Source organism: Oncorhynchus clarkii, chromosome 20 (assembly GCF_045791955.1).
Source record: "Oncorhynchus clarkii lewisi isolate Uvic-CL-2024 chromosome 20, UVic_Ocla_1.0, whole genome shotgun sequence".
NCBI lineage: Eukaryota > Metazoa > Chordata > Actinopteri > Salmoniformes > Salmonidae > Oncorhynchus > Oncorhynchus clarkii.
The window spans coordinates 63,869,050-63,941,138 of NC_092166.1; the positions used below are offsets into that span (position 1 = coordinate 63,869,050).

The following is a 72,089-nucleotide window of genomic DNA, read 5'->3' on the forward strand; positions in this document are numbered from 1 at the left end:
AAAGTCAACTAACATTTACTCCTGAGGTGCTGACCTGTTGCACCCTCGACAACCACTGTGATTATTATTATTTGACCCTGCTGGTCATCTATGAACATTTGAAAATCTTGGCCATGTTCTGTTATAATCTCCACCTGGCACAGCCAGAAGAGGACTGGCCACCCCCCATAGCCTGGTTCCTCTCTAGGTTTCTTCCTAGATTCTGGCCTTTCTAGGGAGTTTTTCCTAGCCACTGTGCTTCTACAACTGCATTGCTTGCTGTTTTGGGTTTTAGGCTGGGTTTCCGTACAGCTCTTTGTGACATCAGCTGATGTAAGAAGGGCTTTATCAATAAATTTGACAAATTTATTGATTGATTGATGAAAGCTACAAGCAGACCACCATAGTCCCTGTGCCCAAGAACAATAAGGTAACCTGCCTAATTGACTACAGACCCGTAGCACTCACGTCCGTAGCCATGAAGTGCTTTGAAAGGCTGGTAGTGGCTCACATTAACAGCATGATCCCAGAAACCCAAGACCCACTCCAATTTGCATACCGCTCAAACAGATCCACAGATGATTCAATCTCTATTGTACTCCACACTGCCCTTTCACACCTGGACAAAAGGAACACCTACGTGAGAATGATATTCATGGACTACAGCTCAGCGTTCAACACCATAGTGCCCTCAAAGCTCAACACTAAGCTAAGGATCCCTGGACTAAACACCTCCCTCTGCAATTGGATCCTGAACTTCGGGCCTCCCCCAGGAGGTGCGGGTAGGTAGCAACACATCTGCCATGCTGGTCCTCAATACTGGAGCCCGTCAGGGGTGTGTGCTCAGTTCCCTCCTGCCCTTCCTGTTCCCCCACGACTGCATGGCCAGGCACAACTCCAACACCATCCATAAGTTTGCTGACGACACAACAGTGGTAGGCCTGATCACCGACAACAACGAGACAGACTATAGGGAGGAGGTCAGAGACCTGGCCGGGTGGTGCCAGAATAATAACCTATCCCTCAACGTAATCAAGATAGAGGAGAGGATTGTGACTACAGGAAAAGGAGGACCGAGCACGCCCCCATTCTCATCGACAGGGCTGTAGTCGAGCAAGTTGAGAGCTTCAAGTTCCTTGGTCTCCACATCACCAACAAACTAGAAGGGTCCAAAAACACCAAGACAGTCGTGAAGAGGGAACAACATAACCTATTCCCCCTCAGGAGACTGAAAAGATTTGGCATGGGTCCTCAGATCCTCAAAAGGTTCTACAGCTGCAAAATCGAGAGTCTCCTGACTGGTTGCATCACTGACTGGTGCGGCAACTGCTCGGCCTCCAACCGCAAGGAACTGCAGAGTGTAGTGTGTATGGCCCAGTACATCACTGGGGCCAAGCTGCCTGTCATCCAGGACCTCTACACCAGTCGATGTCAGAGAAAGGCCCTAAAAATTGTCAAAGACCCCAGCCACCCCAGTCATAGACTGTTCTCTCTGCTACTGCACGGCAAGCAGTACCGGAGCGCCAAGTCTAAGACAGACAGGCTTCTCAACAGCTTTTACACTCAAGCCATAAGACATCTCTTTTACGCTGCTGCTACTCTCTGTTTATCATCTATGCTAAGTCCCTTTAACTCTACCTACATGTACATATTACCTCAATTAGCCCAACTAAGCGGGTGCCCCATTGAGTCTGTACTGGTACCACATGTATATAGCCTCGCTACTGTTATTTTCACTGTCATTTTACTGTTTTTTTATTTCTTTACTTATCTATTGTTTACCTAATACCTACTTTTTACTTAAAAAGTGCACTGTGGGTTAGAGCTTGTAAGTAAGTATTTCACTGTAAGGTCTATACTTGTACTCGGCGCAAGAGACAAATAAACTTTAATTTGGTTTGATATGCCCTCTTACAAAAAAAAGCAAAGCAGATGGGATGGCGTATCACCGTAGAATTCTGTGGTAGCCATGCTGGTTAAGTGTGCCTTGAATTCTAAATAAATCACTGACAGTGTCACCAGCAAAGCACCGTCCCACCTGCTCCTCCGTACTTCACAGTGGGAACCACACATGCAAAGATTATCAGTTCACCCACTCTGTGTCTCACAAAGGCGCGGTTGGAACAAAAAATCTCAAATTTTGACTCCTCAGACCAAAGGACAGATTTTCACCGGTCTAATGTCCATTGATTGTGTTTTATGGCCCAAGCAAGTCTGTTCTTCTTATTGGTGTCCTTTAGTCGTATTTTATTTGCAGCAATTCGACCATGAAGGCCTGATTCACGCAGTCTACTCTGAACAGTTGATGTTGAGATATGTCTGTTACTTGAACTCTGTGAAGCGTTTCTTTGGGCTGCAAACTCTAATGAACTTATCCTCTACAGCAGAGGTAACTCTGGGTTTTCCTTTCCTGTGGCGGTCCTCATGAGAGCCAGTTTCATCATAGCGCTTGATGATTTTTGCGACTGCACTTGAAGAAACTTTCAAAGTTCTTGAAATGTTCCGTATTGACTGACCTTCATGTAATGATGGACTGTCATTTCTCTTTACTTACTTATGCTGTTCTTGCCATAATAGTGACTTGGTCTTTTTACCAAATAGGCTGTCTTCTGTATACCGCCCTGACCTTGTCACAACAGAACTGATTGGCTCAAACCCATTAAGAAGGAAAGTAATTCAACAAATTAACTTTTAGGAAGGCACACCTGTTAATTGAAATGCATTCCAGGTGACTACCTCATGAAGCTGGTTGAGAGAATACCAAGAGTGGGCAAAGCTGTCATCAAGGCAAAGCGTGGGTACTTTGAAGAATTTCAAATATAAAATATAATTTGATTTGTTTAACACTTTTTTGGTTACTACATGATTCCATATGTGTTATTTCATAGTTTTGATGTCTTCACTATTATTCTACAATGTAGGAAATAGTAAAAATAAAGAAAACATTCACAAAAATGTCTACAAACCTGCTTTCGCTTTGTTATTATGAGTATTGTGTGTAGATTTATGAGGAAATGTTTTTTATTTCATCCATTTTAGAATAAGGCTGTAACATAACAAAATGTGGAAAAAGTCAAGGGTCTGAATGCTTTCCGAATTCACTGTATATATTATTTCACATTGATATTGAAAAACCCCTCTTCCTATGCTGCTGCTTCATTTGAGGCAACTTCCTCTTCTCTTCGAGCTCTGTGTGACTGAGTGGCGGTTGAACACAGTCACAGAGCACATTTTCAAAACAAGAACGAATACTGCTGGATGACAGAACATCACACCAACAACACACACTGAAGAAAACCACTTGCAGTGGTGTCTGCTCAACGAAATAATACAGACACTGACTTGGCAACACATGACTGAGGACCTGGCTGGAGTCAAGACAGAGGGATAATTTGTAAGAGGCGGGCTGACTCCTATGCAACCATGCTGAAATCTTTCAACCTCTTGAAGCAGCTTGGCTCTGTGGGGAAGTAAGTACTTTCATGTGCCATTTTGGACTTTTTGTTTTTTTGGAGGGGGATATATTTGTGAAAATACAATAGCATATTTATTTTCAGTTCTAATACAATAGTTATTTTCAAAGAACTTGGAACTAACTGCATAGAATGGAGAATAAATGGTGAGATACTGTACTTCTAACCAATGCTATCAAGTTTTGTGACAATCTAAACTCTAAAGTCTGATTCTACGTTCTAATCTTAGTTATTTTCATCATGAGCATCTGTGGGTGAAAGAAGAACCTTTAGACAAGGTTTTGGTGAGTGGGGAGCCTGTTTGGTAGAGTCCACAGGAGGTTGGTGGCACCTTAATTGGGGAGGATGAGCTCATGGTAATGGCTGGAGCAGAATCAGGGGAATGCTGCCAAATACATCAAACACATGGATGCCATTCCATTTGCTCCGTTCCGGCCATTATTATGAGCCATCCTCCCCTCAGCAGCTTCCTGTGGTAAAGTCATCTGACTTCTGCAAAGGACAGAGTATCTTTGGTGTCTGAGGACAACCGCAGAGTTCATGATCATCATGCCACCGTTGGTATGAAAGTAGGAGGAAGAGTGAAGCAGACAGGGTTCCATGGTGTAGTGCGAATAGTGGATGACTGTAATGTTTCATCATCTTCAGTGAGAGAACAGTCATAACAATGAATAATTATTTTGAATGGCGTCACGGCAAGATTACGTGCATCATGTCTTACTTTGTGTGTGGCCTGTGACACAATGACACAGCAGAGCCATATATTTAAGAGAGTTAGGCCAACTTTTAGAATTTAGAATATTCGTCTAATTCTAGACATTTAGTTACATAGCATTGTTTAAATATTTGCCATGTCATGTTAATGGTGAGCTAACATGGCTACCATAGAATGTTGAAATGTCATGTACAATAAATACATTAGCCAGAAAACGACTGGCCACACCTCAGAGCCGGGTCCTCTAGGTTTCTTCCTAGGTTCCTGCCTTTCTAAGGAGTTGTTCCTAGCCAACGTGCCTCTACATCTGCACTGCTTGCTCTCTGGAGTTTTAGGCTCGGTTTCTGTATATGCACTTTGTGACAACTGCTGTTGTAAAAAGGGCTCTATAAATACATTTGATTGATAATGCAGTAACTACATTGGCAAAACTCTCAAAATATATGACTCTGGGGGGGTTCAATTGTTAACTTGAGGGCACATCCCCGCCCACAAGATTCATATCTACCTCAATTACATCGTACCCCTGCACATGGACTCGGTACTGGTACCCTGTGTATATAGCCAAGTTATCGTTAATCATTGTGTATTTATTCCTCATGTTATTCTTTTTCTCTCTTGTTGGGAAGGGCCTGTAAGTAAGCATTTCACTGTTACTCTACACCTGTTGTTTATGAAACTTGTGACAAATACAATTTTATTTGAGATTCCCCTATACCTTAAAGAGTAAACTGTGCCCCTGAATGTCCTTTGCTCCAGTAATGTCCCATGTACAAAAGCCAATCTGTACATGTGTATGTACGTGTATTATGCTTCAGATCAGAAAAAATATGTAATTGGATGCCCACGTCGGGTTGTTGATGCCCACGTCGGGTTGTTGATACCCACGTCGGGTTGTTGATACCCACGTCGGGTTGTTGATACCCACGTCGGGTTGTTGATGCCCACGTCGGGTTGTTGATACCCACGTCGGGTTGTTGATACCCACGTCGGGTTGTTGATACCCACGTCGGGTTGTTGATGCCCACGTCGGGTTGTTGATGCCCACGTCGGGTTGTTGATACCCACGTCGGGTTGTTGATGCCCACGTCGGGTTGTTGATGCCCACGTCGGGTTGTTGATGCCCACGTCGGGTTGTTGATGCCCACGTCGGGTTGTTGATACCCACGTCGGGTTGTTGATACCCACGTCGGGTTGTTGATACCCACGTCGGGTTGTTGATACCCACGTCGGGTTGTTGATACCCACGTCGGGTTGTTGATGCCCACGTCGGGTTGTTGATGCCCACGTCGGGTTGTTGATGCCCACGTCGGGTTGTTGATACCCACGTCGGGTTGTTGATACCCACGTCGGGTTGTTGATGCCCACGTCGGGTTGTTGATGCCCACGTCGGGTTGTTGATACCCACGTCGGGTTGTTGATGCCCACGTCGGGTTGTTGATGCCCACGTCGGGTTGTTGATGCCCACGCTACCCTGGCTTGAAAGCTGAGGGTTTCTGCAGCAGGTTGCAACAGACCATGGAAGTGGTGTGTTTGCAGGCCTCCATGCCACTGACGTGTTTCAGTCTATTAATAATCCCTGGTAATTAACAGGGCGGCTGCACCAGAACAGAGCTCTAACCACAGTAAAGGAGCCCCTACCTACACTATTCTCACTTTGTTCAGAATAACTGAATGTGACCTTAACTATAAAAAAAAACACACACAGATAGAAAGACGCCTATGGGCTTTTGTTTAGTTGAAGAAGAAAAAAACTGTTAGAAATGTCGCATTTGATCATATGCGGAAATGCGCCTTACTGTTTATTTTATTTTGTGTAATGTCAGTATTCTAGTCAAAGAAGCATAGTGCAAAATATACTGTATTGGCACACTCCACTTACCAAGAACATTGCCAAGTAAGACTGCAACTGTAACACAAATATTGCCTGAAAGCCTTTTTTAACATTATTAATAGGTCACAGGATGCCACAGATCTTCTCACAGAAGATCTGGTTATGGTGAGTTAAGGCTGATGATAAAGGGTGACAGTGGTGGCTCATTTCACTACGTGAAAAGATTTCTCAGTGAATACATTTGTACCTAGCTCAGTGTGAACATAAGATACGCTCTATATCTGTCATTTTCATTGGTCTAAGGTGGAGCAGCGGGTGGAGCCAGCCAAGAAGGCAGCGCAGGTTATTCACAAGAAGCTGCTGGGCTGTCTGCAGAGTCAACTAGGGCTGGACACAGAGAGAAGAATGGTAAAGTCTACTCTTTCACCTTTCACCCCTGACCCTTGACTTGAAGTCATTCTATTATGATTATCAATATAAAATGATCTCTCTCTCCAGAAAAAACTCCCTCTCATGCTGCTCTCTGTTAGCATGGCTGAGAGCTTTAAAGACTTTGATCCAGACTCTTCTATCAGGTACTTTAAGTAACCAAACCATGTATTCAATCATCCAAATGATCAGTTGAAAATTCATCAATGAATCAATTAGTCTATTTCCTCTCTGATAGGAAAGTATTGGAGATGTGTTGCTTCATGGAGAGTCATCTGGCCGCAACACTGTCTGACTTTGAGCTGAAGCTGGAGAAGGAGGTTTTGGAGCCTCTCAATAAGCTCAGTGAGGTAAGGGCTGCATTAGCAAGAGTTATTCAGACACTTTTGGATAACAATTTAAGTTTGGGATTATGTAGTATTACATATGAAAACTTTAAAAAAATATATACATATATTATTATTTAAAATTGTTATTGCCCCCCCCCCTCTTCTGAGGACAACAGTAACTTTGTTTTATATTTTAGTTTTTTACACTTTTTTGTTACATATACATTTTACACACATTTGACATACATGGTACTTTTATACACAGTAATTACACAACAAAGATATTGTTTTTTGATTATACACATTACATTTTGGGCTACTCTCAGCCCGTCCCACCTATCTCTGTAGACATCCTCTTTTGATATCCACGTGCCATGTATTTCTCAACTGTGATGTGATGTTTTACATTCATTTTGAACCTTTCTAATCGCACAGTATCCACAGATTGTGAGTTAAAGAGGAACATTTTTCCTAAGATTATTATTATATTGTTGACTGATTGACTATGGCTTTCCAAATTGCCCAACACTGCTATTTGTAGGAATCATTTTAAAAGAATGTTGTGATTTTTCAGCCAGAAACAAGCTAGATGGGGACAATACCAGAATAAATGATCTAAGGATTCTGTTTCTTCACAGCAAAATATGCAGAGCTGAGATTGTTGTATGTCCCATATATATAACATTCTGTTGGTGGCAAGAATTTTGTTTAATATTTCAATTGAAAACTCAATGTTGAATGAAGCGCTGTTTTGTATATCAATTCATACACCATGTGCATGGAATCGGTACATCGACAATCTCTTCCCAGATATTTTTGCAACGTGTATGGCGCAGCTGTCAATATTTTTGTCCTCAAATGAAACTGGCATATTTTTCGATATATATGCCAACCTTTTTCAGCCACTTTTGGTCTTTAATATACAGTATGGCAGACAGACAATTCCCTACCTTCTCCACCTTCCACTTAACTCATCCATTTTTGAGGTAATGCTGCAATCAGTAAAACTTTGGATTGAGAAAACATTTCCATATATTTTCGATAGCTGCATATGTGACATAACTACACCATTCCTATTCATAATATTTGTAATAAATATAATACAATTTTACAAAATCCATAATGTTTTTTTTTATCAATCAGTATATTTGAGTTGAACCATAATATTGGTTATAATATTTTTTCTGTATTTTCTGGTAGATAATATTGGAATTGTAACCAGCTTTGCAGGACTTTTTTAAGGAAGAGTGATACTTTGAACAAGGTTTCATTTTCAATTGAGAAGTTGTAATCTGTATAAAGGCCAAAAGGCAATTTTTAAACAAAGGATGAGCCTTTCTTAGTAATCTACTGGAGCTTTAGTGAGAGATGTAATGACATATGTACACTATCTGTAGGAAGACCTTCCAGAGATTCTCAAAAACAAGAAGCAGTTTGCCAAACTCACAATGGACTGGCACAATGCACGCAACAAGTGGGTCACACATTCTGTGTGTTTGTATTTGACGGATCCTATATGCTCCAGACAGTACACAGTTCATATATACATATAATAACTACCTTTAGTCAGTATCTCCATTGAGTCCTTTCTTTTACTTTTTATGGCTTCTGATCATGAATGACTTTGCCCCTTCAGGTCCCAGGCTAGTACAGGACCTCAGGCAAAGCAGGATGGGCTGAAAGAGGAGGTGGAGGAGGCCTGGAGGAAACTGGAGAGCATCAAGGTGTTGTATGGTGTTGGATGTTACTGTTTCAGACACTTTATTGTTTAATGCAGTAGTTTTAGCCTCTAACATACAGTATTAACTTTTTGTGTGGCTGTACATTCCCCGCAGGACCAATACTCTGCAGATCTGTATCACTTTGCCACTAAAGAAGATGACTATGCCAACTACTTCATTCGTGTGAGTGTGGCCTACTAATTGTCCTCCCTTTCAAGCTGTACTTCCGTTAATTATCATGTGCTATTAGCTATTAGGAATTATAATTGATAAGTGTCTGGGTTGTGCTCTCTCCTTAGCTGCTGGAACTACAAGCAGAACATCATAAGAATTCCCATGACTTCCTTGAACGAAACATCAGTGAGCTGAAAGACAGTCAAACAGGTGAATAGGGTGTGTGTATGTATGTACTGTGTGTATGTATGTAGTGTGTGTGTGTGTGTGTGTGTGTGTGTGTGTGTGTGTGTGTGTGTGTGTGTGTGTATTTGCAATTACAATACCCAAGCCATACTTAGTGTACATGGGTAACCCCCCCCCCCCTATCCAATGTGTAGCACCCACTTGCTTAGGATTTGTCCAGTGTGTCACCAGTATGTGTGTTAACACAGACTCCCAGGAGAATAACTATAAGGGGAAGGTTTACGGGGAGCCCCTGCTGACTCATCTGTACAACAGCGGCAGGGAGATCGCTGTTCCCATCCAGGAGTGTGTTCACATGCTGCTGCACACCGGCATGAGAGAGGAGGTGAGGACTGGGATTATTAATCTACTACATGGTATACATGTGAATGGGATATTATTAATTAACTGAGCAGGTGAAAGGACTGTAGCCAGTCTACGATAATGTTTGCCCTCTTGGATAAAATCTGTCTATCTCTATCTCCCTTCATCTCTCTCCCAGGGTCTGTTTCGTCTGGCAGCAGCAGCCTCGGTAGTGAAGAGACTGAAGAGCAGTCTGGATGGAGGGGTCGTGAACCACAGTGAATTCACTGACCCTCATGCAGTTGCAGGTCAGAGAGACCGTCCCTGTTGACAGTACCCCTTTTCAAGTTTCAGGTTTTCAAGTTTCAAATATCTTTACTTGACAGTTAACAACACATAGGCACTAAGCAGCATTTTCTCTTTTATCCATGTAGGGGCTTTGAAAAGCTACCTGAGAGAGCTGCCTGAACCACTCATGACCTTTGAACTCTACAATGATTGGTTTCAAGCAGCAGGGTAAGGTCCTTGATTGGTCTACATCTTAAAAGCATACAGTACATAGTGTCTTTACATGATTTCGCTCCCCTCTAATTTATGCTCTTCAAATGTCTGTCTGTTCCCCTCTTTATTTAGGGAGAAAGAATTGACAGACAAACTTGAGCAGTTTAAAATTGTGCTGAAGAAGTTACCATCAGAAAACTACAACAACCTCCGGTATGTCCATATCTCTGTAACCCATAGCTCTCTCGGATCTTGACTGATTCCTGTGTGAAGTTGTAAAAACTCAAGAATGATGCAGGGTGTATGATTGTGAATATCTCCCTAGCCATATTACAACTATGTGTTGTGATAATTGCGTTGCTATGACCTGCTAGTTCATATACCTTGGCACCGTGATATATAGGCCTAAGGTCGAGACAATAAGAAGACAGAACTAATTCAACCACACATTTGTTTCATTACAAAACCCGGAGAGCAACATCTGTCCGGTGAAGTCCACAAAACATCAGTTACATGACCTAGAGCATGGTCAAGCAAGGTAATGTTTCTGACATTTTCGAACTACTAAACAACTATTGATTTAGAACCACTGAGAGTTGTCGCAAAGAAAACGGGAGCTGTCTTCACTATTCCAGCGTCGTTTCAACTTCAACATTTCAGCATCATCTAATAATCTATGCCAAAAATGTCAAAAACTATTTAGTCCAACCAATGTAAGCTAAATATGATGTGGCTGTCCATAGTACTGATTTCTGTGCTTGCTTGTGTGTGTGCAAGTAGAAAATATGTTGACTCACCCTACTTGTAGAGAAACGCCTATGCAGTCCTCCTCATGTTGTCTAAACGGTCTATGACTCTGTCAATGTCAAGAGAATTTTCAATCCCAATGATAATAACTATCAATCAATAAGCTTTGACCAATCCCCAAGGTTTGTAAGACCCTGGATTTAATAATAATTAGGCAAAGACTCAGCTTATGCAAAAGGTTCGTACAGTTTATTCACGACAGCGCTCTGAAGTCCATAATACAAAGACATCCATTTTATAACTCACTCCCTATTTACGCATATACATACACACGAACAGTAGGTGAGTTGTATCCACTGTTTATCACTACCAAGCCGACAATTTCATTCCCCCGAGATTAGAGGAACCTTGAAAGGATTCCCTGTCCTATCATACGTTTCTCAGAGTTCGGGTCAAACACAGTTGAATTGTTCTTGGTATTTTCTTAGACACACACACACACACACACATTTCTCTCCCTCACATGTCTCTACCAAACCTTATTGGACTTACATTTAGTACTTTAATCATTCATTATACATGCTACATAAACAAATAATCACTAATAGTTACGTTTCAGGGTGGAATTCTTTAATCATTACCTTTAAGCATACTTCCCTTATCAGTCAATTAGTACACACTTTTAGTTTTTGTTGTCCTAGGCTACCTGGCAAAAAAAATTGCTTGCTAGCCTAACTTCCTTTCATGGGCAATGATGCGCCAGGCCAGCTAGTTAACATTAGCCTACTACATCTAGCTACATGTTGAACTTCCATCCTCTCAGGCCAGGGGCACAATGTATGAATTTATGGTTGGATCCGAATCGCCGTTATAATCATTGGCCAGTACGGAGAATTAAGTAAAACCACAAGTCCAAAACCCTATCTCCATCCATGGCTAATTTAGGAAAGGGACCATTTTAGCTTGCTAGCCACCAGAGGACAATGACACAGAGAGATGCAACAATTAACGTTTTTCTTTGTCAATGACGTTTGCCTTCTGATGCAATGTGGTTGGTCTGAAGCCAAATCCGAACGGGCTTCCCTTGACACTTTTTTTGGTGTGCCAGGACCATTCACAACTGAGTTCACTCAGTTTAGCTCAACGCTGGTTGGCCATTATCTTATATTTTCTATCAAGGTATGCCAAATGCTCGCTGGCTTCCCTTGCATTCAATGCTCTGGGCAGCAACAATGCCATACTCTTTTTGACCAGACAGAATCAGAATTGAAGGAAATGTATTTAACACAGAGAGACAAACGATACATTTTCTTTTTTTCTTTTTTTCTTAGTACATCTTTTTGGGAAGCCTGGCTTGGCATCCATGATAATAATGGCGCCGGAGCGGCTGGCTGCCGTTTTACGGGCTGCTAACCAACTGTGCTATTTTGTTTGTTTTTTCATATTGTTTGTAAATTATTTTCTACATAATGTTGCTACTACCGTCTCTTATGACTTAAAAGAGCTTCTGGACATCAGAACAGCGATTTCTTTCTGTAATGAGTAGGTAAACCACCACTACCCTCCATATTATTGGCCAACGTGCAATCATTGGAAAACATACGATCTACGATTAAGACTATCCGGCCAACGGGATATTAAAAACTGTAATATCTTATGTTTCACCAAGACGTGGCTGAACAATGACAAGGATAATATAGAGCTGGCTGGCTTTTCCGTGCATCGGCAGGACAGAGCAACTACGTCTGGTAAGACGAGGGGTGGGGGTGTGTGTCCTTTTGTCAATAACTGCTGGTGCGCGATGTCTAATATTTAAAAAGTTTTGAGGTATTGCTCGCCTGAGGTAGAATACCTCATGATAAGCTGTAGACCACACTATCTACCAAGAGAGTTCTCATTTATATTATTCATAGCCATCTATTTACCACCACAAACCTTTGCTGGCACTAAGACCGCACTCAACCAGCTGTATAAGGCCATAAGCAAACAAGAAAATGCTCATCCAGAAGTGGCGCTCCTAGTGGCCGGCAATTTTAATGCAGGCAAAATCCTTTTTACCTAATTTCTACATGCATGAGAGCACCAGCTGTTCCGGATGCTTGTGTGATCACGCTCTCGTAGCCAATGTGAGCAAGACCTTCAGACAGGTCAACATTCACAAAGCCGCAGGGTCAGACGGATTACCAGGACGTGTCCTCATAGCATGCGCTAACCAATTGGCAAGTGTCTTTACTGACATTTTCAACTCTCTGACTGAGTCTGTAATACCTACATGTTTCAAACAGACCACCATAGTCCCTGTGCCCAAGAAAGCGAAGGTAACCTGTCTAAATGATTACCGCCCCGTAGCATTCACGTCAGTAGCCGTAAAGTGCTTTGAAAAGATTTTGAAAGGCTGGTCATGGCTCAAATCAACACCATCATGCCAGAAGTGGAGCGGGTCGAGAGTTTCAAGTTCCTTGGTGTCCACATCACCAACGAACTATCATGGTCCAAACACGCCAAGGCAGTTGTGAAGAGGGCACGACAACACATTTTCCCCCTCAGGAGACTGAAAAGACTTGGCATGGGTCCCCAGAGCCTCAAAAAGTAATACAGCTGCACCATCGAGAGCATCCTGACCGGTTGCATCAACGTCTGGTATGGCAACTGCTCGGCATCTGACCGTAAGTCGCAACAGAGGGTAGTGCATACGGCCCAGTACATCAATGGGGCCAAGCTTCCTGACATCCAGGACCTATATACTATGCAGTGTCAGAGGAAGGCCCAAAAAATGGTCAAAGACTCCAGTCACCCAAGTCATAGACTGTTCTCTCTGCTACCACGCGGCAAGCGGTACTGGAGCACCAAGTCTAGGACCTAAAGGCTCCTTAACAGCTTCTACCCCCAAGCCATAACACTGCTGAACAATTAATCAACTGGCCACCCCGGACTATTTACATTGACACCCCCCCTCTGTTTTTATACTGCTGCTACTCACTGTTTATTATCTATGCATAGTCACTTTACAAATGACCTCAATTTACCTGTACCCCCACACACCGACTCGGTACCGGTGCCTCCTGTATATAACCATATTATTGTTATGTCATTTTGTGTTACTTTTTCATTTTGATAAAATGTTTTTACTTTAGTTTATTTAGTCAATGGTTTCTTAACTCTATTTCTTAACTGCATTGTTGGTTAAGGTATTGTAAGTAAGCACTTCACGGTAAGGTCTACACATGTTGTATTCGGCGCATGTGACAAATAAACTTTTATTTGATTTGATGAATACACGCCACTGTATGTGCTTCTCCCTCCCTCCCTCCCTCCCTCCCTCCCTCCCTCCCTCCCTCCCTCCCTCCCTCTCTCTCTCTCGCTCTCTGTCTCTCTCTCTCTCTCTCTCTCTCTCTCCCCCCCCCCCCTCCCCCTATTAGGTACCTGGTACAGTTCCTGTCGTGCCTGTCAGAGCAGCAGTCGGTTAACAGGATGAGTCCCAGTAACATTGCCATAGTACTGGGTCCCAACCTGCTGTGGCCTCGCATTGAGGGGTGGGTACTACTGACATACTGACAGAGAGATGAAACTGAACCACTCTATTAGTGTGTCATAATCACCCTGTCTCAATGTTGTTCCTGGTGTCACTTTCTATTGTTACATATTTTAGAATATTAGAATATTTTAAATGTCTGACTGTCTTTCCTTATTTTATTTCCCAAAACATTGAATGTTCTTTATGTATGTTTACTATTATATCTGGATTCAATCCTAACTTATTTTTATTATTACATTATTATGTATAATGTATATACATTTATTATTACATTATTACATGTTATTAATCTGATTATGTCTGTTTAGCTATGTCTCTGTGCTTTTTAGTACTTGACTTGAACCTATGTGTGTTTCTTTCTTTCTCTCTCTCCCTCTCTTTCTGTCTCACTTTCTCATCTCTCACCCCTCATCCCGCTTCTCTTTCTTCCTTTCAATCTCCCTCTCCCCCGTCCAATTCTGTACCATCATACATTTTTCTCTTCACATCTCTCCATCAACCTCTCTCCCTTTCTTTCAGGGAGGCAGCGCTGTTGGACATGGCATCTGCCTCCTCCGTCCAGGTGGTGGCGGTGGTTGAGCCTCTCATACAACACTCCAGCAGCCTGTTTCATGAAGGTACAGTACCACATTCAATGTGATGTTTGTGTGTTCGAGGGAGGAGCAGTGGGAGTTTTTTTAGGGATGAGTTGATTTGCATGACATGTGTGGAAGTTAGCTACTAGATAACTGAGAGGGCTGCTTGAACCCCTTATGACCTTTGGATAGTATTTTTATTCATTCACTTATTTTTGTCTCACTATGTTGAACTGTATGTTAGGTAGGTCTATGTATTTTGTATGGAACACGGTTTCTCAAAGTAGGCCTGTGTTGTGTTCCTTTCCAGAGGTGGACTTTGAGATTCCTGAGCTTCCTGGGGTCCCAGATTTGAAAATGTTAGAACCTCAAACTTCAGAGTCTGGGAAAGAGAACCTTGCCAGAATGACCTCCTCCTCTTCATCATGCGCTTCCTCTTCCTCTTCTCATGCTTCTCTCTGTAAAACAATCAGGTACCACAGGCACAGACTGAACAGGATGTATGTTCACTTTCTATTATAACAGTGTGTTATCTAACACTGACCGTCTCCTCCACAGCTCAGCATCTCAGGACAGTGGAGGTTTTTTCATCATTAAGTCAGGCTCCATTGGTCGTAGAACCACCACCTGGGGGAACCCTGCCTCAGACCCACCATGCTCAACCCCACTTAACCGTACCCCAGTCCATACCCAGAGCCCGTCCCCTGTCCCAAGCCCGACACTGGTCCACAACCCATCCCCACTACCCAGCCCCAAACTGGCACCTGGCCCAACCCTGGTTCCCTCCCCACCACCAGTGTCTGTCTGCAGTCCGACCCAGAAGCAGAGCCCTGAATCGGGCTCACTAGAACCCATCCTAGAGGCCCCACCGGACTCCCCCAGAGCTACACTGAAGATCACCTCACCATACAAACGTAGGTGGCCGTCCACGACAGAGTTGTGTTTTCGATTCCCACGGGGGACTAGTATGAAAAAGTATTCAAATGTATGCACTCACTACTGTAAGTCCCTCTGAATAAGAGCATCTGCTAAATTACTCAAATGTAAAGCACATAACTCGGGCTAGCTAGCTAACGACATCTAATGCTTAGACAGTAGTGAAGACAATACTTAGTCAGACAGTACTAAAGTCCTTCAGAGCACTCACGTTGTGTTATAGACCACCCAGCAGAAGTGACAAACCACTGCCCCATTTTAGTACAAGGAAGCCACGATCCCCGGCAGCAGTGGCTAAAATAACCAACATCTTCTAATGACAAAACTGTCCTGATAAAAAACTGTTGCACTACCACAACCCACACTTCTAGTTTCAAGTAGATATACAGTGCCTTTGGAAAGTAATCAGACCCCTTGACCTTTTCCACATTTTGTTTGGTTACAGTCCCATTATAAAATTGATTAAATGGTTTTTTTTCGCCATCAATCTACACACAATAACCCATAATGACAAAGCAAAAACAGGTTTTTAGACATTTTGCAAATGTATAAAAAAAATAATGACCTGAAATATCACATTTACATAAGTATTCAGACGCATTAATCAGTACTTTGTTGAAGCACCTTTGGCAGCGATTACAGCCTCAAGTCTTGTTGGGTATGATGCTACAAGCTTGGCACACCTGTATTTGGGGAGTTAATCCCATTCTTCTCTGCAGATCCTCTCAAGCTCTGTCTGTTGGATGGGGAGAGTTACTGCACAGCTATTTTCTGGTCTCTCCAGAGATGTTAGATCGGGTTCAAGCCCGGACTCTGGCTGGGCCACTCAAGGACATTGAGAGACTTGTCCCGAAGCCAATCCTGCATTTCTTGGCTGTGTGCGTAGAGTCGTTGTCCTGTTGGAAGGTGAACCTTCGCCCCAGTCTGAAATCCTGAGCACTCTGGAACAGGTTCTTATCAAGGATCTCTCTGTACTTCCCTCTGTTCATCTTTGCCTCGATCCTGACTCGTCTCCCAGTCCTGCTGCTGATAAACATCCCCACAGCATGATGCCACCACCATGCTTCACCATAGGGATGGTGCCAGCTTTCCTATAGACATTCAGGCTTGACATTCAGGCCAAAGAGTTCAATCTTGGTTTCCAGAGAATCTTGTTTCTCATGGTCTGAGAACCCTTTAGGTGCCAGCAGGTTGTCATGTGCCTGGGGGGGCTCCCGAGTGGCACTTCATCTCAGTGTAAGAGGTGTCACTGCAGTCCCTGGTTCAAATCCAGCCTGCATCACATCTGGCCGTGACTGGGAGTCCAATAGGGCGGTGCACAATTGGCCCAGCGTTGGCTGGGGTAGGCCGTCATTGTAAATAAGAATTTGTTCTTAACTGACTTGCCTAGTAAAATAAAGGTTAACAAATGTTTTTTTTTGCATTTTACTGAGTGGCTTCTGTCTGCCCACTCTACCATAAATCCCTCATTGGTGGAGTGCTGCAGAGATGGTTGTCCTTTTGGAAGGTTTTGGAAGGTTCTCCCATCACTCTGACAGAGGAACTCTGTCAGAGTGACCATCAGGTTCTTGGTCACCTCCCTGACCAAGTCCCTTCTCCTCCGATTCCTCAGTTTGGACAAGCGGTCAGCTCTAAAAAGAGTCTTGGTGTTTCCAAACTTCCTCTTCCATTTAAGAATGATGGAATGTTTTGGTACCCTTCACCAGATCTGTGCCTCGACACAATCCTGTCTCTGAGCTCTATGGACAATTCCTTTGACCTCATGGCTTGGTTTTTGCTCTGACATGCACTGTCAAGTGTGAGACCTTATATAGACAGGTGTGTGCCTTTTCAAATCATGTCCAATCAATTGAATTTACCACAGGTGGACTCCAATCAAGTTGAACAAAAATCACCCAAGCTCAATTTCGAGTCTCATAACAAAGAGTCTGAATACTTATTCAAATAAGGTATTTGAGTTTTTTGTTTGTAATACATTTGCAAAAATGTCTACAAACCTGTTTTGTTATTATGTGGTATTGTGTGTAGATTTATGAGGAAATGTTTTTATTTAATCCATTTTAGAATAAGGCTGTAACATAACAAAATGTGCAAAATGTCAAGGGGTCTAAATACCCCAAATACTCTAATATAATAATACACATCTATAGTCCCAAAAATACGTATTCTAAACGTATCCTCAACACCCCTTTCTCCTTTTTCTCTTTTCACAGCGAGGAAATCCTTCCTCCAACACATGCCGCCCATCCAGAGTAAAGAGCAGGTGGCCGTTACATACTCCAAACCCAGGGCCCCAGCACCTCTAGCACCCAAGCCCCTTGCTCCAGTCCTGAAGAAGACCCTAAGCAAAAAGGGTGCAATTAGGCCACCCCAAATCCCACCTCCCAAGCCCCCAGTACTGGAAAGAAAACAGGTGACATCTATAGCGCAGTGAGGGGGTAGAGATACACTATATACTGTATACAAAAGTATGTGAACCCCTTCAAATTAGTGGATTTGGATATTTCAGCCACACCCATTTGTTTATGTGTAACTCTGTGTTGTTTTTGTTGCACTGCTTTGCTTTATCTTGGCCAGGTCGCAGTTGTAAATGAGAACTTGTTCTCAACTGGCCTACCTGGTTAAATAAAGGTGAAATAAAATAAAAATACTGACAGGGTGTATACAATCAGGCACACAGCCATGCAATCTCCATTGTCAAACATTGTCAGTTAAATGGCCTTACTGAAGAGCTCAGTGACTTTCAACATGGCCTCGGATTCCACCTTTTCAACAAGCCAGTTCATCAAATTTCTGCCCTGCTAGAGCTGCCCGGTCAACTGTAAGTGATGTTATTGCGAAGTGGAAACGTCTAGGAGCAACAACGGCTCAGCCACGAATTGGTAGGCCACACAAGCTCACAGAATGTGACCGCTGAGTGCGGTCTGTCCTTGGTTGCAACACTCACTACAGAGTTACAAACTGCCTCTGGAAGCAACGTCAGCACAATAACTGATTGTCGGGAGCTTCATGAAATGGGTTTCAATGGCCGAGCAGCCACACACAAGTCTAAGACTACCATGTGCAATGCCAAGTGTCGACTAGAGTGATGTAAGGCTCGCCGCCATTGGACTCTGGAGCAGTGGAAACGCTTTCTCTGGAGTGATGAATCACTCTTCACCATTTGTTAGTCCAACAGACAAATCTGGGTTTGGCGGATGCCAGGAGAATGCTACCTGCTCCAATGCATAGTGCCAACTGTAAAGTTTGGTGGAGGAGGAATAATAGTCTTGGGCTGTTTTTCATGGTTCGGGCTATGCCCCTTAGTTCCAGTGAAGGGAATTCTTAATGCTGCTGCATACAATGACATTCTAGACGATTCTGTGCTTCCAACTTTGTGGCAACAGTTTGGGGAATGTTCTTTCCTGTTTCAGCATGACAATTTCCCTGTGCACAAAGCGAGGACCATACAGAAATGGTATGTCGAGATCGGTGTGGAAGACCTTGACTGGCCGGCACAGAGTCCTGACCTCATCCCCATCGAACACCTTTGGGATGAATTGGAACGCTGACTGCAAGCCAGGCCTAATCACCCAACATCGGTGCCTGACCTCACTAACGCTCTTGTGGCTGAGTGGAAGCAAGTCCCTGCAGCAATGTTCCAACATCTAGTGGAAAGCCTTCCCAGAAGAGTGGAGGTTGTTATAGCAGCAAAGGGGGGACCAACTCCATATTAATGCCCATGATTTTGGAATGAGATGTTTGACGAGCAGGTGTCCACATACTTTTGGTCATGTAGTGTATAGTGTATTATCTAAAGAAGTGTTCTTACGCTTTATGTACAAATGTTGACTGTAACCTGACATTTGGAGTAACCTGCTTTGGGTTGCATATCAAGGCCAGAGATGTATTGTGCTTTTGCAGCCAGTTCAACTCTTAGAGAAAAAGTGCTTTGTAGTTTGAGAGCTACCATACATGCATTATATGTTGTGATTTCTTTAGTGCATGTTTTGTATCACAGTTGTATGAATGTTTTCAGACATGTAAATAAAATATTAATGCCCATGCTTATTAAAAACATTTTATTTCATTTATCATTATAGAAATATCATTGGTATCAATAGCAGCACATTGATGCGGATGGGGGACACTGTTTTTCTTAATATAGTCTAAAAATAGGATTCAACCATTGGTTGACAGAATAGCAGACAAGCAGGTGACTATCCTATCGAAAAGCAAGATGAGAGTTAGCTAGACCCATAATGAATTTGGGAAACATGTCTAAATGGGGTATGATGTAAATATGTGAATTAACAAACATACTGTAACAACATTATACTTGTGATTATTACATTGTACAAAATTATCTTCAATTTCATTTCTGAGTGAATTTCTCATGGTTTGTGTTTCATACTGTCAGTAGAATAAGCAAAAATGAAGTGTTTGTCTTGGGTGTAATCTTCAGGCAAAAGAGTATTGTTTTCCTGAAGTTAACATCACGTGCTAAGAGTTAAGATCTCTCTCTTGTCGTAGTTCATTTCCATGGGACTGGTTGGTGGTGAGGGAAAGATGAAGTTGGGTTGAAACCGCTACTACTTTGTCTTCGTGTCCTGCCTTTTGCCTTGAATAGTTATATGAAGTCACACTGAGCATTTTTCTCAGGAAGTCCACATATATTTAACCAGCTGTTAACAGACTTACACACTGTTGAGCAATGTCTTTAGTGTTTACATCACAGGAGGCTGCTGAGGGGAGAACAGCTAATAATAATGGCCGGAACGGCACAAATGGATGGCAAATAAATGTGTTTAATGTATTTGATACTATTCCACTTCAGTCATTACCACGAGCCCGTTCTCCCCAATTAATGTGCCACCAACCTCCTATGGTTTCCATGGTAACTCCTCTGTGTCCAACCACTTTCTCTGGTACATTCTCACACTTTCTACCCCATCTCTTTATTTCTTTGTTCTCCACTGGTTCCAGTGACCTCTTTTAAAAGGACATGTAGTTTGCTATTATTAGCCTGTTCTAGCTCCTTCCATACAGCATGTTTGCTTGGGGAACTTTCAGCATCCATAATCTTTCAATGAGTCTTTCAACAAACATACTTTCCATTACATTTGGGTGAATTTGGGAACAATTTGGGAACAATCAAAGTCTTTAAGTGAGTCTCCTGACGACATAACATTACATTTCTGAAAGGAATATTTGAAAATTATGAAGAAGGGTTCAAAGCTGAGTCAGGTCAATAGAGCCAGTTTCTTAAAACAAGACTTTACAAGGAATTAACCAAGAATCACAACCCACTGGGCACAGACGTCAATTCAACGTCTATTTCATGTTGGTTCAACGTAATTTAATTGAAATGACATGGAAACAACGTTGATTCAACCAGTGTGTGCCCAGTGGGACATCTGTTGTAGGTAATTCTAGTTAAACACAATTGAGGCTGTCATTGTAGTTCAGACTTTGATTTCCTCCTCCTCCTCCTCATCAGGTGTAATGCAGATGTAAGGGGTTTTCTTCATGGTCTGGCACATGGTCACCTTTCCCTCCAGATCCATCCTCTGCTGCCCCTTCAGGAGCCCTCCAACCCCATAGAGCACCCCCAGCACATCAGTGGAACCCTGGAACCTCTCACTCTCCATAGCAGGCCTCTGTCTAGAGGGGGAGCCCATAACTAAATCAGGCACTGCCCCTTTAAGATGCTGCTCACCTCCATTCATCTCCATTCTCCTAGCCTCCTCTTCCTCCTCTTCCCACTCCATCCCATATGGACTCTTCCTGCTGCTACTACAGTCCTCTCGAAGCAGAGAATCCACCAATGAGGCAGTGGTGGCATCCATCTCCGAGTCCATCTCCGAGCCTTCATTGGTCGCAAACCCAATCGCAGAGCCGCTTGGCTCTTCCGCCTCTTCTGCCTCCCAGGCGTGGCTGGGCTCTGGGTGGCCATTAGGGCTGTCAATCAAACCGAACACCTCGCTCATGAGGGAGGGACCCAGGTCGAATGTGAATGATGCCATGGAGGACAAGGAGTCGAACCGGGTCATGTGACTGGGGCCAGAGGTCAGGGTCGGGTCAGCGGAGGAGGACAGGAGGGCAGAGACGTCGGTGAGCGAGCCGCAGTGGGTGTTGGGGGTACAGGAGTTAGAGCCTCCCTGCTGCGACTGACGCTCCGCTGAGCGGGAGAGGCGGGGCAGAGTGACGAAACCTGACTCCAGACCTGAGGTGGAGTAGAGACAGGGAGATTAGGCATAACATTCTGTATTGTGATTTACATTTTGACAGAAACTTAAAAATGTAAAATAATAAATGGAATTTCAGTTGGCACCATAGTTTTAACATTAAATAAACATGTGTCATATAATAATTTCCATGGACTCACTGTGTTCAATAATAGTTAACATGATTTTTTAATCTTTGTACCCCACTCATACAATTATCTGTAAGGTCCCTCAGTCGAGCAGTGAATTTCAAACAAAGATTCAACCACAAAGTTTTAAAATGCTTTGCAAAGAAGGCCACCTATTGGTAGATTTAATTACACATTGGATTGTGTATCAATACACCCAGTCACTACAAAGTTACAGGTGTCCTTCTTAACTCAGTTCCCGGAGAGGAAGGAAACCGCTCAGGTATTTCACCATAAGGCCAATGGTGACTTTGAAACAGTTACAGAGTTGAATGGCTACGATAGGAGAAAACTGAGGATGGATCAACAACCTTGTAGTTACTCCACAGTACTAACCTAATTGATAGAGTGAAAAGTAGGAAGCCTGTACAGAACAAAAATATTCCAAAACCTGTTTGCAACAAGGCACTAAATACAGCAGAAAATGTATCAAAGCAATTAACTCTTTGTCCTGAATACAAAGTGTTATGTTTGGTGCAACTCCAATAAAACACATTACTGAGTACCACACTCCATATGTTCAAGCACAGTGGTGGCTGCATCATTTTATGGGTGTGCTTGTAATTGTTAAGGACTGGGGAGTTTTTCAGGATAAAAAAGAAATGGAATGGAGCTAAGCACAGGATCCTATAGAAAGAAAAGTTATAGAAAGAGAGTTGGCGAGTTACAGTTTTGACTTAAATCTGCTTGAAAATCTATGGCAAGACCTGAAAATGGTTGTATAGCAATGATCAACAACCAATTTGACAGAGTGTGAAAAAATACATTGAGAATAATGGGAAAATGTTGCACAATCCAGGTTTGGAAAGCTCTTAGAGGCTTACCCAGAAAGACTCACAGCTGTAATCACTGCCAAAGGTGATTCTAACATGTATTGACTCAGGAGGTTGAATACTTATTATAATCAAGATATTAGTATATTAGTGTTTGTTTAAAAAAAAAAGTTTTTTTTTAAATGTTAGCACTTTTTTCCACTTTGACATTGCAGAATATTTTGTGTAGACCGTTGACCAAAAATTACAATTACATCAATTTTAATCCCACTTTGTTACACAACAAAATGTGGGGAAAGTAAAAGTGTGTGAATACTTTCTGAATGCACGGTAGATGCTCTCCCATCACCAACAGAGGGCAGTGAAAACTATGTCATAAAATAGTGAGTCCTGCCAGTTTCAAAATGCTGAAAAATTCCAACTCTTTCTCTATCTCTGAGTTAGACATCACCTCTCAGGCACGTTGTTCCCAGGACAGATGACTCACAATACATGTCACACACCAGTGCCCTCATGACTTACTGCTTCCATAGCTGAAACAAGACCTGGGATAACTATAGTTTTAACTATGCTTTGTGGAAAGTAAAATATTATTCCGGGGGAACAAATAGTTACTTTGGAGGTGACAACAACTATTTGAATCCCCATAAATAACTACTTTTTAAAACTAGTAGAATACAGATTTCAGAAAGTGACTACTTTTAAAAACTACACTGAACAAAAATATAAATGTAACATGCAACAATTTCAAAGATTTTACTGAGTCACAGTTCAAATAAGGAAATCAGTCAATTGAAATAAATAAATGAGGTCCTAATCTATGGATTTCACATGACTGAGAATATAGATATGCATATGTTGGTCACAGATACCTTAAAAAAGGGATAGGGACATGGATCAGAAAACCTGTCAGTATCTGGTGTGACCACCATTTTCCTCATGCAGTGCTGAGGAATAGAATGCTCCTTTGCATAGAGTTGATCAGGCTGTTGATTGTGGCCTGTGGAATGTTGTCTCACTCCTCTTTAATGGCTGTGCGAAGTTGCTGGATATTGACAGGAACTGGAACAGGTCGATCCAGAGCATCCCTAACATGCTCAATGGTTGACCTGTCTGGTGGGTATGCAGGCCATGGGAGAACTGGGACATTTTCAGCTTCCAGGAATTGTGTACAGATCCTTGTGACATGGGGCAATGCATTATCGTGCTGAAACATGAGCGCCGGGATGAATGGCAAGACAATGGGCCTCAGGATCTCGGATGTGGAGGTCCTGGGCTGATGTAGTTACTGCGGTTGTGAGGCCGGTTGGACGTACTGCCAAATTCTCTGAAAAAACATTGGAGACGGCTTAGGGTAAAGAAATGTACATTCAATTCTCTGGCAACAGCTCTGGTGGACATTCTTGCAGTTAGCATGCCAATTGCACACTCCCTCAAAACTAGAGACATCTGAGGCATTGACAAAACTGCACATTTTAGAGTGGTCTTTTATTGTCTCCAGCACAAGGTGCACGTGTGCAATGGTCATGCTGTTTAATCAGCTTCTTGATATGCCACACCTGTCAGGTGGATGGATTTTCTTGGCAAAGAGAAATGCTCACGCACGACAGTTTTTTTATCAAGAATGGTGTGACAAGCACAAAACATCTTGTCAGCGGCAGTCCTGTGGGCGAAAACAGCTCGTGGATGAGAGGTCGAGGGAGAATGGCAATAATCGTGCAAGATAACCACCATGCCACTAACAGCCAAATAACGACGCAGTACAACGGCATCTGTGAATGAACAACTCGTCGGTGCTTGTCATGGATGTGCTATTGCAGCAGATGACCACTCCAATCAACCAAATGCAAGAAGAAGCAGTTTCTGTGGGTACGCGATCACCAACACTGGACAATTAAGGAGTGGATAATAATAGGAGTGCACAATTGTGAGCAATAATAGTACCAAAGCCTAGTTACATTGTTTAATGGATAAATCAGTTCACCAGGGTGCACTATAGCTTACCTTGCCATATGCAGTAGGCCTACCAGTCAAAAGTTTGGACAAACCTGCTCATTCAAGGGTTTATCTTTATTTTTAATATTTTCTACATTGTAGAATAATAGTGAAGACATCAAAACTATGAAATAACACATATGGAATCATGTAGTAACCAAGGGTGTTATACAAAATAGGTTTTATATTTGAGATTCTTCAAAGTAGCCACCCTTTGCCTTGATGACAGCTTTGCACGATCTTGGCATTCTCTCAACCAGCTTCATGAGGTAGTCACCTGGAATGCATTTCAATTAACAGGTGTCCCTTGTTAAAAGTTAGTTTGTGGAATTCCTTTCCTTCTTAATGCGTTTGAGCCAATCAGTTGTGTTGTGACAAAGTAGGTGTGGTATACAGAATATAGCCCTATTTTGTGAAAGACCAAGTCCGTATTATGGCAATAGCAGCAAAAATAAGCAAAGAGAAACGGCAGTTCATCATTACTTTAAAACATGAAGGTCAGTAAATCTGTAAAATGTCAAGTTTCTTCAAGTGCAGTTGCAAAAACCATCAAGAGCTATGATTAAACTGGCTCTCAGGAGGACCGCCACAGGAAAGGAAGACCCAGAGTTACTTCTGCTGCAGAAGATAAGTTCATTAGAGTTACCAGCCTCAGAAATTGCAGCCCAAATAAATGCAGAGTAGGTGAACCGATGATCTGTGATTTATTTCGAATTCAAGGCACACTTAACCAGCATGGCTACCACAGCATTCTGTAGCGATACACCATCTCATTTGCTTTGCACTTAGTGGAACTATAATTTGTTTTTCAACAGGACAATAACCCAACACACCTCCAGACTGTGTAAGGGCTATATGACCAAGAAGGATGGAGTGCTGCATCAGATGACCTGGCCTCCACAATCACCCGACCTCAACCAAATTGAGATGGTTTGGGATGAGTTGGACCGCAGCGTGAAGAAAAAGCAGCCAAGAGTGAAGCTGGTTGAGGTGAAGCTGGTTGAGAGAATGCCAAGAGTGTGCAAAGCTGTCATCAAGGCAAAGGGTGGCTACTTTGAAGAATCTCAAATTTAAAATATATTTTGATTTGATTAACACTTTTTTGGTTACAACATGATTCCATGTGTTATTTCATAGTTTTGATGTCTTCACTATTATTCTACAATGTAGAAAATAGTGAAAATAAAGAAAAACCCTTGAATGAGTAGGTGTGTACAAACTTTTGACTGGTACTGTATGTTTTGAAACCACACTATGGATTTTATCCCAAAAGCCAGAAGAGGAAGACAAGAGAAGCATTGAACTACACACATTAATTAAGCTGTGGCAATATATTCATTTTGACAATAGATATTCTGCAGGTTAAAGCAACTGGGATATTAGCCCATCTACTGAGGTTGGATTGAATTGATTTGAGCGTTCTGTTAAAGTTTTTGCCAATGGTTTTATCTAAGGATGGAAATATATCTATTCCCAATTATTCAAACATGTAGTGACGGTTCGGGATCTTGATAGGCAGTAGAGCAGATTTTGTTCAATTTATATTATAACTTGAATTTTTATAACTTGAATTTTATTACTTTATTTTATGGACCTGAATTTGTCTATGAAGCTTTTGGGAGGGATTGTCTCAATAAACTTAATATATCGTTGTCGTATAATGAGATCACATGATCTGTAGGATTGAGAGATATTTGTGTAATTTCTTTCTATTGTTGAATTGCCCTGAGCCAGGGGCTCCATAGACAATAAAAATAGCAGTGGTGAGATGGGATCACCTTGCCTGCCACTTCTAGTTATTCTGAACAGAACAGAGCAGTTATTGTCTGTTATTAATATGGCTGAAGGATTGGCATATAGTATCTTAAACATATTAATGAAATTGGAGCCAAGTCCCATATGTTCCAAAACCGACCAAAGATATAACCATTCTAGTCAATCAAAAGCGATTTCTGCATCGAGGGATAGAACTGCCCAAGGAGCTTTGGTTCTGATGAAGCATGTAAGATATGTAATAGGCAACGGAGGATAATAGTTTTTTAACAAACCCGCTTTGCTCCAGATACCAATTTGGGTAAGTAAGTTTAGAGACTGGGCGACAGAAGTTTTGAATATAGTTTAATATCTGTGTTTATCAAAGCTAGAGGGCGATAATGAGAGCACTAGATGGCGTCCTTAACTTTTTTATAAAAGCTAAATTAGTGCTGTATTTACATCTCTTCCAAATGAACCTTCGTGAAGAGCTGTATGAATCATTCTAAGCAACACCAGACCTAACTGGTTCCAACATTTGAAATATCCCTCAGGAGGAATACTATCACAACCACGTGATTTGCCTTTAATCATGTTATCCAATGCTCTTTTGTAGGTCATGGAGAGAGATTTGGGCTCCCAGCAAGCCCCCTTCCTCAGTTGAGAGAAGAGGAGTTTTATATTTTTTAAAAAGGACTCAATCTGGCTTGGTGTGGATTTACAATCAGAGGTGTACAATTCTTTATAGAAACGGGATAATCTTTGGTCAATTAATATGGGTTCTGATAGTAATTCACCTGATTCAGATTCAGATTCGATTCTTCACGCAAAAGGCGTGGATCTGGGCCTGTTCCAGTGAAAGCAGGATTTCCTTCTCGTCAGACTCATTAAAGGAAAAAGTTTCTTCCAGTCCGTGGTAAGTAATCGCTTTTCTGATGTCCAGAAGTAATTTTGGGTCATAAGAGACGGTAGCAGCAACATTATGTACGCAATAGGTTAAAAAATAAGTTACACAAAATGCAAAAAAATAAATAAAAATTGCACAATTGTTTGGGAGATTGTAAAATGTCAGCCATTTTCTTCTGCGCCATCTTAATCATCTTATCCTACCAACGGGATATTAAAAACTGTAACATCCTATGTTTCACCGAGACGTGGCTGAACAAAGAAACGGACAATATAGAGCTGGCTGGATTTTCCATGCACCGGCAGAACAGAGACGCTACCTCTGGTAAGACGAGGGGCGTGGGTGTGTGTCTTTTTGTCAATAACAGCTGGTGTGCGATGTCTAATATTAAAGAAGTCTCGAGGTATTGCTCGCCTGAGGTAGAGTACCTTATGATAAGTTGTCGACGACACTATCTACCAAGAGAGTTCTCATCTGTTTTATTCGTAGCCGTCTATTTACCACCAGAAAGCGAAGCTGGCACTAAGACCACTCTCAACCAACTCTATAAGGCCATAAGCAAAGAAGAAAATGCTCACCCAGAAGCGGTGCTCCTAGTTGCCGGGGACTTTAATGCAGGCAACAGTTTTACCAAATTTTTACCAGCATGTCACATGTGCAACCAGGGGGAAAAAAATCCTACACCACCTTTACTCCACACAGAGATGCATGCAAAGCTCTCCCCATTTGGCAAATATGACCACAATTCTATCCTCCTGATTCCTGCTTACAAGCAAAAACTAAAGCAGGAAGTACCAGTGACTCTCTCAATCCGGAACTGGTCAGATGACTCGAATGCTACACTATAGGACTGTTTTGCTAGCACAGACTGGAATATGTTCTGGGATTCATACAACGGCATTGAGGAACACACCACCTCAGTCATTGGCTTCATCAGTAAGTGCATCGATGACGTCGTCCCCACAGTGACTGTACGTACATATCCCAACCAGAAGCCATGGATTACAGGCAACATACGCATCGAGCTAAAGGCTAGAGCTTCCACTTTCAAGGAGCGGGAGACTAATCCGGAACCTAGTAAGAAATTCCACTATGCCCTCAGACGAACCATCAAACAAGTAAAGCGTCAATACGGGATTAAGTTTGAATCCTACTACACCGACTCTGATGCTCGTTGGATGTGGCAGGGCTTGAAAACTATTACGGACTACAAAGGAAAACCCAGACGCAAGCTGCCCAGTGACACGAGCCTACCAGACAAGCTAATTGCCTTTTATGCTCGCTTCGAGGCAAGCAACACTGAAGCATGCACGAGAGCAGCAGCTATTCTGGATGATTATGTGATAAAGCTCTCGGTAGCCAATGTGAACAAAACCTTTAACATGTTGAGTGTAGGAGGCAGTATTTTGATGTTTGGATGAAAAACGTACCCAAATGAAACTGCCTATTTCTAAGGCACAGAATCTAGAATATGCATATAATTGTCAGATTAGGATAGAAAACACTCTAAAGTTTCCAAAACGGTCAAAATATTGTCTGTGAGTAGAACAGAACTGATATTGCAAGCAAAAACCTGAGGAAAATCCAACCCGGAAGTGCTGTTTTTCCCGAAAGCTCTCTGTTCCATTGCCTGTCTTCGCTCCATTTAAAGGGATATCAACCAGATTCATTTTCCTATGGCTTCCACATGTTGTGAACAGTCTTTAGACATAGTTTCAGGCTTTTATTTTGAAAAATTAGCGAGAAAGATCACATCGCATCATTGTATGGCTGGGTGCCAGCAGCGTTTTGCATGCGCAACAGCTTGGAGCAGACATTTTCTCTCTCTCTCCTATTGAAGAAGGTACAGTCCGGTTGAAATATTATCAATTATATATTGTAAAAACAACCTGACGATTGATTATAAAAAACGTTTGACATGTTTCTATGAACTTTACGGATACTATTTGGAATTTTCATCTGCCCGGTTGTGGCCGCTCGAGCCTGTGGAATTCTGAACATAACGCACCAACCAAACTGAGGTATTTTGGATATAAAAATAATCTTTATGGAACAAAAGGAACATTTATTGTATAACTGGGAGTCTCGTGAGTGCAAACATCCGAAGATCATCAAAGTTAAGCGATTCATTTTATTGCTTTTCTGACTTTCGTGACCAATCTACTTGGCTGCTAGCTGTTTGTAATGTTTTGTCTGCTGAGAGAGATGTCCTTACATAAACGCTTGGTATGCTTTCTCCTAAAAGCTTTTTGAAATCTGACACGCCAGGTGGATTAACAACAAGCTAAGCTGTGTTTTGCTATATTGCACTTATATTTTTAGTAATTTAATTTAAATTTGGCGCTCTGCAATTCAGCGGATGTTGACGAAAATGATCCCGCTAATGGGATGGGTGCATCAAGAAGTTAAACAGGTCCACATTCACAAAGCAGCTGGACCAGACGGATTATCAGGACGTGTACTCAAAGCATGCGCGGACCAACTGTCAAGTGTCTTCACTGACATTTTCAACCTCTCCCTGGCCGGGTCTGTAATACCTACATGTTTCAAGAAGACCACCATAATCCCTGTGCCCAAGGAAGCAAAGGTAACCTGCCTAAATGATTACCGCCCCATGTCACTCACGTCGGTAGCCATGAAGTGCTTTGAAAGGCTGGTCATGGATCACATCAACAGCATTCTCCCGGACACCCTAGACCCACTCCAATTCGCAAAACGTCCCAACAGATCCACAGATGACACAATCGCAATCGCACTCCACACTCACCCTTTCTAACCTGGACAGAAGGAACACCTATGTTAGAATGCTGTTCATCAACTACAGCTCAGAAATCAACACCATAGTCCCCACGTATCTAATCAGTAAGCTAAGGATTCTGGAACTAAACACCTCTCTCTGCAACTGGATCCTGGACATCCTGACTGGCCGCCCCCAGGTGATAAGAGAAGGCAACAATACGTCTGCCACGCTGATCCTTAACTTCATATGGCTGCAGGGGCAGTATTGAGTAGCTTGGATGAACAGGTGCCCATTGTAAATGGCCAGCTCCTCAGTCTCAGTTGCTAATATATGCATATTATTATTAGTATTGGCTAGAAAACACTCTAAAGTTTCCAAAACTGTCAAAATATTGTCTGTGAGTATAACAGAACTGATATTGCAGGCCCTGAGGAAAATCCAAACAGGAAGTGGCTTCTATTTTGAAAACTCCATGTTCCATAGCCTCCCTTTGCTGGATTTAAAGGGATATGAACCAGATTCCTTTTCCTATCGCTTCCTCAAGGTGTCAACAGTCTTCAGACATAGTTTCAGGCTTTTATTTTGAAAAATGAGCCAGAACGATAACATCGCGTCAGGTGGTCACATGAGATTTGCTTGCGCAACAGAATTTGGACAGCCATTGTTTTCCCCTCTCCTACTGTGAAAGACATTTGCGGTTGATATATTATCGATTATATATCGATTTAAAAACAACCTGAGGATTGATTATAAAAAACACTCTTTCCTGTGGATTTCTGAACATAACGCGACAAACAAACAGGTATTTTGGATATAAAAATCATCTTATGGAACAAACGGAACATTTGTTGTGTAACTGGGAGTCTCGTGAGTGAAAACAGCCGAAGATCATCAAAGGTAAATTATTAATTTGATTGCTTTTCTGATTTTCGTGACCGAGCTACCTGATGCTAAGTGTACTTAATGTTTTATCGTATAAATATTTATAGTAATATTTATTGTATGTAGCGCTATGCTATTCAGCGGTTGTTGATGACACTTATCCCGATAGGGGGATTGCAGCCACAACAAGTTAACACTGGGGTCCCTCAGGGGTGTGTACTTAGTCCCCTCCTGAATCCCCTGTTCACCCACGACTGCGTGGCCAAACACGACTCCAACACCATCATTAAGTTTGATGACGACACAACAGTGGTAGACCTGATCACCGACAACGATGAGACGGCCTACAAGGAGGAGTTCAGAGAACTGGCAGTGTGGTGCCAGGACAACAACCTCTCCCTCAATGTGAGGAAGACAAAGGAGCTGATCGTGGACTACAGGAAAAGGTGGGCCGAACAGGCACCCATTAACATCGACGGGGCTGTAGTGGAGCGGGTCGAGAGATTCAAGTTCCTTGGTGTCCACAACACCAACGAACTATCATGGTCCAAACATACCAAAACAGTATTGAAGAGGGCACGACAAAACCTTTTCCCCCTCAGGAGACTGAAAAGATTTGGCATGGGCCCCCAGATCCTCAAAAAGTTCTACAGCTGCACCATCGAGAGCATCCTTACCGGTTGCATCACCGCCTGGTATGGCAACTGCTCTGCATCTGACCTTAAGATGCTACAGAGGGTAGTGCGAATGGCCCAGTACAAGCTTTCTGCCATCCAGGACCTGTAAATAGACAGTGTAGGAAAGCCCTTAAAATTGTAAAAGACTCCAGTCACCCTTTTGGCTGTTTTCTCTGCTACCACATGGCAAGCGGTACCGGAGCGCCAAGACTAGGGCCAAAAGGCTCCTCAACAGCTTCTACCCCCAAGCAATTAGACTGCCACCGGACAAATTACATTGACACCCCCCCCCCTACCCCCCCGACAGTTGAAGTCGGAAGTTTACATACACTTATGTTGGAGTCATTAAAACTCATTTTTCAACCACTCCACAAATGTCTTGTTAACAAACTATAGTTTTGGCAAGTCGGTTAGGACATCTCCCTTGTGAATGACACAAGTCATTTTTCCAACAATTGTTTACAGCCAGATAATTTCACTTATAATTCACTGTATCACAATTCTAGTGGGTCAGAAGTTTACATACACTAAGTTGACTGTGCCTTTAAACAACTTGGAAAATGCCAGAAAATTGTCATGGCTTTAGAAGCTTCTGATAGTCTAATTGACATAATTGAGTCGATTGGAGGTGTACCTGTGGGTGTATTTCAAGGCCTACCTTCAAACTCACTGCCTCTTTGCTTGACATCATGGGAAAATCAAAAGAAATCAGCCAAGACCCCAGAAAAAAAATTGTAGACCTCCACAAGTCTGGTTTATCCTTGGGAGACATTTCCAAATGCCTGAAGGTACCATGTTCATCTGTACAAACAATAGTACGCAAGTATAAACACCATGGGACCACGCAGCCGTCATACCTCCCAGGAAGGAGACACATTATGTCTCCTAGAGATGAACGTACTTTGGTGCGAAAAGTGCAAATCAATCCCAGAACAACAGCAAAAGGACCTTGTGAAGATAATGGAGGAAAGAGGTACAAATATACCTATATCCACAGTAAGACGAATCCTATATCGACATAACCTGAAAGGCCGCTCAGCAAGGAAGAAGCCATTGCTCCAAAACCACCATAAAAAAGCCAGACTACGGTTTGCAACTGCACATGGGGACAAAGATTGTAGTTTTTGGAGAAATGTCCTCTGATGAAACAAAAATAGAACTGTTTGGCCATAATGACCATCGTTATGTTTGGAGGAAAAAGGGGGATGCTTGCAAGCCGAAGAACACCGTCCCAACAGCAGCATGGGGGTGCTTTGCTGCAGGATGGACTGGTGCACTTCACAAAATAGATGGCATCATGAGGTAGGAAAAGTATGTGGATATATTGAAGCAACATCTCAAGACATCAGTCAGGAAGTTAATGCTTGGTCGCAAATGGGTCTTCCAAATGGACAATGACCCCAAGCATACTCCCAACGTTGTGGCAAAATGGCTTAAGGACAACAAAGTCAAGGTTTTGGAGTGTCCATCACAAAGGCCTGAACTTAATCCTATAGAAACATTTAACCCAAGTTAAACAATTTAAAGGCAATGCTACAAAATACTAATTGAGTGTATGTAAACTTCTGACCCACTGGGAATGTGATGAAAGAAATCAAATCTGAAATAAATCATTCTCTACCTTTATTCTGACATTTTACATTCTTAAAATAAAGTGGTGATCCTAACTGACCTAAAACAGGGATTTTTACTTGGATTAATTGTTGGAATTGTGAAGTTGAAATGTATTTGCTATGGTGTATGTAAACTTCAGACTTCAACTGTAGCCTCATTATTGTTATTCTGTTACATTTTTTTTAGCCTACTTGGTAAATGTTTTCCTCTTATTGAACTGCACTGTTCGTTAAGTAAGTAAGTAAGCATTACATGGTAAGGGTCTACACTTGTATTCGGCGCATGTGGCAAATAAAGTTTGATTTGATATAGGGCAGGTAATCAAGGAGGTGATGAGTCCAGGTGAGTCTGATGACGGGCAGGTGCGCGTAACGAGGGTGACAGGTGTGCACTATAATGAGCAGCCTAGGTGACCTAGAGGCAGGAGAGGGAGCACACGTGACAGTACCCCCTCCCGACAAGCGGTTCCAGCCGCAGGACTCCGACCAAAATGACGATCCCGGGGTTCAGGAGTGGACCGGTCACCTCTGCTGAGGCATGGGAGCATGGCGACCTAGAGCCCCGGAGAGAGAGCACACGTGACGGTACCCTCTCTCTGGCGCGTTCGGCTCCAGCCGCAGGACGCTAACCAAAAGGGACAATCCCGGTGATCCGGAGAGTTCCGGTCGCCTCCACTGAGGCGCAGAAACCTGATGAACCTGCTGAGGCGTGAGAGTCTGATGAGCCAGCTGAGACCTCCCCAGTTGCCTTGTCGAGGCACGGGAACCTGTTGAGGCATTGGATCCTGTCGAGCCAGCTGAGGTTTGGGAGTCTATCGATCCCGCTGAGGTATGGAAACCCGTCGATCCAGCTGAGGCAGGGGAACCCGACAAACCGGCTGAGGCCTCCCAGGTAGCTCCGGTTCGGACACCCGGACCAGACATCACCTCCAACACAAAACAAATATTACCCCCTGGTGCTTCCCTTTGGTGAGGCGTCGTTCTGTAACGTGTGCGCTGAGAGTCGGGAAGCAAGTTCAGGGAGTGAGTGTTTTAATAAATAAAACGCAACTAAATACAAAACAAGAAACACAAACATGACACTGGAACAGAAACAATGATGCCTGGGGAAGGAACCAAAGGGAGTTATATATATATATATATATATATGGCAGGTAATCAAGGAGGTGATTGAGTCCGGATGAGTCTGATGACGCGCAGATGCGCTTAACGATGGTGACAGGTGTGTGCAACCTGGTGACCTAGAGGCCAGAGAGAGAGCAAACATGACAAGTATTGATAATCCCATAGATCTAAAATAAAAAGCAGGACTCACAGGAAAACCCACCCACTGGTCACTACCCACCCAGAAGACACTCTATAAATCGTTCCCACTTCCCTGCCCCCTTTTCCCCAGCCCTCCCTCCCCGGTTCCCAGACCTGCACTATAATTACAGAGTTTTGGCATAATGGCAGCCTTACATATGAAATAAATTAAGCAGCATATTTCTGGTCTAATGATAATTAAATAATAACAATGTCAAACAAAATAAGTAACCAATTCAGACCTTTACAATTAGGTTAGCAGATTTTACGAGTAAGGGTGGGTATTGAAGAAGCAAGAACGAGAATGAAAACAAAAAGATGATAACAGATATGCAACCCTTAATGCATAAACAGTAAAAAAAATGGGATAGCTATGTCGTGTCTTTGGCTATGCCGGATTAAGTGATATGACATGCTATTCTATAAAATAATTTCTCCGTAATTAATATTACCTGATTGAGCTAATCATGTAAATGTAATTAACTAGAGAGTCGGGCACCACAAAATAATATTTATAGAGCTGTTATCTTCCGAATAAACTCTTAAAGACCTAGTAATATTTTACATCCAATAGCAGTCAATATTAATGGTCATCTTACTTCAGTCTCATCTGAAAGTTGTAAATTCTTGGTTATCTGCATGAACCCTGGCTAACAATTTGAATCAGCAATACAAAATTGGGTTTAATAATTTATTTACTAAATACCTAACTAATCACACAGAATTACACATACACATAATTAAATCATAACTTGATTACAAATCACGTCATAAAGGAAAACGTCCCTAGCGGGCGGAACAGATATGACAGTTGGTTACACAAAAGAAAAGGGGCTGGGTTTGAGTGAAGGAGCGGGAAGACTGAGGAAGAAAGGCCGAAGCTGTGCTATCGTAAATACAGTATCTTATGCATTCTAATTACCACCCATTTGGAAAAGGAAAATGCAATAAATATTTACTCTGAGCTGCGCTTCGGTAGGTTGGTGGTAGATAGAAGGCCGTGTTGCCCAACCGAGTCCTTTGAAGAATGTCTCTGGTTGTCAATTGGATACGTTGTAGTAACTTCGTAGTGTGATAGACGGGATACTCTGTCTGTTCCTTCCCAACCCTCGTTTGCATCTGCTGTTGCTAACTAAACGGCTAGGAGGTATCACTTCTGTAGTGAATAAGAGTTCAAAGTTCATACCATTCGCAACCAAAGCTCACGCTGATGTTGGCTTCGTTCTGTAGTTATTATCTGAACCATTCTGACATCGGACCGTCGTCCTTCATCCTCGGAACAGGAGGTTATATTGTCGTCAAGGGCTTATATAGGAAGGGAGAGGAGGGCGTGTTTGAAAAGTTTTATAGCCCATGTCCCTTCACAGGGGCGGGCCACTGATTGAGCGCAGCTCTATCTTATGAAAACCCAAATCTCACATTTTAGAAGCTAAAATCACATTTCATCACATCACGAATAATTTCATATTCAAACATTTAAATTGAACAACAATTCCATGTGAATCCGATAACTCTGATGTATAGACTTTCCACTGTAGAGTTTATGTCATTTTATCATTGATGAGAATGTCTCAGATGACAACCGAACTGACATCATATTCATTTAGTACCACCGCATATGTTCAATGGGTCAGATTAACAGAATATAGTTAATCTCCCCCCACCTTCTGATGTTCCCAGAATCTCTATGTTAACCAAGGGGTTTGCAAATGTAACCTCAGTAGGGTAGAGAGAGGAAAAAGGGGGGAAGAGGTATTTATGACTGTCATAAACCTATCCCCCAGGCCAATGTCATGACAGCTGTATGATCCATATATTGTCCATTGTTCATTAATTGACATGGTGTCATCACTATGTAAATGTCCTGGACGAAAGGCAATATAAAAAGTATAACAAGTTCAATGCTTAGCAATACTAGTAATATCGTTCCTTGAACCCAAACATGAGGGGTATCCTCATAATTTTCTTATGCTGAGATAACCGGATATTCGTGCCTGACGTGGTCCGCTCCACGGTCCTGGACTGGCCTGCCACCCGGGTTCCCGCCGGACCCTGGCTTTTTGCGACAATGCTTTTGGTGGCCTACCATGGTCCCTGACGTCTCCGCATTTGTCGTCGCTTGCACAGTGTGTGCACAAAACAAGACTCCTCAACAAGCTCCAGCTGGTCTCCTCCAACCTCTGCCTGTCACTCACCATCCCTGGTCCCACATCTCCCTGGACTTTGTCACCGGTCTTCCCCCATCTGATGGCAACACCGCCATCCTGACTGTGGTGGATTGGGTTTCCAAAGCTGCCCACATCATTCCTCTCCCCAAACTACCCTCAGCCAAGGAGACGGCCAGCTCATGGTGCAGCACGTCTTCCGGATCCATGGACTGCCGGTCGACATGGTCTCTGACCGGGGCCCTCAGTTCTCATCTCGGTTCTGGAAGGCGTTCTACACCCTCATTAGGTCATCGACCAGCCTGTCCTACGGATTCCACCCCCAGTCCAACGGCCAGTCGGAGCAAGCCAACCAGGATCTGGTGACTACTCTGCACTGCATGGTCTCCGCCAACCCCACCTCCTGGAGCCAGCAGCTAGTGTGGGTTGAATATGCCCGCAACACCCTTCCCTGCTCTGCCACGGGCCTATCTCCTTTTGAATGTTCCCTGGGGTATCAGCCCCCGCTCTTCCCCAAGCAGGAGGAAGAGTGCGTCATGCCTTCTGCCCAGATGTTTGTCTGCCGCTGTCATCATACCTGAAGGAGAGCCCGGTCGGCTCCATCGGACCCCGGCTCCCCGGCATCATCTTGGGCAGAAGGTATGGCTATCCACCAGGGAACTGCCCTTCCGGGTAGAATCCCACAAGTTCTCCCCCCGGTTTATTGGCCCATTTCCCATCGCCAAAATGATTAGCCCCTCAGCTGTTTGTCTTCTGTTGCCACATACCCTTCGTATACATCCCACCTTTCATGTGTCCAGAGATAAACCCATGTCTTTGCGATTGTCTCCACCTCCTCCAGATGTCACCCATCTTCCCCATTATCCCCTGTGTATTTATACCTGTGTTCTCTGTTTGTCTGTTGCCAGTTCGTCTTGTTTGTCAAGTCAACCAGCGTTTTTCATCTCAGCTCCTGCTTCTCCCCAGTCTCTCTTTTTCTCACCCTCCTGGTTTTGACCCTTGACAGTCTTGTCCAATTGCTGAAATTCCCGTACGGACTCGGGAGAGGCAAAGGTCGAGAGCCATGCATCCTCCGAAACACGACCCCGCCAAGCCGCTCTGCTTCTTGACACACTGCTCGTTTAACCCGGAAGCCGGCCGCACCAATGTGTCAGAGGAAACACCGTACAGCTAGTGACCAAAGTCAGCGTGCATGTGCCCGGCCCGCCACAAATCAAATCAAATCAAATCAAATCAAATTTTATTTGTCACATACACATGGTTAGCAGATGTTAATGCGAGTGTAGCGAAATGCTTGTGCTTCTAGTTCCGACAATGCAGTAATAACAAGTAATCTAACTAACAATTCCAAAACTACTGTCTTGTACACAGTGTAAGGGGAAAAATAATATGTACATAAGGATATATGAATGAGTGATGGTACAGAGCAGCATAGGCAAGATACAGTAGATGGTATCGGGTACAGTATGTACAAATGAGATGAGTATGTAAACAAAGTGGCATAGTATAGTATAAAGTGGCTAGTGATACATGTATTACATAAGGATACCGTCGATGATATAGAGTACAGTATATACGTATGCATATGAGATGAATAATGTAGGGTAAGTAACATTTATATAAGGTAGCATTGTTTAAAGTGGCTAGTGATATATTTACATCATTTCCCATCAATTCCCATTATTAAAGTGGCTGGAGTTGAGTCAGTGTCAGTGTGTTGGCAGCAGCCACTCAGTGTTAGTGGTGGCTGTTTAACAGTCTGATGGCCTTGAGATAGAAGCTGTTTTTCAGTCTCTCGGTCCCAGCTTTGATGCACCTGTACTGACCTCGCCTTCTGGATGATAGCGGGGTGAACAGGCAGTGGCTCGGGTGGTTGATGTCCTTGATGATCTTTATGGCCTTCCTGTGACATCGGGTGGTGTAGGTGTCCTGGAGGGCAGGTAGTTTGCCCCCGGTGATGCGTTGTGCAGACCTCACTACCCTCTGGAGAGCCTTACGGTTGAGGGCGGTGCAGTTGCCATACCAGGCGGTGATACAGCCCGCCAGGATGCTCTCGATTGTGCATCTGTAGAAGTTTGTGAGTGCTTTTGGTGACAAGCCGAATTTCTTCAGCCTCCTGAGGTTGAAGAGGCGCTGCTGCGCCTTCTTCACGATGCTGTCTGTGTGAGTGGACCAATTCAGTTTGTCTGTGATGTGTATGCCGAGGAACTTAAAACTTGCTACCCTCTCCACTACTGTTCCATCGATGTGGATAGGGGGGTGTTGTTCCCTCTGCTGTTTCCTGAAGTCCACAATCAGTCGCTAGAGTGCAATGGGACAAGGACATCCCAGCCGGCCTAACCCTCCCCTAACCCAGACGACGCTGGGACAATTGTGCACCGCCTCATGAGTCTCCCAGTCGCGGTCGACTGCGACACAGCCCGGGATCGAACCCGGATCTGTAGGGACGCCTCTAGTGCTGCGATGCAGTGCCGCTGTGCCACTGTGGAGGCAATTTGGGGTTTTAACCCTATCCCGAACCTTAACCCTTACCTTACCATTCAGAAAGAGTGCCTAAACTTACACCTTAACTTCAAAATTTGACATTTGGAGAAATGGAACGATAAAGAGCAGCAGGAGTCAGCCCAGGGTGTGAAAAACACTTTGAAATTTTACATTTTGAGCAATATTGAAATTTAATGTTTGGAGAATGTGGATGAAGTTAGACTGTAAGAGTTTGTTGGTATTACCTTATGACTCAGACATTATGGAAATATATTTGTTAGTAATTTTGAAGCTGCAAAAGTGGTCTAATCTAATGTTGAGGTGATTCCATGTTCCTTGTGTATTTAATTATAGGCTATAGGCTACATTAAGATTAATATCTAAGAGCCCTCAAAACCATGTGCTTATGATCATATATTTCAAATAATTTGCATGTATTCAAATACATTCAAATATTGTTTAGTTTTCTGGTACTGTATTTAAATATCAAAGAAAATAGTTGCCTTTTAGTTTAAACTCTATATAAACTACAGTATATTCGACTACCATAAGTATTTGAAAAGTTGGTATTTTCAAATAAACTACAAAATGCTAAGAAAATGTGCCCAGGTCTGCTGGAAACAAACACGATGCAAGGTAAATTAGTACCACTACATAGTTTGAATGGGAAGTGCCCTCTGCCAGGTCTCTTACACCAATAACATGCTTGCACGCACATAGACAAAAACATGCTTCCAAACACACACACCAAAATAGAGCAGAGAGGTCAGACAGTGAAACATGAGGGTATTAATGTGGGGCAGTCAGTCACATAGGGCCTCAGACCAGACACACAGCAGCACAGTAATGTCTGATGCGCCTCTCTCTTATCATCACATAACAAGCTAAAGAGAGTGTGAGGGTTGTTGTGTGTCAGCCAAGGTGATTCATCATGACAGCTGTGGAAAATTTGTCTGAATTACTGTGGAAATGAGAGTATGTTTTCACAGCATGTCCAACAGCAGCTATTGCGTCTATGCATGCCACAGACAGTGTTAGCTTTCTGAGTTTAAGCTTAGACCTTAGGTCCAGGATATACCGCAAGTTTTCACAGGTATGGTTGCATGTTCATTTATTGTGTGGATGCGTGCATATGTTTGTGTATGTGTGTGTGTGGGTGTACAGTAAGACTCACCATAACCATAAGTGGTCTCATCCAGGGAGGTAGGAGAGGTGTGGAAGAGGTTTTTAATAGGGCAGCCGTCCACATTCAGTCGGGGGAGGGACACTGCATTCTTGATGATGGGGGAGATGGGAGGGGGTGGCGGGGACAGGTCCTTCGACCCCCCCCTGGGATGCTCTGGTGTCTTCCGAACATGCCGGAGGGTCCGGGAGAAGAAAGCCCCGATCTTGTTGTCAGGACTTGTGACGGAATCATCATCCTCGTTTCCGTTGGCGGCCCCGCCGTGATTGCTAAGGAACGAAGTGTCCCCGAACACGTCCCCTCCGCGGCCCACGTGCATGGTGTGACGGAAGTCTCCCAGCGGAGGGCTGATCATGTCCAAGGTGAGGTCACCCTTGAAATGACGTTTACCCTGAGAGCCGGCCACCAGGCCCTTCAGCCCAGGGATCTTCCCCAGGTTCATGGTGATGGCCAAGGGTAAGGTTCTCTAACAAAATTACAAAAATCCCTTTAAATCCACTGAAAGTAGGGATGGAAAAGGAATTTAAATATCTTTGGTGAAAGATTTGCTTCAAAATTCTCCCAGGGGGATTGTGTGGCTCAAAAGTAATGATCATGTAAGTTTAGGTTTTGAATAGAATTCCACCACCAGGTCTTGTAGGGTCAAACTCGGTAATGGAGACGTCTATTGTATTCTCTTGTTATCATGTGCTGTTTGCAATTTCAGTCCCATTTTCTGCTGTTTGTTGTCATCCATAAGTCGAGAGAAATGGAGGAAAAAAGTATGCAGCTCAGTTCCTGGAATTCACTGCCAGTTTGAGTGTGGTCAGAGACGCTATGCTCTACAGTTGTTTTAGGCTTTGGGTTTTTAAAACATCAGCTCAGGAATAACCCCAGTTATAGCTGCAAATATCCCTCCTGTGGTTGTACACTGGAACCATTTATTAAAAGAAAGCACAAAAAATGTATTAAATTCTCCGCCTAGAAGAGGCTCAAATGCAGCTATAACAGTCCAGTAATCCTGAGGGGAATTTTTTTGCTAGAGACTGATTTAGTGTATAGATGTAGAACCAGGTAGGAGATCTGGCAGAACACATCACAATCTGGAACATTCAGTCATAAAGTAACTGGATCAGGTTTTTCTACAGACCCTTGCCTGCTGTTAGTCGTCAAAGTTCCGGGTTTCTAAGTCCATTGTTCTAGAACCTTCTAAATGTAGACCACAGTGACTCTCCTGTCACTGCCCTCGAGAACAAATTAAATGTAAGTATGTTTTAATTGTCTGAGAGTTTCAGGGTATTTTGTCTCTCTCTCGTCCTGTGTTTTGTTACAACATGAGTGCGTGCTACTTAATCAGATCACATATTTCCCCAAAATACTTTTGCAAAATCTCTATAAAAGCAGAGCAGAGACCCTCATTCAACACTTACAACTGATCTGACCAGAAGCCCCAAATCTTGTTTTCAAACATGCAAAGTATGTTCCACTAGAAAAAAAACGTACTGTTCTATTTTTAGCCCAAAATTCATAAAATACTGACAAATGTACTGATAAGAAAATCACTTAGCTGAATTTTATTGCACAAAATACCCCAGTAAGTCAACACTGGCAGGAGGTATGCAAATAATGGACTTTTCCTTTGTTATCTTTAGCCAGCAAAGTAATGGATATTGCTTTCTGTAATAATTTGATAGTGTAACGTACACTGACAAGGTGTTCTTGTTCTTTTAAGAGCTTTCCATTGCCGAGGCCCTCCCACGAGCGATAGCCTGTCTTTATTAATGACTTGGAGCAGACCTCTGAATGGGATTGCGTCAGGGTTAAAGCAGCCTTTTAATTTGCTCCTGACCACAGTCCTAGGCCCTCTCCTTTAGGTCTCCACTGGCTGGCGTTTTAAGAGGGGCAGCTGGGAGCAGCACAGAGGGAGGAAGCACACCTCATACCACAGACTGGAAAGAGAGAGAGCGAGGGAGAGGAGTCGAGAGAGAGATAGAGAGCAGTACCAGGGGTCTACTTACCAGACCAACAGACTTCTATTAGGTGTGATGTTGAATTTGAGATAGTCTTAACCTCTCGAGAGCATGAACCAGACACTCATAACCAGACTTCATATACTTACAGTTCAAGTCACCACCTCAACATCTCTGACTAACTCTCCTATGTGACTGTGAGCTGCAGAGGCAAAAGCAATCATGCACTGCTCAGCTTGTGTGTGAATGTGAAGCAAAGCAGATTCTCTCTCATGGTTGAAAGAAAGAGAAAGAGAGAGAGAGAGACTTGTTGACCTCTCGTCTGACTCCCGCAGACACAGCTGGAGCCCGAAGGTTTATCCCCACACGTCTTTAAGGAACGCTTCTAGATGTCTCCTACACGTTCCAGCATCCCCCCATGCCCTGCTCTGTCCTCCTCCTCTCCTTCTGATCCTTTGTTTTCAGAGTTACACAAATCCAGCCGCCCACACTCCAGGCATCTGATAGAGCAGGGCTGAAACTGAGCACCAGTTGGTTTCAGAAAAAATAACAAAAACAGAAGTCTCTAATAAAAGGTAATAAGTTTAATACAGTAATCCGGGCGGCTGTCTGAGTTTTCAGAAGGAAAAAGGGGGGTCTCCTCAGGGGATTGGTCGTAGCCTGGATAAGCCCCTAATCCCTGGATCTCTTCTTCCCCTCAATACTTTTTTGGGGCTCTCTCCTCCCTCTTTCTGGGCTCTGTCCTGGCACTGTCGTTCCTCTCTCTGGGTCTGTGCTGGTTCTCTCCACCAGGCCTGCTGGTTATCTGCTGGTTATCTGGGTCTGATAAGCTACCTTGGCCTCACTCTGAACATGCTGTCTGTTGTGGGAGATAGAGAGGGGGGAGACAGGGAGTTAGAAATGGTGGGTCATGGTTCCGGTACATACAGTTGAAAGTCGGAAGTTTACATACACTTATGTTGGAGTCATTAAAACTTGTTTTTTAAACACTCCACAAATTTCTTGTTAACAAGCTATAGTTTTGGCAAGTCGGTTAGGACATCTACTTTGTGCATGACACAAGTCATTTTTCCAACAATTGTTTACAGACAGAATATTTCACTTATAATTCACTGTATCACAATTCCAGTGGGTCAGAGGTTTACATACACTAAGTTGACTGTGCCTTTTAACAGATTGTGGAATTGCTTTAGAAGCAACTGATAGGCTAATTGACATAATTTGAGTCAATTGGAGGTGTACCTGTATTTCAAGGCCTACCTTCAAACTCATTGCCTCTTTGCTTGACATCATGGGAAAATCAAAAGAAATCAGTCAAGACCTCAGAAAAAAAATTGTAGACCCCCACAAGTCTGGTTCATCCTTGGGAGCAATTTCCAAATGCCTGAAGGTACCACGTTCATCTGTACAAACAATAGTATGCAAGTATAAACACCATGGGACCATGCAGCCATCATACTGCTCAGGAAGGAGACGCGTTCTGTCTCCTAGAGATGAATGTACTTTGGTGCGAAAAGTGCAAATCAATCCCAGAACAACAGCAAAGGACCCTGTGAAGATGCTGGAGGAAACAGGTACAAAAGTTTCTATATCTTCAGTAAAACGAGTCCTATATCAACATAACCTGAAAGGTCCTCAGCAAGGAAGAAGCCATTGCTCCAAAACCACCATAAAAAAGCCAGACTACGGTTTGCAACTGCACATGGGGACAAAGATCGTACTTTTTGGAGAAATGTCCTCTGAACTGTTTGGCCATAATGGGCATCGTTATGTTTGGAGGAAAAAGGGGGAGGCTTGCAAGCCGAAGAACACCATCCCAACCATGAAGCACCATCTTGTGGGGGTGCTTTGCTTCAGGAGGGACTGGTGCACTTCACAAAATAGATGGCATCATGAGGGAAGAAAATGATGTGGATATATTGAAGAAACATCTCAAGACATCAGTCAGGAAGTTAAAGCTTGGTCGCAAATGGGTCTTCCAAATGAACAATGACCCCAAGCACACTTCCAAAGTGGTGGCAAAATGGCTTAAGGACAACAAAGTCAAATTATTGGAGTGTCCATCACAAACCCCTGACCTCAATCCTATAGAAAGTTTGTGGGCAGAACTGAAAAAGCGTGTGCGAGCAAGGCCTACAAACCTGACTCAGTTACACCAGCTCTGTCAGGAGGAATGGGCCAAAATTCACCCAACCTATTGTGAGAAGTTTGTGGAAGGCTAACCAGAAACATTTAACCCAAGTTAAACAATTTAAAGGCAATGCTACCAAATACTAATTGAGTGTATGTAAACTTCTGACCCACTGGGAATGTGATGAAAGAAATAAAAGCTTAAATAAATTATTCTCTCTACTATTATTCTTACATTTCACATTCTTAAAATAAAGTGGTGATCCTAACTGAACTAAGACAGGGAATGTTTACTAGGATTAAATGACAGGAATTGTGAAAAACTGAGTTTAAATGTATTTGGCTATGGTGTATGTAAACATCCGACTTCAACTGTAGGTAAGACACACAGAAATATAATGAAAGGTAAATCATCTTGCATTCGGAGTGCAGCTAGTACTGACAGTTGTTTTCATAGTGCAGCTGGTACTGACAGTTGTTTTCAAAGTGCAGCTGGTACTGACAGTTGTTTTCATAGTGCAGCTGGTACTGACAGTTGTTTTCATAGTGCAGCTGGTACTGACAGTTGTTTTCATAGTGCAGCTGGTACTGACAGTTGTTTTCAATGTGCAGCTGGTACTGACAGTTGTTTTCAAAGTGCAGCTGGTACTGACAGTTGTTTTCATTGTGCAGCTGGTACTGACAGTTGTTTTCAAAGTGCAACTGGTACTGACAGTTGTTTTCATTGTGCAGCTGGTACTGACAGTTGTTTTCAAAGTGCAGCTGGTACTGACAGTTGTTTTAATTGTGCAGCTGGTACTGACAGTTGTTTTCAAAGTGCAGCTGGTACTGACAGTTGTTTTCATTGTGCAGCTGGTACTGACAGTTGTTTTCATAGTGCAGCTGGTACTGACAGTTGTTTTCATTGTGCAGCTGGTACTGACAGTTGTTTTCAAAGTGCAGCTGGTACTGACAGTTGTTTTCATTGTGCAGCTGGTACTGACAGTTGTTTTCATAGTGCAGCTGGTACTGACAGTTGTTTTCATTGTGCAGCTGGTACTGACAGTTGTTTTCATTGTGCAGCTGGTACTGACAGTTGTTTTCATTGTGCAGCTGGTACTGACAGTTGTTTTCATAGTGCAGCTGGTACTGACAGTTGTTTTCATAGTGCAGCTGGTACTGACAGTTGTTTTCATTGTGCAGCTGGTACTGACAGTTGTTTTCAAAGTGCAGCTGGTACTGACAGTTGTTTTCATAGTGCAGCTGGTACTGACAGTTGTTTTCATTGTGCAGCTGGTACTGACAGTTGTTTTTGTTTGTATTCCACATTTTTTCCACTCCTTTTCCTGCCACTACCCAAGTAGTAACTATATAATAGTTTCTGTTTGACTGTAATTCAACTGGCTAAACATAACACAAAACTCCAAAATTACACAAGCTGAGTATTAAGGGGGTTTCCCGAATATCTCTCTGGTAGGCTACATCCCAGAACCATCCATCCAATCCACCCCCTCCACCATGTAGCTGCCATACCTGTGAGCCAAGGTGAGGGATGGTGGATGTTCACTGACTGGTCTGTGAGGTATGGTATGGTAACATTCCAAATGGCACCATATTACTTATATAAGTCATTACTTTTGACCGGGTCAAAAGTAGTGCACTATGTAGTGAATAGGGTTCCATTTGGGACGTACTGTAGATGGAGAAGCCATCTACACTGTAAACCGGAGAAGCCAGGCTCTAATAGGAGCCGTGTGTGTGTGTGAACACATTCCTGGGAGCAATATCACTGGACTCTCTCTCTCCATTACAACCATCACATCAGAGAGCGAAGAAAAGAACCCAACCACATCCCTGATTAGAAACACCTTAAGGTCTGATCCTGCTTTCCTTCTCTGAGTCTGGCTGTGTTACAGTACTGTATGAAGATCTCATGGTTTGGAGAGATACAGCTGGCACACACACACATGCAAAAAAAAACACATGGCTAGATCAATGGACTGGAGAGATACTGTACTGTACTCTCAATCATCTTTTATTGAATCGAATGAGTCAGGATTTTATACAGAATTATGTTTTGTTGGGTATACCAACCAGCATTTGACCCCTCTCCTCCTTTCCAAACTCCGGTCCTATTGTAAGTCCCATACTCACTAACTAAGTTAACCAGGTGAACAAACATACAAGATAAGGCTGCATTTTTTCACTCCCCCGCCACATCCAAATAATTTATCTTCCCCTTAGCTGTGCTCTATTTGAATCCAAGGAAAATAGAGCAACACTTCCCCTAAGCCAATCATTTTTTTTATGCTTTTTCAACAAACATCCATAGGCTCTTGAAGCATCTATCCTTCCTTCATCCTTTGTCCTCCTTTTCCCTCCTTTCAGCGTTCTCTCCAGTCCCCCTTGTTCTCTCTCTACCCCTCTTTCTCTCCATTTGTCATTTGCCATGCTGTTGTCGACAGACTTTGAGGGGGTCAGGAAAGTAAAGAGTCAGGCCCATTTGGTGACATGACAGGTCATGTATCCTCTACTCTTTATGTGTGGCAACCAAGACACCAACAACAAGTAGCCTCAGGTGTTAAAACAGACAGTTCCTCCATACTGGGAGTTCACACCTTCTAAACTAAACTCTTTCCTGGTTGCGTCAATCAAAGATGGTGGATAAATGAAGATAGTTCACTCAGGCCGTTTACCATTGAATTATTTTCTGTCCGCTTAACGGGATGGCTCTCCCATAGACACCAATGCGATAGCATCTGGGTCTGGTCTGATTAGGTCATTGACTTCAATGTAACCAGAACAAAACCTGAGAGTGGGGTGTCTCGCTTCCTCTTCAGACTCTGGCGTCAATGACACGGGTCACATGGAGGAATGTGGGGCACAGGTACAAATGTCTAGAGTTCAAATGAAGGAATCTCATTGGATGAGGCCAACAGGGAAGGAATGCCCCAACTCTATATTCCAATACCTCATCATCAGGTTCTGATTCTAGGTGTTTGCTTGGTTATTCTGGTACAATATGCATGAGTAAGGCCGGTGGCAGGCCAAAATTGAAAAATAAAAATCAATAGAGGCATGCGATGGTCAAACAGGTCTACTGCAGCCATGCGTGAACAAGAGTAGATCCATCAGACCTGCCTGGTGTTGCAGGCAGAGCGCCAGGAAAACATTGCTATTATCACAGAGCCTGCTCTCTCCATTGATCTGCCTTGTGTGTGAAGCTAACAAGCTCTCCAATCAATTGTATTGGCTGTATCTCCCTAATGAGGTCAGAGTAATGAGAGCTCTGTTATGTGGTGTTGCTACCCTTGACATGTGGAGCAGGGGCTGCGTCATTAACTTGTCAATATGTGAGTCAGGGGTTCCCCTACGGTGTTCTGTTAAACAAGTCATTTTAATGAATAGTTGAATCCTCAATGGTAAATGTTCTGATTCCCCCCATAAAACATCCGATGAGCGTAAGCAAGAACGAAAAATACAGGAGAGGATAGATTCATATAATTTGTGGACAATATTTTTGATCTGCTAAGACCTAAGCATAGACCAGTGATATATTGCAACACAAGCAACCCTAAATATAATGCAGGACAGATTATGTTTCATGCCAAATGATCTATGGACAGTCACCCTCAAAACTTTTACCACAATAACAAATGTGCATGTTAGGATACAGCTAGGCTACAGAGTCATAGAACCGTATACATCGGCAGCCTATGGCTCATAATTTCAGTTATCAAATATGATGACTTGATTGTGAATAGACAGCAAGACAACATTAAACAAAAAAGTTTTCCTCCATACTTTACTTTCAGTTGACAGAGTCTATTGATATTTGAGAGATTGCATTTATAGAAGACTAATTAATAGCCTTAATATTTATTCAAATAGCCTAATGAAAGGAGAGGCTACGAGAGGAAAATAAAAAGTTGAGTGTAAAGAAAAACTTACCTGGGCAAATAGACTAAGAGTCGTTCACGCGATTAAAAGAGCATACTTTTTATGATAATCCCAAAAATCCGTAATTATAATGAAGTATCATGATGTATTGTGAGTTCTAGTAGCCGGTCTTGTAACCGGACAGTACGTTTAGCGCGTTCTGCTTCAGCAGAATGAGCTTGAGTAGGCGCTGAAGAATGGTGCGGGCTACTCATAAACTGATGACGAGGCCATCATCGAATCAGCAGAGGCGAAGCTGGCAAGGGGAATTTACTGTATGAAGTAGCTAGTGATACGCGGGTTGACTCATAACCTGCAGTCCCGCAGTTATATGCAGGTTATAGGGTCAAACAGGCTATAATTTCGTTAATTTGGGGTTTAATTTATGTTTTCTTTTATGTATTCACAAAAAATCCATTATGTTATTACTTTTTACTTTGTTTTGCTTTAGGCTTATTTAATCATGCTTTAAATTAATTTAACACAAATTAAAAACTTAAATACTATTTTTCTTTGCTTTTAAAAGATGCCACATAAAAACATACAGACAGAAACAACATTTAAATAATATCCTATACCATACCTGGAACATCTGCAAATAGACGGGGAGAGATACTGGAAGAAAAAAGAGATGGGAGAAGTTAAATCTATCTCTGAGCTTACAAAGCAAGAACGGAGAAGCAAGAGATGACAATGGAAACGTAACCAATGGAATAGAAGACAGACTTTAAAGAGAACAGTTGCAATGGAAACCTACCTCTCAGGCGACACACCACCTCAGTCACCAGATGACTTGCAGCCAGAACATGAGGCCAACATACCTGCCCCTAACTTACCTGCCCTTGATGCACGCCCTGATACCCCTTCCTCATCATCTGCAACAGGAATGAGAAGTCAAATACTTGCTGGAAGGAAAAAGGTTGGAAGAGGTCACTTAAAAACATACAGATTTCATTGCATGACAAATGTCAAACTTGATCAAACTTACAGAAAGCTGAGAAAAAAAAGGTATGATCAACTGATGAAGAAAATGGAGAGACAAGATTCTCCTAAGACAAAGTCAAAACAGCAAATGAAGGGAACGCCGAAGAACTTGAGAAGGATTTTAATTGTTTCAAAATGCCACCATTGCAGAGCTAAAGCAAAAGTATCAAAAAATGCAGAGTGCAAACAAGTGGCTTCAAAAATGCTCACAGGCAACATCCTGAGAAAGTATGGCATGATCAAAGAGCAAATGAAAATAGGCCAACAAGTCTTCAATACTCCAGGGAAAATCAGTGTAACATAATTAGCATTGCCACATAAGAGAAAATCACTAGATTCTATGAACATGATGTCAACAGTAGAGCAACAACAGGGAAAAAGCACATACTAACGAGCAACAAGAAGAAAAAGTAGAAGCGCTTCTTGAATGGCACAATCGGAGTGCCAAGTCTGGGACCAAAAGGCAACTTCTACCCTCAAGCCATAAGACTGCTGAACAGTTAATCAAAGGGCTACCCAGACAATTTACATTGATCCCTTTAATTATTTATTTACTTATCTTTATCACTCATCACTGTCAATTTATCACTCATCACTGTCAAACTGTCAAAAAATTATCAGCTGCAATTGTTGCAACCCCTATCACTAGCCTGTTCAACCTCACTTTCGTATTGTCTGAGATCCCTAAAGATTGGAAAGCTGCCGTGGTCATCCCCCTCTTCAAAGGGGGTGACACTCTAGACCCAAACTGTTACAGACATAGAGTGGGGCAAAAAAGTATTTGGTCAGCCACCAATTGTGCAAGTTCCCCCACTTAAAAAGACCAGAGAGTCCTGTAATTTTCATCATAGGTACACTTCAACTATGACAGACAAAATTAGAAGAAAAAAATCCAGAAAATCACATTGTAGGATTTTTTATGAATTTATTTGCAAATTATGGTGGAAAATAAGTATTTGGTCAATAACAAAAGTTTATCTCAATACTTTGTTATATACCCTTTGTTGGCAATGACATAGGTCAAACGTTTTCTGTAAGTCTTCACAAGGTTTTCACACACTGTTGCTGGTATTTTGGCCCATTCCTCCATGCAGATCTCCTCTAGAGCAGTGATGTTTTGGGGCTGATGCTGGGCAACACAGACTTTCAACTCCCTCCAAAGATTTTCTATGGGGTTGAGATCTGGAGACTGGCTAGGCCACTCCAGGACCTTGAAATGCTTCTTACGAAGCCACTCCTTCATTGCCCGGGCGGTGTGTTTGGGATCATTGTCATGCTGAAAGACCACGTTTCATCTTCAATGCCCTTGCTGATGGAAGGAGGTTTTCACTCAAAATCTCACGATACATGGCCCCATTCATTCTTTCCTTTACACGGATCAGTCGTCCTGGTCCCTTTGCAGAAAAACAGCCCCAAAGCATGATGTTTCCACCCCCATGCTTCACAGTAGGTATGGTGTTCTTTGGATGCAACTCAGCATTCTTCGTCCTCCAAACACGACGAGTTGAGTTTTTGCCAAAAAGTTATATTTTGGTTTCATCTGACCATATAACATTCTCCCAATCTGGATCATCCAAATGCTCTCTAGCAAACTTCAGACGGGCCTGGACATGTACTGGCTTAAGCAGGGGGACACGTCTGGCACTGCAGGATTTGAGACCCTGGCGGCGTAGTGTGTTACTGATGGTAGGCTTTGTTACTTTGATCCCAGCTCTCTGCAGGTCATTCACTAGGTCCCCCCGTGTGGTTCTGGGATTTTTGCTCACCGTTCTTGTGATCATTTTGACCCCACGGGGTGAGATCTTGCGTGGAGCCCCAGATCGAGGGAGATTATCAGTGATTTCCTAATAATTGCTCGCACAGTTGATTTCTTCAAACCAAGCTGCTTACCTATTGCAGATTCAGTCTTCCCAGCCTGGTGCAGGTCTACAATTTTGTTTCTGGCGTCCTTTGACAGCTCTTTGGTCTTGGCCATAGTGGAGTTTGGAGTGTGACTGTTTGAGGTTGTGGAGGTTGTCTTTTATACTGATAACAAGTTCAAACAGGTGCCATTAATACAGGTAACGAGTGGAGGACAGAGGAGCCTCTTAAAGAATAAGTTACAGGTCTGTGAGAGCCAGAAATCTTGATTGTTTGTAGGTGACCAAATACTTATTTTCCACCATAATTTGCAAATAAATTCATTAAAAATCCTACAATGTGATTTTCTGGATTCTTTTTCTAATTTTTTAAGTGGGAGAACTTGCACAATTGGTGGCTGACTAAATACTTTTTTGCCCCACTGTATAAACAGTAATGAAACCGATTTCCAGTTTCCAATGCTGACATGTTCAACAGGATACTACGTTCTTATCAACAAGAACACAGAAGTATCCTGAAGACGGTCTTCAAAGTATTTTATGTGTCGGCCGCTAAGTCGCAACAACTCCCAGGTGGCCTGAGCTTCTGGCAAGGCTGATCGAGTTTTGATGACACCCACTCTTCATGTTTTACCACTTCCCCAACACACACACACACCTACAAGCACACACACTTGCACACACACACACACACACACACACACACACACACACACACACACACACACACACACACACATACAAACACAAACACACCACCTCCGTAGAATTGTAAAAAACAAGTAAACACCCTTCCTCATCTCATCACTTAAATGTAGGACAAAGTTTCCCCTCAGTGCTGATCTATGGTCAGTTTTGCTTTTCAACCCAACATGTTTATGGCTGTAGACCTGTGGAACAATAAGCTGATCCAAATCTGTGCCTAGCAACAATGTCTACCTCAAGCCTTCGCTGAGGTGTCTGCCTGGCCATTTTGGATCACACACTTGTATCAGTATAAACAAGTAGAGTAGGGCATGTGAGGATGGCAGGGCTGTTTATGGTCTGTCCTGTGTCCAGCTGCCACCTCTACCCACGCTTCTCTGATTCAAATGGTGTGGCATGAGACGTTGACAAGGCTGGTACTTATACAAACCACTTGCCGTGCACAGCTCTAGGTGTCTTGAACCAAATTTGACTTTTTTTCACCCACAAACTAGGTTCAATGCCTGATCGATATTGTGATCTATCTTGTGACAAGGAGCATTGTGACATCAGCAATTTGAAGCAAATCGATCTGGCTTTCCAATCTGGTTTAAACAGGGATGGATGAAGGGATAGTATCAGGCTTAGGCCTACTTCTTTTTCTATCTCTCTCATCTTTCTCATCTCTCCCTCTCTGGCTTTCTTTCTTCTGTTGCCTTTGCATAAGCTCATACTCTATCTTCCAATCCATCTATTTGGGTCTGTTTCTCCTTCTTTTCTCACAGGCTATCCCTGAATCCCTCCGTACTACCTCCCCTCTCCGTCCCAAGATAAACAACCCAGTGCTGAAGCATGCCAGCTATTTGTCCAAAAAAGCCCACAGATTTTGGACACTGTTCAGATATATGGGTCCCCACAGGGAGGCAAGATTACAAATGTAAACCTTTTTATTTTTCTCTCTGTCTCCCTTTGTCTGACTAGCTCTTTCGTTCCCTCACTCTCTCAGATGAGGTTTAAGTCAATCATTCAAAGGGCCCTGTGGACTCACAATTATCACACCCAGTACCGTAATACTGGCACCCTTACATTTGACCTGCACACCCTCTCCATAGCCCAGCAATTGTACTGTATCAAGTCCCCCTCTCCCTCATTGTTTAACAATCACTGACATGTTTCTATGACTGGCCAGGGGTTTCAACACTCTCCCTAAATTATCATAAGGGGAAAACCTCTGGTTCTCAGGCTTCAAAGCTATGGCTAAACTTCAGTATAGTCCCACAGGAGCTCACACACATAAGCACGCACAGACACACACAGTCACCCACACACAATTTAACGACACAGTTGGCGGTAACACACTACATTCTCTTTTAGGTTTGGATAATTGTCTTGATTGTTGTTGTTTTTTTGGTGGTCTTTGGTAGTTGTCTTGACATTAAACACTCTTTGTCTGTCTGCATCTCTTTACCCTCTGTCTGCCTCTCTATCCTCTCTCCCTCCTTGTGTTACGGCCCATCAGCACTGTGTATCAGCTGTGCGACAGTGTGCGATGACAGCAACCTCCGTCACCCATGCACAGTAACCAGCCGGCGAGGCGAGCTACTGTCAGACCACAGCATCCTACACACATGCACAACACACACGCACACAATCACACACACAAACATGGTATCCCGTGTTTAGACTGGGCCACCATTCCTATATAGAGATACAGATAACAGTTTGGCTTCCTGAGCATGTTGAGGGTGTAATTACACAATAACCAGAGCAACAACAACCGAGAGAGAGAGAAGGGAGATAAAGAGCGAGAGAGAGGTTGAGGTCAAGAACCAAAGAGAGACAAACGTGCCTCACAGGTTTTCATTTTTAGTGGACTGACTGTGTGTTTTGTTTTTGGGTTGTTTGGTAGGGGGAGGTGTGTACATGGCTGTGTGTATGTCTGGTTCATAGTATAAGCCCATGTTGCCTCCTGTTGTCTCCTGAGTTTTGTGTTTGGAAGTGTAAATGTGCCAATCTTTTCCAAACCTTTGCTTGTGATTTGTGTCATTGTAATTGGATAGAAGAACAGTTTGGATATTCTTACATTCTTCAAGGGGCCAGTAAAATGTGATGAGTATATCACAGACAGAACAGGGACGTCTTTCCAGGAAATGACTTTCACACAGTATAGAAGGTCTGCCAGCTATGTTGAAACCCTTTTACCAAATGCCTCCTCACATACTTTCCAGGTCTATACCCAAACAGTTTGAACTCCTAATTTTAAAAATGAACCTCTCCAGAAATAAGTCTCTCTCTGTTGCCGCCTGCTATCGACCCCTCTCCGCTCCCAGCAGTGCCCTGGACACCATTTGTGAATTGATCGCCCCCCATCTAGCTTCAGAGTTCGTTCTGTTAGGTGACCTAAACTGGGATATGCTTAACACCCCGGCAGTCCTACAATCTAAGCTAGATGCCCTCAATCTCATACAAATCATCAAGGAACCCACCAGGTACAACCCTAAATCCGTAAACATGGGCACCCTCATAGACATTATCCTGACCAACTTGCCCTCCAAATACACCTCCGCTGTTCTCAATCAGGATCTCAGCGATCACTGCCTCATTGCCTGTATCCGCTATGGGTCCGCGGTCAAACGACCACCCCTCATCACTGTCAAACGCTCCCTAAAAAAATTATGCGAGCAGGCCTTTCTAATCGTCCTGGCCCGGGTATCCTGGAAGGATATTGACCTCATCCCGTCAGTCGAGGATGCTTGGTCATTCTTTTAAAGTAATTTCCTCACCATCTTAGATAAGCATGCCCCGTTCAAAAAATGCAGAACTAAGAACAGATATAGCCCTTGGTTCACTCCAGACCTGACTGCCCTTGACCAGCACAAAAACATCCTGTGGCGGACTGCCATAGCATTGAATAGTCCCCACAATATGCAACTGTTCAGGGAAGTCAGGAACCAATACACGCAGTCAGTCAGGAAAGCAAAGGCTAGCTTTTTCAAGCAGAAATTTGCATCCTGAAGCTCTAACTCCAAAAAGTTTTGGGACACTGTAAAGTCCATGGAGAACAAGAGCACCTCCTCCCAGCTACCCACTGCACTGAGGCTAGGTAACACGGGCACCACTGGTAAACCCATGATAATCGAAAATTTCAATAAGCATTTCTCAACGGCTGGCCATGCCTTCCTCCTGGCTACTCCAACCCCGACCAACAGCTTCTGACGACTGCCTCGCCTGGTTCACCAACTACTTTGCACACTGTGCTAACTAACCTCCAAACGAGCTTCAATGCCATACAACACTCCTTCCGTGGCCTCCAACTGCTCTTAAACGCTAGTAAAACCAAATGCATGCTTTTCAACCATTCGCTGCCCACACACGCCCGCCCGACTAGCATTACCGGTTCCGAACTAGAATATGTGGACAACTATAAATACCTAGGTGTCTGGCTAGACTGTAAACTCTCCTTCCAGACTCATATTAAACATCTCCAATCCAAAATGAAATTTAGAATCGGCTTTCTATTTCACAATAAAGCCTCCTTCACTCACGCCGCCAAACTTACCCTAGTAAAACTGACTATCCTACCGATCCTCGACTTCGGCGATGTCATCTACAAAATAGCTTCCAACACTCTACTCAGCAAATTGGATGCAGTCTATCACAGTGCCATCCGTTTTGTTACCAAATCACCTTACACCACCCACCACTGCGACCTGTATGCTCTAGTCGGCTGGCCCTCGCTACATATTCGTCGCCAGACCCACTGGCTCCAGGTCATCTATAAGTCTATGCTAGGTAAAGCTACGCCTTATCTCAGTTCACTGGTCACGATAACAACACCCACCCGTAGCACACGTTCCAGCAGGTATATCTCACTGATCATCCCCAAAGCCAATACCTAATTTGGCCACCTTTCCTTCCAGTTCTCTGCTGCCAGTGACTGGAACGAATTGCAAAAATCGCTAAAGTTGGAGACTTTTATTTCCCTCACCAACTTTAAACATCAACTATCTGAGCAGCTGTACATAGCCCATCTGTAAATTACCCACCCAATCTACCTACCTCATCCCCATACTGTTTTTATTTTATTTACTTTTCTGCTCTTTTGCACACCAGTATCTCTACTTGCACATCATCATCTGCTCATTTATCACTCCAGTGTTAATCTGCTAAATTGTAATTATTCGCTCCTATGGCCTATTTATTGCCTACCTCCTCATGCCTTTTGCACACACTGTATATAGACTTTCTTTTCTCTACTGTCATTGACTTGTTTGTGTTATTGGCTTGTTTATTGTTTACTCCATGTGTAACTCTGTGTTGTTGTCTGTGTCACACTGCTTTGCTTTATCTTGGCCAGGTATCCAGTTGCAAATGAGAACTTGTTCTCAACTAGCCCACCTGGTTAAAAAAAGGTGAAATAAAATAAAAACAATTAAAACTGTATAATTTAAAATGTTCAGGTAATAAGCAACCTCACAAATGTATATGTAATGGTTTGAAAAAAAGTGGCGTTGCAAATGGTCCAGCAACAGTTTGCTAATAACATAGACACACCGTTTGTGGGAGATCTTGGACTGGGTCTACTACAAATAAGTTCCATGATGAGACTATCTTTTAAATTGCAATTTACACCACAAATGTAACTTAACTTAATTAAATTCAAATTATACCGCTAACCAATATCTTCCTAGCTTTATTGCAGTGAATGCTTAATTGTGGGCTTAGCAACTGTTTTCAATTACTCATCTAGAGCTGCAATGAGGATCCATGTTGAGGTCCAAACTAATTTGACAACTAAAATAACAGCAACTACTGTGTTTTTCAGCCATCTGAGGGAGGGAGAGGTCTGGAGGGACCACAGGTATAGTACATCTTCTCCAGGAGTATGGCACAGGGTTTGATATGTTCTGGAGTGACTTACTGCAGTCGCAGTGAAATCTTAGTGGCCAGATGAAAAATCCCCAAATTCTTGTTTTCATGAAGTCTGTTTCCTGACCTACTCTTTCCTTTCCTATACTGCCATGGGCTTAGCGGAGGAAAGGTTTGTGTGTACTTGCGTGTGTGTGCAAGTGTGTGCGTATTTATATGTTTACATTCACATCATGAAAGAAACTTCTCTATATCAACTTTCTGTTTTTCTAGTCTCTGAACAGCAGGGACATCAACAGTTAACATGTTGGGTAATTTTCTCCTTCTTTTGTTTTCCCAGAAAGCAAATATTTATGTAATGGAGCAGTCAGAGCAGCCAAAGCATAGACCCAGAGACCCTTGGCCATGCAGCCGCGGTATTTGAGCTCTATTAGGAGCTGAGAGCAGAGCTGGATTTGGTTATTATAAATCCCAGATGTTGCCTTCAGAAGGGAAGGTGGGAAGTGGAGGGGATGTACAGGAGAGGCCTGTATCCCTGGTACCCAGTCTATATCCCCGAGTCCAATGATCTGCTGTGGAACCTCTCTGGGTGGATGGTGCCTGTACGCACAGATCTAGGATCAGTTTACCTTCCTCAAATCCTTACCTTGGATTAGGACCAAACAAGCTACATGGGCTACTATTGAATATCACAGTCTTGGTTTCATTTTAAAACCCTCATCCGCCCATTTATCTCTATGTACCCAAGCCCAAGAACAATCGCATGTGGCTTTTTCTCAGGTCAGGGTGCGACGTTGATTAGCTTCCTCTGAGGAACAAGACCCCTGTAGGCACACGGTTCCTCTAGCAACGCAGTAGTGAGGTAGGGATGGAGGTGTAGCTGTTGGTATTTGTTTGGACTGTGTCCCTATTTCCGTGAATTCTGACCTGGAAGGAAATGTGGCGGGGACCAGAGACAATGGGCTATTATAAGGTCCAGCTACATGCTCATGCAAGACTAAAACAGGAAAACGGACTGAGACACACACACACTCACACTCTCTCTCTCTCAAAAGACCCACACACTCACAAACAGAAATCGTCTGACACATACCTCACAGTCTCCAAATAGCTTTGGATCTCTCCCACAATAGATCTTTCATCCTTTCGTACCCATCCTAAACAAATGGATCATCCCAGCCCCAACCCTCCTCTATTTGTTGTAAAGGTGACGTGTCTGAGTTCACAGGACTATGCTGAGACTTTAGGTCCCAGTTATCGGGGATCTTGTGGAAAAAACCAGTGTTGTCCTCTAAGCCTGTATCTGTCTATGTGATAACAGAGAGAAGGGGAGCTTTGCTACATAAACTGTATGTGTTTATTTAGTTTGAGCCGTATACCCGAGGAGCAGGGGACAGGAGGGGTCAAGTGTGTGTGTCTGTGTCTGGAGTGGAGCGGAGCAGTGTGTGTGTAGCAGACACATAAAGGCTCAGCCTCTCAGGCCTGTGGTCCACTGAATTTTAGTTAAGTTAGTTAAGAACAAGCTCTTATTTACAATGACGGCCTACCTCAGACAACACTGGACCAATTGTGCACCGCCCTATGGGACTCCCAATCACAACCAAATGTGATTCTGCCTGGATTCAAACCAGGGACTGTAGTGTTGCCTCTTGCACTGAGATGCAGTGGCTTAGACCGCCTCGCCACTCAGTAGCCCAAAAGTCATCACGTGCATTCCTTATAGCATGCACAGTGGCGCACGCACACACGCACACACACCAGGTACACTCTTGACTCCTCCCTGCGTGTAAAGGACATGCAACATACTGAAATGTAATGTGTGTGTTTGTACGTCAGTCAACATGTGGATAACACTCTCTCCCATTCTGTTTTGGAGACAGTGTCTGTGTGTGTTTGTATTCACCGCAGGGTAATTAGTACTCAACATGTGGTGAAGAGTGGCATCTTAACAGTAGAGTGTGTGTTTGTGACAGTGGGCATGTAAGTGGAAAAAGAGGCATGTGGTCACCCATTCTGTGGTGGGGATAGAGATTGGCCATTTTTCTATAAAGAAATGAGGGCACTAAAAGGTTCTTGCTCTCCAGAATTTTGTTTTGTTGCCATGAGAAACAAACAGCTGGACTTGTTATCTTCTTCCAATGGGTCCTTGTGGTCTGAGCTTTTCTGTGCTGGTTGGTATATGTTGCTGTTCACTTTTCTATGCTGGTCTCTGAAGTGGACTGTTCTGGTCTTTGCATCTGGTCTGTCAATTATGTGAAGATCCATGCTGGTCTTTGCTATTCTAACTAGTCCTCTCTGGTATCTGTACTGGTCTGTGCTGGTATCTCTTCTACTCTGTACTGGTCTTTGTATTGGTGTATTCTCAGAAAGACAGATGGTGGTGTAGAGATGATGCCAGGCCAGGGAGGCAGACATAGACAGAGACAGGGCCTGATGTGGACTAACCTTGAGAGGAGACTGTGGTAGTCCTACTACTGTGCTGTGACAGCCGGTCTCTGCATGGCTCTCTACCCAGGCCTAGCCACCACTGGGTAGCATTCCTTACTTACCCTGAGGCCAGGTCCAGAGAGAGAATCTGCATCTCAAATGGTACCCTGTTCCCTATATAGTGCACTACTTTTGACCAGGGCCTTATATAGGGAATAGGGTGCCATTTGGGACAGAAACAGAGTGAGGCACAGGAGGACTCCTTATATAGAGACCCAACTCTCTCCACTCTCCACAGAGACACTGGTTTAACTGCATGTAAAATCCACATTGACCCTGCTGAGAGGTTTAAACACATTTTTTTAATGTCTTAAGTCATTTTAAATGTCTTGATAGTGCTTACTTACCATAAATGTTCCTTTCAACAGCTGTTTATAGCTCGCATCTACTCTCCTAAAACAGCCACTCAAAGCACTGCTTGTTACTGTATACACAGATAGGCCACATGACCACACAAATGAATGGCAAAAATGCTATGAAAACACACGCAGGGAGGAAAGCACGCATGCATGCACACACAGACACGGAAGGAAGGAATGTTATATCTTAGGTTTGATTTATGATGTACAGGGCAGTTTGGAACTAATTCAATGTAATTCTGAGATTGCAGGAAGGACTCCAACCTGTTATACACTTACCATTCCTTGAGGAACTTTAGTTTGAGTGTGTATGTGCAAGTGTGTGAGATTTTGTGTTTGTGTATGTGTGTATGGTATCTTCATTGGGAGCTGCTGGCATGGGGACAGTCAGACTGTGGATATGGAACTTGGCTTGGTGCTAAAGCCTGACTATAACTGAGGAGCCACGTATGCAGGGCCTTTACTGCCCAGCTAAAGACGATTCTGCCCCTGCCCTCCTCCCCTCTCTCACATACAAACACACACGCACGCACACACACACGTACACACACAAAAGAAGACAATGGCGCTGCAGTGGATAGCTGCCGCCTTCGGACTCCTGACCAATTCTGCTATTTTGTGGGGTTTTTACGTTGAGCTTCACTTTAAAAAAATAATAATATCGCCTATGACCGAAAACAGCTTCTGGACATCAGAACAGTGATCACGAACCTCGATTTGGATGAAGATTTATACAACGATTCGGCAGCTGTGGATGTACTGCTCATTGGGTAACCTTGAGCCACAGGACTGTTTTGGTTGCACAGACTGGAATATGTTCTGGTATTCATCCGATAACATTGAGGAGTTTACCACATCAGTCACCAGCTTTATTGATAAGTGCATCGATGAAGTCGTCCCCACAGTGACCGTATGTATGTACAGTACTTATCGCAACCAGAAAACATGGATTACAAGCAACATCCGCACTGAGCTAAAGGCTAGAGCTGCCACTTTCAAGGAGCGGGACACTAATTCGGACGCTTATAAGAAATCCCGCCACGACCCCATCAAACAGTCAAAACGTCAATACAGGACTATGGCAGGGATGTGGCAGGAATTGCAAACTATCGAGGGTTAGAAAGGGAAAACCCAGCTGCGAGCTGCCCAGTGACAGAGGCCTACCAGACGAGATAAATTCCTTCTATGCTCGCTTTGAGGCAAGCAAAACTGAACCATTAATTAGAGCACCAGCTGTTCCGGACTACTGTATAATCTCCCTATAAATAGCCAATGTGAGTAAGACCTTTAAACAGGTTAACATTCACAAGGTCGTGGGGCCAGATGGATTAGCAGGACGCGTACTCAGAGCATACGCTGACCATCATGCAAGTGTCTTCACTGACATTTTCAACCTCTTCCTGACCCAGTCTGTAATACCTACATGTTTCAAGCAGACCACCATAATACCTGTGCCCAAGAATATGTCTAAATAACTGTTGCCCCGTAGCACTCACATCTGTATCCATGAAATGCCTTGAAAGACTGGTCATGGCTCAGATCAACACCATCATCTTCGACATCCTGGACCCACTCCAATTTGCATACCGCCCCAAAGATCCACAGATGATGCAGTCTCTATTGCACTCCACACTGTCCTCTCCCACCTGGACAAGAGAAACACCTATGTTAGAATTCTGTTCATTGACCACAGCTCAGTGTTCCACACTATAGTGCCATCCAAGCTCATCACTAAGTTCAGGACCCTGGGCTTGAACACATCCCTCTGCAACTGGATCCTGGACTTTCTGACGGGCCGCCCCCAGGTGGTGAGGGTAGGCAACAACACATCCACCAAGCTCAACACGGGGGCCCCCCAGGGGTGCATGCTTAGTCCCCTCATGTACTCCCTGTTCACCCACAACTACGTGGCAGCGCATGACTCCAACAACATCATTAAGTTTGCTGACGGGGCTTCCCAAGTGGTCGCAGTGGTCTAAGGCACTAGTACTAGCTGTGCCACTAGAGATTCTGGGTTCAAATCCAGGCTCTGTCACAGCCGGCCCGCGACCGGGAGACCCATGGGGCAGTGCACAATTGGCCCAGCGTCGTACGAGTTAAGGGAGGGTTTGGCCGGCAGGGATGTCCTTGTACCATCGTGCACTAGCGACTCCTGTGGCAGGCTCGGCGCAGTGCACACTGACACGGTCGCCAGGTGTACGGTGTTTCCTCCAACACATTGGTGTGGCTGGCTTCCGGGTTAAGTGGGCATTGTCAAGAAGTAGTACGGCTTGGTTGGGTTGTAATTCAGAGGATGCACGGCTCTCAACCTTTGCCTCTTCCGTGTCCATACGGGAGTTGCAGTGATGAGACAAGACTGTAACTACCAATTGGATACCACGAAATTGGGGAGATAAAATAAATCAAAGTTTGCTGATTTATTTATCATTATTTATTTTTTTGACCTCTTTATCTCCCCAATTTCGTGGTATCCAATTGGTAGTTACAGCCTGATCACCCACGACGACGAGACAGCCTAGATTGTGCAAATATATATAAAATACTGTATATTTTGATTTGTCTAATACTTCTTTGGTTACTATATGATTCCATATGTGTTATTTCATAGTTTTGATGTCGTCGCTATTATTTGACAATGTAGAAAATAGTACAAATAAAGAAAAACCCTGGAATGAGTAGATGTGTCCAAACTTTTGACTGGTACTGTATGTATAGTTGAAGTCGGAAGTTTACATACACTTAGGAGTCATTAAAACTTGTTTTTCAACCACTCCACAAATGTCTTGTTAACAAACTATAGTTTTGGCAAGTCGGTTAAGACATCTACTTTGTGCATGACACAAGTAATTTTTCCAACAATTGTTTATAGACAGATTGTTTCACTTATAATTCACTGTATCACAATTCCAGTGGGTCAGAAGTTTACATACACTAAGTTGACTGTGCCTTTAAACAACTTGGAAAAATCCAGAAAATGAGGTCATGGCTTTCGAAACTTCTGATAGGCTAATTGACAGAATTTGAGTCAATTGGAGGTGTACCTGTGGATGTATTTCAAGGCCAACCTTCAAACTCAGTGCCTCTTTGCTTGACATCATGGAAAGATCTAAAGAAGCAGACTTGTAGACCTCCACAAGTCTGGTTCATCCAAGGGAGAAATTTCCAAACGCCTGAAGGTACCATGTTCATCTGTACAAACAATAGTACGCAAGTATAAACACCATGGGACCACGCAGTCATCATACCGCTCAGGAAGGAGACGCGTTCTGTCTCCTAGAGATAAACGTACTTTGGTGCGAAAAGTGCAAATCAATCCCAGAACAACAGCAAAGGACCTTGTGAAGATGCTGGAGGAAACGGGTACAAAAGTATCTATATCCACAGTAAAACAAGTCCTATATCGACATAACCTGAAGGGCCGCTCAGAAAGGAAGAAGCCACTGCTCCAAAACCGTCATAAAAAAGCCAGACTATGGTTTGCAACTGCACATGGGGACAAAGATCGTACTTTTTGGAGAAATGTCCTCTGGTCTGATGAAACAAAAATAGAACTGTTTGGTCATAATGACCATTGTTATGCTTGGAGGAAAAAGAGGGAAGCTTGCAAGCCAAAGAACACCAGCTCAACGCAAGGAGGCCTACAAACCTGACTCAGTTACACCAGCTCTGTCAGGAGGAATGGGCCAAAATTTACCCAACTTATTGTGGGAAGCTTGTGGAAGGCTACCTGAAACGTTTGACCCAAGTTAAATCATTTAAAGGCAATGCTACCAAATACTAATTGAGTGTATGTAAACTTCTGACCCACTGGGAATGTGATGAAAGAAATAAAAGCTGAAATAAATCATTCTCTCTACTATTATTCTGACATTTCACATTCTTAAAATAAAGTGGTGATCCTAACTGACCTAAGACAGGGGATTTTTACAAGGACTAAATATCAGGAATTATGAAAAACTGAGCTTAAATGTATTTGGTTAAGGTGTTTGTAAACTTTCAACTTCAACTGTACATACACTATATATTTAAGTATGTGGACACCCCTTCAAATTAGTTGATTCCGCTATTTCAGCCACACCTGTTGCTGACAGGTGATAAAATCGAGCACACCGCCATGCAATCTCCATAGACAAACATTGGCAGTAGAATGGCCTTACAGAAGAGCTCACTGACTTTCAACATGGCACCGTCATAGTATGCCACCTTTCCAACAAGTCAGTTCATCAAATCTCTGCCCTGCTAGAGCTGCCCCGGTCAACTGTAAGTGCTACTTTTGTGAAGTGGAAACGTCTAGGAGCAACAACGGCTCAGCCGTTTGGGGAAGGCCCTTTCCTGTTTCAGCATGACAATGCCCCAGTACACAAAGTGAGGTACATACAAAAATTGTTTGTTGAGATTGGTGTAGAATAACGTAAATGTTGAAGTAATAATACTTCATCCTCTGAATTCGAATGATACTTATATTTTAATTGGAGTGTTTCGTCAATGAGATGCAGATGGAAACTGAGTCAAATGACTGATCATCCAATGGTTGGTTAGTCAGAATCCTTTTATTTATTGTCTCAAGTGGTCTTCCACCATGACATTGCATGGTCTAACCAAGAATATCTGGAAGTATTTACAATGTCTTATAATTAGATTGGTGGCTTTAGGCTGCTATGGAAAATACTCTCATCAAAATGTAATGACAGAGAGGGAGGACTACTCACTGAGCTGAACTTGAGCTTCCAAGTATCAGAGGGCACATTCAGCTCAAATACCTCCATGTTTCCAGAGGAAGAATAGGAGGAATAGGATTTATGAAAGTAGGACAACGTCATGTAGTATCTCTTATGAATTCCTTCACATTTGGACATACACCCTAAACCACCAAGTGGGTCACAATAGAAGAGGATGTGTATCGATATGTGGTTGCGTGTGTATTACTACTGTTCCCCTACCCCCCTCTCCCGGAACATCACACCCAAACTATAAGAATGTAACCCAGCCTATTCTGCCCCCTCACTGGGTCGTACCCGTTGCCCTGCCCTTTCTCACTCCAGCGTTAGTCCTAAATGGTAACCTATTCCTTTTATAGTGCAGTACTTTTGACCAGGGCCCAAACGGATCTGGTCAAAAATACTGCTCTATATAGAGGATAGGGTGTTATTTGTGATGCACTCCAGTCCCCTGTCTAAGGACCTCCAGAAGCCTGTTGATCCAGACGCGCAGCGGAATTGGCATTTCCTGTGGGCGGGGACAGAGGCAGAGACATTCCTGGGCCAGGCACCTCCACTTCCTGTCTCTGTTCACACCCCGCAGAAAGACGTGTTTCCTGCCTCTCCCTCAACGCTCAATGACGCTCTGCAGAATCAGTATAGAAGACAGCTCAGACTGGCTGTAGGTGTAAAGCCTGCTCTAATCAACTGTATTAGGGTGAAAGGAAGTATTCATGATGGAGTGTTTCTAAAGTATCAGGGAGATATTAGATATCCACCCCATACAGCACTGTAATTGTAAAGCCTGCTTCAGAGTTACAGGGCAGGAGGCACTTATATGTTAGCCATTGCCTTCACTGCTCAGGACTTCATTGGTCTTGCCTTTCTCTGACTCAATCATTGCTATCCAGTAGCCTATATACTACTCTTTGTGGAAATGGTTCCACACTGTACATGATAGAGAAATGATGTCCATGGCATATCTCCCATGATGTATAGATGTACATCAAAACATACCTCCCATGCCAGTATGGTGTGTGATGGTGTGTCTCATGGGGGAGGTGTTATGTAATCTGGTGTGACTGTGCTGGACCTCCTGCTATGGGCAGCTGTCTGCACCAAAGGGTGGGTATGTATTCAACAGCTGGCCAGGGGGGGGGGGGGGGGGGGGACAGAAGAGTATAGTAAGCCAGGGTCTCCCATTTCACATTTTATAATGATGAGAATGGAGAGAGGAAGGGTAGTGAGTGGGAGAGAAAGAAATTGTTAGATGAGGGTAGAATGACTATATCAAACATTAGGCACAGGATCCTATAACAGGTTTTAAAATATTTTTGCCCTGCTAGAGACCGACTGGATCTAAAAGGTCCCACATATAAAAGTTCCTATGCCTAAATAACGAGTATTTACCGCCTTAACCAGCACTCATGTTACAGTAAACAGAATGCTTCAATGGCTTATTGGTCTGGCATAGAGTGTATTTCTGTGTCCATAGCACCCTCTGCTGGTAAAGTTAGCTGTGAAGGAACAACTGACCATTTGAATGATGTAGCGTTAAGATTTCCCTTCACTGGAACTAAGGGGCCTCTTTACAGTTGGCACTATGCATTGGGGCAGGTAGCGTTCTCCTGGCATCTGCCAAACCCAGATTTGTCCCTCTGACTGCCAGATGGTGAAACGTGATTCACTGTTTACACTGTTCCAGAGTCCAATGGTGGCGAGCTCCAGCCGATGCTTGGCATTGCACACTGTGATCTTAGGCTTGTGTATGGCTGCTCGGCTCGCAACAAACAGTTATTGTGCTGACAGTGCTTCCAGAAGCAGTTTGGAACTCAGTAGTGAGTGTTGCAAACTAGGACAGGCACATTTTTACGTGCTATGCGCTTCAGCACTCGGCAGTCCAGTTCTGTGAGCTTGTGTGGTCTACCACTTTGCGGCTGAGCAGTTGTTGCTCCTAGACTTTCCACTTCATAATAACAGCACTTACAGTTGAACGGGGCAGCTCTAGCAGGACAGAGTCTTGACGAACTGAATTGTTGGAAAGGTGGCATCCAATGACAGTGCTTTGTTGAAAGTCACTAAGCTTTTCACTAAGGGCCATTCTACTGCCAATGTCTGTCCTTGATGTTATCGTTACAAATAATCCGGATAGGTATCAGTCTGGTGTTTTCTGTAATTACCTTAGTGATCACTGTTTTACAGCTTGTGTTCGTAATGGCTGCTCAGTGAAACAACCTGTCCTGATTTGTCATAGACACTTGCTAAAAAACTTGAATGAGCAAGCCTTCCTTCATGACCTGGCCTCTGTAAATTGGTATAGAATCAGCTTGATCCCCTCTGTCGAAGAAGCTTGGACCATCTTTTAAAAATATTTTCAGTGGTATAATACACCCCATAAAGATGAGGGAAAAAAACAGGTTCAGCCCGTTTCGACAGTCATCTTGCAGAGTTACTCCAACTCAAGAATTCCATTTGGCGAAAGGCTCGGCACACACATACTCAGGCTGACTGGCTCTCGTTCAGGCAAATGAGAAATAAGTGCACTCAGGCTATCTGGAAGGCCAAAGTTAGTTACTTTAAGGAGCAGTTCTCTCTCTGTGGGTCTAACCCCAAAAAGTTCTGGAAAATGGTTAAATACCTGGAGAATCAACCCTCTTCCTCACAGCTACCCATGTCCCATGATGTGGTTGTTACTGACAAGGAGCACATGGCTGAGCTCTATAATCACCATTTAATTAAGTCAGGATTCCTATTTGACTCAGCCATGCCTCATTGCCCATCCAACATTTCCTTATCTCCCACCCCTTCTAATGCAACTAGCCCTGGTGCTTCTCCCTCTTTTTCCCCTGCCCTGCTACAAAATTTCACAGAGTCTGAGGTGCTAAAGGAGCTCCTTAAACTTGAACCCCCAAAAACATCTGGGTCAGATGGTTTAGATCCTTTAAGGTTGCAGCCCCTATCATTGCTAAGCCTGTCTCTCCTCTCTGGGGTGGTTCCCATTGCTTGGAAGGCAGACACGCTGCATCCTTTATTTAATGGGGGAGATCAAGCTGATCCTAACTGTTACAGGCCAATTTCTATTTTGCCCTGTTTATCAAGTGTTGGAAAAACTTGTCAATAATCAACTGACTGGCTTTCTTGATGTCTATCGTATTCTCTATTCTCAGAGAATGTAATGTCCATTTCTCTACCATAAGCCACCTTTAACATCATTTTAGAGAATTCTGCAGTACGTCCAACCGGCCTCACAACCGCAGACCACGTGTAACCATGCAAGCCCAGGACCTCCAAATCTGGTTTCTTCACCTGCGGGATCGTCTGAGACCAGCCACCCAGGCAACTGATGAAACTGAAGAGTATTTCTGTCTGTAATAAAGACCTTTTGTGGGAAAAAACTAATTCTGATTGGCTGGGCCTGGCTCCCAAGTGGGTGGGTCTATGCCCTCCCAAGCCCAACCATGTTTGCACCCCTGCCCAGTCATATCAAATCCATATATTAAGGCCTAATTAATTTATCTAAATTGACTGATTTCGTTAAATTAACTGTAATTCAGTCAAATCGTTTAAATTGTTGCATGTTGCTTTTATATTTTTGTTTTTCCCATGTTCCTGACTTTCCCTGGTCCTTCTTTCCTCTAGCCTGTCTTCTGTTGGTTCACCTGCTCAATCATTTTCTTTGTCCATCACTCCTTATTTCGTTTTCCTTGCTTCTCTCTTTCTTGATAGACCAAAAATAAGTTGAAGACAGCATCCAAGTAATTAAAGAAGACAATTGTACTTGTACATTTGAAATAAAGTTATAATCAGTTCAAATTGGAATTTCACCACTGTTGCAACCAAAATACTGTATCCCTGACAAGTTCAACAAAAAGGAACACAAACGCCTCGCAGACAGACAGCAAACGAGCGGATTATTTGGGGGAGAAAATGAGCAAGAAATTGCGCCACTCTCAGGGTTTAGTCAATACTGCAGCACAAAAAAGTACATTTACAATCAATGACTCTAAATAATATGGGAGGGGCGGGGGGCCTCTAAACGTTTCAGTTAGAATACCAAATCTATGAAATTAAAACATTTTTATGGCAGACATTTTTGAAATACGACGTCATTACAAAGACAGCCCTTAACAGCACACAGTGTCCATACTTGATCAACCCATGACATTCATTAAAACTGGTATTTTATTTGACGAAGGAATTATTGTCTAACGGTAATGATGCTGTATGAAACTAACTCCACAGTTGTCTAATTGAAGGACAAAAATCTCCCTCACCCCCACCAGAGAGAGCTTGCTGCTGGCGAGACATTCGATTCATAGCTGCAAAATGGCCGACCGTCAACCAACTGACTTTCCAGCGCTTTAAAAACGAATTCTTCTGCACATTAGCTAGGTTTACATTATCATAGTACTTACTTAGAAATCAAGAGCACCAACAAGTATATTTCTTTGTTAGCCACATAACGTTACTTCATTATTCGTTTAGGGGCTGTTGATTTTCAAGTAGCCTCGAATGACAAAAAAAAACCGAGGATTTCGCACTGAAGCACTTTAGCCACAGATGAAAGAGGAAATAATCTTAGCTTTAGTTAGCTAGCTCTATTTCATATGTGATTCCTGAGGTGAGTATATCTTCGTCACTATTTGTAAAGTTGTTGGTTAACTGCATGCATATTTTGCAATAATATGCATATTCCATAGATAAGAGGCTATTGCTAACAGTCTTGCAACGCAGCAATTTTCTGTCGACATCGGTGCTAAAATATGTCTAGCTAGCATGCTACAGAGTTGATGTCGTCGCGCGAGTGAGCCTCTGGAGGAGTTCTCTTGGCGCTCACTTCAGTCACGAGCAGACCAATGTAGCAATATAAATCCGGAGTCTGGGTAGTAATCCTGCAGAAAATGCTGGCATACTTGTATTTAAAAAACAAAACAAATTTGGTGTTAGCTTGCTAGCTAGTTTAGCAACTAGTTACAGGGTGTGTAGTTGGTCGACACAGCAGATAGCTAATTTAGCTACATCTCTTTTACCTTGCTAGCGTCGGTGCAAGACCTCGCGTACACTAAAATATGAAGATGTTGGTCCATTTACCGTTAGTCAGTGAACTACCTGTGTTGCGTGGATAGATAACGTTAGCTCCTCGGTTTCGTGATCTGAGCCTGTTGTCCTTGTGTGTCCATTTTTAGCCCGCCATAGTTTCATAACGATGGCTAACATCCATCGACATGCAGCGTTTTGGTTGTTAGCCACGGTTGCTGAATGGCCACCATCGGCAGGGTTTAGCATTAGCTAGTTACATTGTAATAATTGTTGCACCTTCATACTTGCAAAGGTAGCTAGCGAACTATGTTGCTTATTCCCATGCACGAAAGGTTACGTGCGTGCATGAAGGATAGCTGTTGCAGCTAACGTAACTAGGCTGACAGTAGTTACCCCGAGCTCCCGAAATCATGACAACTGTGGCTAGCCTCTAACGTTAACTATGCCACTGATAAATAAGGGCCAGATAGCTGCACATTCGCATCATGATCAGTTTTGTTGCCTTTACAGGTCATTTTCAGAGCATTGTGTTCATGGCGATGTGTCACCTTGACTTATCAACAATGAGTGTGCTGGCTGTTCATGTATTTTTTGTGATGTAACGTTACATGCCCCGTTTTTTATTTGAATGCTTACTTATGGGTTCCTTAAGAGAAACATCAACCCGTTTAGTATATCTGGCCTTTTAGAAACAGTAACTGCATTTTAATAGGTGTGTCAAGGCAGCCATACTTCAGATCCCTTACAGTGCTGTCATGGCATAGGCTAGCTACTGTTAAGTCATAGTTTGAAAACAAGGCATTAGAAAGTGTGTCCCTGCTTTGTCAACAGGACTGGGCCTTTAGCATTCAAAGCTTAGAACAAGACCTAAACACTCCATCCTTTTACTGGCTAAATCACAAGGCTTGGAGGGGAGGATAAGCCAGAAATTTCCTGCAGGTGTATTATGTGGATAATTACCCTATGAACAGTGAACCTGCCAAGCAATCTTCTGAACCCTAGGCTTGTAAATCATTGTGGCTCAAGCCAGTATACAGATTGTTCTAAGGACAGTTGCATTGGTTTGCGGTTTATAATGTGTTTCTTCTATTTCCTCTCACCCCCAGAAAAGAGTATCAGGACAGGGAACAGTAGTTCATGGAAGACAAGAAAAGGAAGAAAGACGACAAAAGGAAAAGGGAAGCATCTCAGAAGGTAAAGATGTATTTCCACGCCAACATACAACTTTGCCCAGAATGATGCTCAGTTTAACTTGTTGCAGTCTTATTGTTTTTCTTAGGACTTTTGTTTTGACACAATAGTATTCTGATGAACCAGATTATAGGCTACATGATATCACCAAGTTGTGATGACCTGGCCAGCTGGGGTATATTCAGTATTGCAAAGTTGTATACAATACACACAACACATCTCAATAAATGAAATGTAATGAATAATAGATTGTTGATTAGTGTTGTTATGCCTGGCACTCTGTCCAGACCACAGTACTCCAACCAGCCAGTGCCACTGCCACACATTTGACTCTTTCATTGTCCTACTTTGATGTTCATACAGTTATGTTTGTCTTTCACTTGAATGTCTTTAACAAATTAATTAATATCTCCATATTTGGCTTTTGATGTACTTTTGTCTTATTTCAGGTTGCAGAGCAAAAAAACAAAGGTGAGTGGTGTCTTTGTGTCCTCTGCTAGATTCACCTGGTTGCAATGTTCACAACGTCGCACCTGTTTCTCTGTCTGCTTATGGCGGTCTTGTCGTTCTCATCGCTAGCATTTTTTTGCGACACCTAATGAGGAACTTAGTACTGTTCCAGTATGCAGATTTTTCGTCACTGATCATTTGTATTAATCACGATTTCGCAAGTGCTTGCATCTTTGGCTCATGGACTTGCCCAAAACTGTCTTGAGTTTCTGTTCGGAGGGGTGGAGACTTTGCTAGAGACTTCGCTAGTCTCATTAGTACATTTTCTAATATTTCTCCCACCAGAACTTAATAAAGCATCTGATGCAATTACGCATGATTTTGGTTCTGGGTGCCTGAGCTTTGTTTGTTTATGCGGTTGGCTTTGTGCTTTGTCACTCCAGTGACACACTATCCAGCAGATAAAGAGCACAGTTTCTTTCCCTCTTCCATCCTTCTCACAAGTAACTGAATATTGGAATATATTAAATCAAACCATATTTGTCACCCTGTACACAACGGGTGTAGACCTTACAGTCAAATGCTTACAACCTTAACCAACAACGCAGTTAAAAAAAAAAAAAGAAATAAAAGTAACAAATAATTAAAGAGCAGCAGCAAAATAACAATAGTGTGGTTATATACAAGGGGTACCGGTACAACACATTGGCTCTGTACCAGTATCCCCTGTACATATTAGGGAATGCATTTGGAAAATATTGACATGCATTTGAAAATACTCATACAAATATTGCAATACTCCATGCATTTTAACTCCGGTCTGATTTGCTCTTGGGTTATTTGAAATGTTTTTGGAATCCTTGTGCGATCCCAGGATATTTGGTAATACTGGCACTGAACACAAGGGGTGCTATTTTCGAACCCCAAAGGTTAGCAATGCTAACAAGTATATGTAAAATCCCATAGGGAATGCTAGCTAAATGCTCATGAACACATTGAAAACATTTTATGCAGTCTCTGACAAACAATTTGCAGGACAGACATCCCAGCTCTTAAAGTTATACAAGTAACGCAAAATTGCTACTCAGTTTGCTGTACGCACAAAGCAAATATTAGACCGTAAGCC

General features: G+C 43.1%; 3 protein-coding genes across 9 annotated transcripts in view; 2 read left to right on the forward strand and 1 right to left on the reverse strand.

The window, feature by feature from the left end:
• Positions 1-3,152: 3,152 nt before the first annotated feature.
• On the forward strand, positions 3,153-19,533 carry LOC139376709 (SH3 domain-binding protein 1-like). Its single transcript, XM_071119582.1, has 18 exons — positions 3,153-3,449; positions 6,124-6,166; positions 6,305-6,409; positions 6,500-6,576; positions 6,669-6,780; positions 8,157-8,233; positions 8,396-8,483; positions 8,595-8,663; positions 8,780-8,864; positions 9,089-9,225; positions 9,382-9,490; positions 9,617-9,698; positions 9,816-9,896; positions 13,850-13,963; positions 14,485-14,582; positions 14,851-15,013; positions 15,099-15,454; positions 17,690-19,533. The coding sequence occupies exons 1-18, from the start codon at positions 3,403-3,405 to the stop codon at positions 17,908-17,910; spliced, it is 2,064 nt and encodes a 687-aa protein (XP_070975683.1). The 5' UTR covers positions 3,153-3,402; the 3' UTR covers positions 17,911-19,533.
• Positions 19,524-48,575, reverse strand: LOC139376710 (cdc42 effector protein 1-like). Its single transcript, XM_071119583.1, has 4 exons — positions 48,356-48,575; positions 42,344-43,154; positions 40,338-41,256; positions 19,524-21,681 (listed from the first exon to the last, which is right to left on the reverse strand). The coding sequence occupies exons 3-4, from the start codon at positions 40,786-40,788 to the stop codon at positions 20,921-20,923; spliced, it is 1,212 nt and encodes a 403-aa protein (XP_070975684.1). The 5' UTR covers positions 40,789-41,256; positions 42,344-43,154; positions 48,356-48,575; the 3' UTR covers positions 19,524-20,920.
• Positions 48,576-68,588: 20,013 nt separating this feature from the next.
• LOC139376708 (trinucleotide repeat-containing gene 6B protein-like) overlaps positions 68,589-72,089 on the forward strand; it is a 37,610-nt gene continuing 34,109 nt past the window's right edge. For all 7 annotated transcript variants that reach the window (XM_071119575.1, XM_071119576.1, XM_071119577.1 and 4 more), the window contains exons 1-3: positions 68,589-68,903; positions 70,429-70,516; positions 70,963-70,984. In XM_071119575.1, the coding sequence (XP_070975676.1) occupies positions 70,460-70,516; positions 70,963-70,984 (79 nt within the window). In that variant the 5' untranslated portion in view covers positions 68,589-68,903; positions 70,429-70,459. The remainder of the gene's footprint in view (positions 68,904-70,428; positions 70,517-70,962; positions 70,985-72,089) is intronic.

Coding starts and splice junctions, on each gene's coding strand:
- LOC139376710 (XM_071119583.1), bottom strand. CDS start 40,788: ATGAACCTGGGGAAGATCCCTGGGCTGAAGGGCCTGGTGGCCGGCTCT. Junction 21,682..40,337: donor TGAGACCACTTATGGTTATG/GTGAGTCTTACT, acceptor ACTCCACCTCAG/GTCTGGAGTCAGGTTTCGTC.
- LOC139376709 (XM_071119582.1), top strand. CDS start 3,403: ATGCTGAAATCTTTCAACCTCTTGAAGCAGCTTGGCTCTGTGGGGAA. Junction 6,577..6,668: donor GATCCAGACTCTTCTATCAG/GTACTTTAAGTA, acceptor CCTCTCTGATAG/GAAAGTATTGGAGATGTGTT. Junction 9,226..9,381: donor ACACCGGCATGAGAGAGGAG/GTGAGGACTGGG, acceptor TCTCTCTCCCAG/GGTCTGTTTCGTCTGGCAGC.